Source organism: Callithrix jacchus, chromosome 7, assembly GCF_049354715.1.
Source record: "Callithrix jacchus isolate 240 chromosome 7, calJac240_pri, whole genome shotgun sequence".
In the NCBI taxonomy this organism is placed as follows: Eukaryota; Metazoa; Chordata; class Mammalia; order Primates; family Cebidae; genus Callithrix; species Callithrix jacchus.
In genome coordinates, this window is record NC_133508.1 from 79,557,060 (window position 1) to 79,627,968 (window position 70,909).

A 70,909-nucleotide genomic window follows, 5' to 3' on the forward strand; every position below is an offset into this window, starting at 1 on the left:
AAAAGCTTTTATGAGAGCTCTAGAAACTAGTACCCAAGGCAAGCTCAAAGTCAAGAGCTTATCTTAAAATGGGTAAGAAAAACCATTTTCATTTCACCTACAATAGCCCTTTCTCCAAGCCATTACAGCTTGGTGTTTTCATGAGTAAATGCCCAACTTGAGGCTTCTCCTTTGAGAAGGAAACAGACAAGTAGAATGTGTGTCCAACATTCAAACTTTTCATGGGGCTCCTGAGGACTGGTGTCTGTCTTGCCTGACACTGAGTGCTGATAAAGTAAAAATACTTTGAATCCCTGGGGACTGCTGAGAAGCGATACCAACAGCTTGTTGCAGACCCTGAGAACTTGCAGTACTGTAGACAAACACCAGAGAGAGCAAGAGACTACAAGCTTCTGAAAAGAGCAACGTCTTGAACTGGGAAATTACATGTACAAGCCCAAGAATACATATCTCCAGAAAAGGTTTGAGAGATCACTCCCCCAGACTGCTATCTGGGCTGAATGTTCAAGGTTTTCCCCTTTATGAAGACAATCCATAAAAACTGGAAGATATGATCATACGATGATAGTGGGAAACATGGCCCAATCAGAGAGGACCAAATATGTCTCAGAAATGGAATCTCAAAGAAACAGAGATCTATGAATTACCTGACAATGAATTCAAAGTAATCATCTTAAAGAGGCTCAGTGGGCTCTAAGAGAATCAGATAGACAAACCAGGAAGTGATGCATAAAAATCAGAATATCAACAAAGACACAGAGGCTGGGTGCAGTGGCTCATGTCTGAAATTCTAGCACTTTGGGAGGCTGAGGCAGGAGGACTGCTTGAGCCCAGGTGTTTGAGACCAGCCTGGGCAACATAGTGAGACCCTGTCTCTAAAAAGAAAGAAAGAATCTATTAAAAAAAAAAAAAAAAAGGAAATTCTGGAGTTGAAAAAAACAATAACTGAATTGAGCAATTCACTAAGAGGGATCGTAACAGATTTAATTGAGGAGAACAAATAATCAGGAAATTTGAGAAAGGTTATTTGAAATTATTGAGTTGGGGGAAACAAAAGCAAAAAGATGAAGAAAAGTTAAGAAAGCCTAAGGGACTTATGGAATACGATATATGATCCAAAGCCAACCCTGAGACACATAATAATCATCTGAGTTTATCATACATTGTCGATTGCTTATTGGATTATCCTCAACAGAATGTAAGCTCCATGAAGGCAAATTTTTGTTTTCTTACTGCTGCATCCTGGCATCCAGGAGTTGCTCAGTAAATGAATGAAGTGAAACTAAAGAAGATGTGAGTTCTATGACAGGAAACAGCTTGTGGTAGAAACCTTGCACCTGATGGTTTAGGGGATGTTGCCAGTCAGAGCCAGAGATGACCTTAAGAATAGAAGAGATCCCTGGAAATTCACAGAAACCTTGAGGGTGATTACTAGACTTTCTGAAACTTTTGGAAGGGGGAAGATGTTGTGACTCTAGCTGACATCTGCATTACAGTATATTTTCATTTTAATATTACAACAGACAAAGAAACAGAGGATCAGAAAAATGAAGTGACTTGCCCAAGATTATTCAGCTAAATAGCAGAGCAGGAATCTAAATCAGCTCTTTCTGACTCCAGAAACTATATTCTTTTAAAGAGCCAGTATAACTGAGGAGAAAACTTGGTAACAAGTGTGTGCTCAGATAGGTAACAGTTCAAAGAATTAAGCAAATGCTTCATAGAGAAAGTAACAGCTAATTCGATATTCTGATAATCTTATGGAGAGACCAAAGGCAGACCAGGAGAAAGGAGCTTGAGCAAAAAGTTTTAGGGTGAGGAGCTGTCTTGGGAACATGGAGTACATCAGCTTTGCTGGAGATTAGGGTGTGGAATAAATGTATTGGGAGATATGGTCTGCAAAGGCCAGAATATGGTTAAGAAATTTGAGCTTTATCATGAGAAAGTGGGGAGTATTAACCCGAAGAATAATGTGGTCAGAACACATCTTTAGGAAGATCATTTGGGATGCCAGGGTCAGGGTTACCGGATGGATTTGTTGTAGTAGGACTAGTCAAGGGTTCCCTCTAAAACAATTTACTATCTCTGAAACCCTGAAAGGGTGAGGTTAAACCCTGCCCTGATCAAAATGTTCACAAAACAGCCCTAGTTGGCAGGAGTGTGCCAATGAACAGAAGAGCCAGACTCTCAAACTAGTAGCTTCCCTTCTCTCGCTCCTTGAGCTCTGGTGGGGTATGATCACCTAGTGGATAACAGGAGTAGGTGGGAGGACAATCTCTGCCGAGGAAACTTCAAAGGCCCAGAGGGGAAGGAGAATGTGGAGGTCAGAGATCAGAGTGGATGGATGGCTGGAGGATACAGTTGGGGTTGAGTGGGGGCAGTGGTGGGGGAAAGAGCTTGATCATGAATGACTTGAATTTTCAGGTTAAGAAACACAGACATCCTGAGAGAAATGAGGAACTCGGGAAGGTTTTTAAGTAGGAGAGAGATAGAACTAGATTTGAATTTTAGAAAGATCATCAATTGCAGTGTGGAGAATGAGGAGGAAGCAGGAAGCAGAGAGATCAGTGAGAAGGCAGTTGCAGTGATCCTGGGAGAGGAGATGAGTGGCCAGCACTAGGGCCAACAATTGCAATGGACAGACTGGCCAGAATTGTAGGAGACTTAAGAAATAAAAATCACAGAATGAAAAAGGAGTCACTAAAAATGTAGTTGACAGAAGAGAATGAATATCCTTTCCCTATTATTAAATACGTCCTGAATTGTCAGATCCTCTACTTAAAATTGCACTGGAAGAACTCAGATTTTAGAACTTCTTGGCTTCTAAGTTCTAGCTCATTCATTCAGTAACCCTGACTAGAGTCTGTGGTGGGAAGTGGGGACCAAGGAATGACTCACCCCTGTTCCTGCCGCAGCCACCCTCCCACCCCCGCCCCGCCAGACAGTGTGGTGGAAGGACAGTCAATTCCGGTACAGCTTGGAGAGCGCTTTGATGGAGGAAATACAAGAGGCTGTAGAGTCATCGGGAAAACTTGATTCAGAAGGTTTCCAAGGAGAGGAGATTTTGCGCCTAAGATTTCAAATAAAATATCTCGTAACACTGTCACTGAAACAACTAAGCACTGCTGGGAAAAGATGGTGGCCTAGAGAACAGCCTCATTATCTATTTATCCCTTTTCCTCAGAAACATAGACGTCCCCTTATGCGGGAAAGGAACCCGGGTGAGCTACGTCCCCAGGGATGCCCAGCAATACACAAGTCACCGTCACCCCCCTCCAGGGTAAACGACAACACCAGGCGAGCAGGCCGTCCAGGCAGTCCCGGGAGCCAGCGCTTGGAGCCGCCAGGCTGTGATTGGTGGAGCCTTGGAGCCCGTTCTTCGTCGGGCCCAACAGTGCGTCCTGATTGGTGGAGACGCCACCTGGCCCCGCCCCTCTCTAATCAAGTCCTTGCGCCGCCGGTGGCCGGGCTTAGGGCAACACTGTGAGGTCTGGGCAGGATGCGGCGTCGGCCCGGGCAGTAGGCGGCCTAACCTTGGCCCCAAATCTACCCCGGGGTGGATTGCGGCCTCTAAAAGAGAGGCGTCTGGGGACCGACGGGCAGCCATGCCGCCGCGGCACTCTGGGGCGACCAGACTCCCTGCGCCTGCGCGGCATTTTGCATTTGGGGAAATGGCGGTGCTCGGGGACGTGAATGCTGAACCAGGATGGGAGGGAACTGCGAGTAGGTTGTCGGGCCTGTTAAGACTCGGGTCTAGACGCCCCGAGCCGGGGCGGGGCTGGGTACTGCCTAGCTCAGTCGGCCTTTGGGGCCCTCGGGTGCGAATGAGCTCAGTGCGCCATCCGCCTTGCTGTCCTCACGTTCTTCCGCCCATCACCACCCCACCGCGTCTGTTTCCTTTCCGGTCCATTGGGGACTGCCTCTGAGTGAGGAGCGTCGTATCAGTAAGATCCCCCGAGTGGCAGCCCTGACAGCCTGGGTCCCGGCCTCTCCTCGCCGCGCCCCCGCTTCCCCCTCCCCCCGGGAGTACTCCCATAACCCTTTCGACAGAAGTCTTTTAGGAGCACACGATAAGGCTTCCTGTCACCTGGCCCAACCCTTCATCAGTTAACTGCCCGGTCCCCAGGTTCAGGCAGGGCACATCCTTCTCAGCCTGCTGTCCTTTGAGATGGAGATGGGTGTCCTCATGGATTATACCCAAAGCTAATACACATAGGTATTTCCATTTGCTAAGTACGTTTTCCCTTCTCACACCCTTCTTACACCTCTCACACACTCTTCTAACACCTCTTCATATCAGGGAGATAAAAGCCTGCCTGTAGTTACAAAAACAAGTTTCTCCCCGATTTTGTCAGCTGAGCCTCTAGAGATAAATATCCTTGGTGTTTTATTACCTTGAGTGTTTTTCTGAGTGCCTGCTGCGCATTAAACACTGTACTCAATAGTGCTGAGAACCCAGAGGAACCAATCGGCATCTTCAGACTAGTGGCAGAAAACTGGACTTGTGATGAAGAAACAGATGAAGTGCTCTGGAAATTCAGGGGTGAAGGAGGAGAATGAGCCGTCTTTAGAGAGGAAACAGTACCATACAAAGAGGAACCAGAAGGGGCAATTCCAAATGAAATGAACACGACAGCCTGACAGCTCACTGGGCCCATGCAAAGACCGTGGTTCATTTTGTGTGTGTGTGTGTGTGTGTGTGTGTGTGGCGGGGGTGTGCTGGAGGTGGGTGGAGTTAATGGAGTAGAGGTTGTATAGTACCACTGTTAAAATCAGGGGTTTTAGCTTATTCACTGTGCAGCTTCAGGCACGTAACCTCTTTGAGCCTGTCAATTAAAGGTACGGTATTTACTTCAGATTCAAAATAATGCATTTCAAGCCTGAGCATCACGGTTGACACAAAGCTTCCATTTTTTTGAACACCAACTATCAAATATTATGTGAAAGAAATGCCTTGAATGTCAAGATAAAGAATGTATATATTCTCTGGGTAACAGGGATCAAACAGATGGTTGAGCAGTAGAAGGCATTGATGAGAGGTAGGCGTAAGGGACTGGATCCTGAGTTAAAGTCTAGGCCACTGCAGTGGTTGCAACCCCACTTACTTCTGTCTCACTCTGATCCAAACCTCAATCCACAAGCATTTCAAAACCATGTCTCTAAAAACCAGCCATTTATATCTGTTTAGGTAAGTAACAGGAGTGCGGTGGTGTATTTACAAGTTGGCTTGTCCAGATATACTATAACTTAGTGTCTGTATTTAATATTGACAACCAAAAAATATATATAAATATCTTGCATCTATACACAGCAGGGCAGGAGTCTCTGTGTCTTCTTGAGCAGTGAGTTCGCAGGCTCCCACAGGCTCTCTTCTCATGGTGACAGTGTAGCCCTCAGTGCAAAGGAGACTAGAACCTGGCAGCCGAGACTGGCCCTTCCCTTCTCCTCCCTGCACTCCAGTGCTCCCAACTGGTCTCAGGTAAGTTAAGATTAATTTGAGTGGTTGGGCAGGAAGAGATGGGAATGGGCAAATCCTAATAGAGCCTGACCCCTAGGGTGGGGAGGTCCAGGCCAGCAGAAGCGGTGGCCATCGCCACCTCCAGGAATAGAAGCCTTGTAGTTCATAGTTCGATTAGTGTGTCCTTAGGACATCAGTCCAGCCCTACAGATTAGCTTGGTGAAGAAGGCAATTGTCTGGACAGGGCTTAGTCCTCACCCTCAGGCACAGAGCCATTCAGGGCGAAGCCTGGGATGTGGGTACAGAGACTCAGGCTGATATAAAAATAACAAAATCAGTAATAAAAAAATTATAAAACCTGTTGCATGTCTGAATAGGTTTGAGCAACAGTCTTGCTTTTGTTAAAATCCTGGAGCCGTTAAGTCCTGAATATTCTTCTGGACTTCATTGGTGGCTGGAGAAAGGAGCCCCAGGCCCGGCTCAGCTGAGATCTGTCAGTTTGGAAGTCTCATCCAGCTGCCTGTGCTCCCGAGAGATCCTTAGGGCTGCTGGAAAGAGGCCGGGCTGGTGGTTTGGGGTGCCTCACACTTGGGAATCAGCCCCCAGAGGATGGAACAGCTCTTCGGGTGTCTTGTCACTTTGGCTGTTTCCCCCCTGCCGGAAGCCGGAAGCAATCTCATCGAAGGTCCGGCCTTTAGTCTCAGGAACTTTGAAGTAGGTGAAGATGAAGAACAGAACCAGGAGCACAGTGAAGATGATGAAGACGTAGGGACCACACAGTTGCTGAAAGACACACAGACACACTTGGTTGGAGTCATGACCCTACATCCTGGCTGTAAGATAAGTTACTTTACCTTTGGGCCTTTAAGCTGAAAAGGGGAACATCCACCTACCCAGGGATGCTATCATTATTAAATGAGATCATGCTTGCACCTAGCATGTAATAGGCTCCAGGAACACCATTCAAAGCTGAGGGGAGAACCCTGGAGTTGAGGTCAGCATTCTTAGTCATGTAACCTGAGCTTCCTACTTGCAGTTCGTCCTCAGCGTGATTACTAATGAGAATGCTGGGAAAGCACTTTGCTCAGCACTGTGGGGTCATGTGTGCAGGTGAGATGTGGTGAGGATAGAGACAGTTGGGGTTCTCACCTCCACATACTGGAAGCACATGCCCACAATGAAATTTGAGGTCCAGTTGGAGAAGCCTGCAACAGCAATGGCAGCTGGACGAGGACCCTGGCTGAAGAGTTCAGCCACGATGAACCATGGGATGGGGCCGGGACCCACTTCAAAGAAGGCCACGAAGCCAAAAATGGCCACAATGCTCAGATAGGACATCCAGGGCAGCTGCTCCTGTTGAGGATGATGGAGAAGGGAAAAAGTTGGACTGGGTTGTGATGAGTCCTCAGGGGAAACAGAAGCTGCAGAGGCAACCCAGAGTAGAGCAATGGTGGAAGGCAGGAGGCCTGAGGCTGGTCCTGGATTTGTTGTGTGCCCCAGATATCCAGCATTGGGCCTCAGTTTCCTCATCTGAACAAAATGATTTAAGTCCTGCAGGGTGGTGGCATGTGTGAGTCTACCCCCTGGGAATGGTAATGTGGTGTGCATGTGGACAGTGCTAAGAGGCCCCGTGGTCCCCTGGCCATGCCTGCAGCACAGTCCACCTGTGGCAGGGTACAGAACAACATTCCCGGGGGTGGGTTGGACTCAGGGTCTAAGGCTTGTGAGGCACCCAGCTCAGGCTGGCACAAAGCACTAAGCGTGTGGTTCTGCATATAACCCTTCTCCTTGATTGAGGAGCCCAGAGTAGAAAAGTCATGGGCTTCAGTTCAGATCTCAGACCTGCTGCTTTCCACTTGGCTGCATGTCTGAGCTTTTGGCAACCACCAAACTTTCCAAGCCCAAGCTGAGCCATAAAATGGCAGCCATGGTGCTTTCCTTGCCCAGAGGCTGAATAAACGAGTGTATGAGTGCCAGGCACAGGGTTAGCGCAGCGGTCACAGTCACAGGACCAAGGTTGATTCCTGGCTTCATCCTTTATCTGACAAGTTACTAACCTCACGGGGACTTAGGCTTCCTTCCCCGTAAAATGGGAATAACTAAACTACAGCTCTAGTCGTGTGAACTGAGTGAGGCAAGGCATGTTTCTGCACCTCTGTGGAGAGGACAGCACTAATGCCCGGGTTCTGTGAAGATGAATTGAGGCTACAGATAATGACAGGAAAGGGTTAATATTAGGCAAGGCAATTCCTAAAGGAGATGAGAGTTTGGGGTCTGGGACCAGAGGTGCTGTGTTGAGACTCCATCAAGCAGGGAGAAGCAAGTTCAAGAGAGGATGTGCATGGTTTGGAAGGAGACAACTTCAGGAGCCAGAAGGTCGGACCCAAGCCCCGGGATACAGAGCCGGGGAGAACGCAGCCAGCACCTGGCCTGCAGGCTGGGGCTGAGACAGGCATTTTGGGATCTGAAGCCCAGGAGAACTCTCCCCCGCCCCTCACCCTCCAGAACCTGGAGACTCACCAGCAGTGCCAGCGCGATGGTCATGAGTATGGCACAACCCGCCATGCCAGCCAGGCCTATGAGGTGCAGGGTCCGCCGGCCTGCTCGCTCCACCACAAATAGCTGTGGGCACAGACAGTATCAGTGCCACCCCTGCCGGGTGCCCCTCTGAACCCACCCACCCAGAGGCTTGCCTCAAGAGCCAGGGAAGCCACAGGGCACTGCAAAGACCAGTGGGGAAGATGGTACTGTCTTCTCCCTGGGGCTTGGCCGGGGGGCCAGATGGGAATGAGGGGCAGAGAGCTGGCCCCAGAGCCCAACAGCAGTACAGTGAGTGAGAGGCAGCCCTAGAGAGCCAGACAACTGGGCACCCTGGCTGTGACCTTGGGTGAGCTGTTCGTCATTTCTCTTCTCTCAGCCTCTGCGTCAGCTATGCAGTGTGAGCAAATGAACCCCACAGGTAGTTGGGAATAAAATGAGGTGGCGTTTCATGGAGCATGTGACACACGCCTGGCGTCCAGTAAATGCTGCTATTCTGACATGAGGCCTGAGCGTGGGCCCTGGCTGCTGACGACAGTAGGCCAAGACTCACCGACACGACGGTGAAGGCCGTGTTGACGATGCCGGAGCCGATGGTGGCGTACACAGGCTGCTGCACTCCTGCCTTCTCAAAGATGCTTGTGGAGTAATAGAAGACCTGCCAGACAAGAGAAACTGTTGGGGCCTCCCTGGACATTGTGGGCCTTTTGCTGCCTCTGTAGTGGATGTGGGACCCAGGATGAGTAAAGAATGAAGGGGACAAATAGGCAGAGGGACACTGCACTGCAGTGACCTTATGGGCTTGGGTTCTAAAGGGAAGCTTCCCCTTCGACAGAGGCATGTACAATGTTTTAAGTTTGGGACTTGTTCACTGTGCACAAGTGCTTGGCTGGGGCACAGGAAGGGTAGGTGGCGGCACTCACAGCGTTGATGCCTGACAGCTGCTGGGACAGCTGCAGCACCACGGCGATGAGGATGGGCTGACGGTAGGCGGCCGAGCGGAACAGCTCCAGGATGGTGACCTTCTTCTCCCGCATCATCTGTCGACTCTCCTCCTTCATCTCCTGCAGGTCATGGGTCACGTCAGCCGTCCCGCGCAGCTTCTTCAGCACTGGGGGGACCGGAGGGAAGGTGGGGGTGGCTCAGAGTGGGAAGAAGGCCAGGGCTTAGGGAGCAGGGAGGAGGGCAGGGCCCTGCCCGTACCACTCTTGGCCCGGTTCTCCTCGTTGCGGTTGATGAGCAGGAAGCGGGGGCTCTCGGGGCAGAAGGGCAGCACAGTGCACTGCAGCAGGGCCGGGACGAAGATGATGCTCAGCAGCAGGGGCCACAGGTCCTCATTGCCCATGATGGAGTCCAGGCCAAACACCTGGGGGAAGCAGGGGCTGTTAGCGCCTCTGCCCTGACCCCTCTTCCCAGCCTGTCCTGCCAGAGTGGCCTTCCCTGCTTTGTGTCAGCTGCTGCTTCAGGGAAGGGCCCCAGTTCTGGCAGCTCTGCCACTAACATGAGGCTCGACCTCTCTGAACCTCAGTTTCCTCAAGGGTCATGTGGAGAAGTAGGACCTACCCCATAGTGTTGCTGGGAGGACAAATGATAAGGCCACAGATGTGTCCAGCACAGAGAATGGGGGCTGCTACTCTGCCACAGGAGTGTTCTGGGGACAGGAAAGGGGAAGTCTCCTGGAGGGAGGGTACAGCGTGCATAACAGGCCTGAGGCATGTTGGGGAAGGCGGGCCCTGTGGTTGCAGGCCCAGAGTGAGAAGAAGGGATGAGAAGGGTCAAGTCATCTTGCTTTTCCATTGGGAGGCCATGGTGCTGTGTTCTCTGGATGTGTGTACCACAGTGGTCCTTTGCAAGGGACTGTGGGAGCTGGTGGAAGAGAAACTCTGCCTTGCTGGCACAGACCCAGGAGCTACTGAAGCTGTGGGAGAAGGTGGGGCTGTGCCAGGCAGGTAGATCCTGCCCTAGCTTACCTGGGCGATGAGGATGCCAACAACGATGCCCAGCTGGTGCAGGGTGCCCAGGGCCCCACGAAGGGCTGTGGGTGACACTTCACCCACATACATGGGCACGAAGCCTGTGGTCAGTCCGCAGTACACGCCGATGATGAAGCGGCCCAGGATCAGCATCTCAAAGGACTTGCCCAGTTTCGAGAAGCCCATGAGCACGGCAGACACGAAGGCCAGCAGGTTCATCATCAGCATTGAATTCCGCCTGGGGGTGGGGTCACAGGTCAGGCCGATGCCCACATTCCTTGGCTCCCCAGGGCTACATCACAGGTAATACCCTGGAATAGGCAGGGAAGTCTTCCCCACCTCCCCACCTCAACTGCGACTCCCTGGGCAAGGACAGCATGGGCCCTCCAAGGACAGTGCCAGGACCTACCGGCCAAAGCGGTTAACGAAAAGGCCCACAGAGAAGGAGCCAATCATGCCCCCAACGGAGAAGATGGCCACTGAGAGGGACCAGAGCGTGGTGAGCGTGGTGGGCAGGATGCTCTCCCCATAGCGGTGGATCCATGTCTGGTTGTAGAACTCCTCGATCACCTACAGGGCAGATGCAGTCTGGGTGGGCGAGCCCTGGGCTTCTTTTTCCTTCCCCTTGCACCCCTCCCTAAGAGAGGGCCCAGGCTTGGCTCTGCCACAGACTTACTGCATGTTCTTGAGCCAAGTCCCTCTATTTTTGTGGGCCTCAGTTTCTCCAGGTGAGAAACAAGGGGTTGGGCTCTATCTCTGAGTTGTCCCACTTCTCTTCATGTGGTTTCCAGTGCCCTGTGGTTCCACAGGCTCAGCACGACTTGCTGGGATGATGGCAAGTGACCAATGGTGGAAGTTCAGGCATAGAATAGAGAAGTACAAGGCCGGGTGCAGTGGCTCACGCCTGTAATCCCAGCACTTTGGGAGGCCAAGGCAGGCAGATCACTGGAGGGCAGGAGTTCGAGACTAGTTTGACCAACATGGTGAAACCCTGTCTCTACTAAAAACAATAATAAAAAAAAAAATTAGCTGGGCATGGTGGCATGTGCCTGTAATCCCAGCTATGCGGGAGGCCGAGGCTGCAGTGAGCTGAGATCGCCCCACTGCACTCCAGCCTGGGCAAGAGAGTGAGAATCTATGTCTCAAAAAAAAAAAAAAAAAAAAAAAGAGAGGTGCAGAAGGAAAAGTGTATTCCCACTTGCCCCTTTTCTTTTCACCATGCCTCAAAGCACCAAGACCCCAGCTCCTGTCACCAGGCCCTCTCCCCAACCCTTTGCTGGGGAGGAACCAGAGCTTGACAGACAGGTTCTGCCATCCAGAAAGTACAGACTCTGTGACCGCACTGAGGGCCTGGTGTGACAAACACACACATGTCACCCTTCAGCTGTGCTTGAAAGACTCACATTGTGGCTTTCTGTTCCCCAGGCCCAGCTCCTCATGTCTGGCCTGCGAGCATCCCCTTGAAGGACCCATGGCCTCCTCCCCTCTCCCAAGGCCCCAGCTAGGAGGTATGGGGAAAGGCTCCACACAAGGAAGCAGTTCCAGGAACTGGAGACACCTGTCCTAGGACAGGCCTGTCCACCAGCCCTGCCCCCATCCTGGCCAGCTCCCAGGGATGTGGCAGGCAGGCAGCACCGGTTCTGCCTGGGCACACTCACCATACTCTCAGTGCCATGGGACTGGCCAGACCCACCCAGCCACATGTGTAGCCAAGTGCAGGCCTAGCTACCCAGAAACGGCTTCTTGTGCACATATACCATCACAGACACATACTTGCACTCACGGAATCTGAATATTCATGCTTCAGCCGGTCACAAACTCACATGCCCCTCATCCCTTACCACTTACAGCTCAAACTCAATTCCATGTGAACCCAACCCATCCCAACACCCCTCCCCAGGTGCATGCCACAGGTTCACGCACACACACTGCTATGCAGCCTCTGCAAACTCCATCATCACTGCTGTTGGTTCTCCCTACCCCTTCCAACCCACTGAGGTCTAACAGAAGAGGAACGTGTGGGCGGGCATACTTGCCAAATCAGGGCTTGCAGTCCCAGAAATGCCCACCATATATGCTGGGCCTGCCTCCTGGTGCCTTCCTTCCCATTGCTGTGGGTCCTCAGCCTCTTGTTCTCTTTGTCCCTGCCCTGTCACAACCTGTCCCAAGTCTGGAGGCCAGACTCCAAGAGGCTAGGATAGTTGGTAGACAGCAGAGGCAAGCCCTAGATCTACTTGTCTGTTCCAAGGATGCCAGGCAGGACAGTGAACAGAAACTTGAACTCCGAATCTGGCCACAACTAAATTCAGGTCCTAGCTCCATCCCTCCCTTATTTCCAGTGTGACCATGAGCAAGTTATTTCATCTCTGAGTTTCCATGGCCCCATTTCTAAAGTGCATACATTACCGGTAGCTACTTCTCAGTGCTGCAGGGAATCAGTGAAACAGGGCTCTCCAAGGCTTGGTATTATCATCCCTAAAATCACCCCACTGCACACTGGTCTACTCAAGCCTTCAACACGCAACTCAAAATCGAGACTCTTGCCAGGTATCAATCCAGTCTCCCTGCCTTACCACACCTGCACTCTACACACCATTTCCCACCCCTCCATGCCTTTGAGATGCTACTACTCCTGCCTGGAAGGTACACCTGGCCTTACTGCTGCAACCTTTCGAGATCCAGGTTCCCTGACTCCAGGAGTTTGTCTTCCCTGAGGAAGCTCCTGAGATGCGAGCAAGCTTGATTCACACCATGGTCTGTCCCAGAGCCAGTGCCAGGGATGCCTGGTGAGTAAATGGAAGACTCAGTGAATCAAAGGTGTTAGGCTCTCCTCCTAGAACCCCTTGATTCTGCTGGGGGCAGACAGAAGGCAGATTTTGATAAAAAAAACAGAGCAACAAAACACAAAGTATTCTTCAAGGGACAAAACTAACCCCAGAGGAGGACTGGCCAGGAATGGTAATGCCTCATTTATCAGGCTCCGCTTAGAACAGGCTGTTCTGGATGAGGGTGGTTGAGGGAACTGTCCAGATAAATGGCGCTTGCCCTTCTCAGGGTCCAACCTTTCCTGGCCCATTATGGAGTGAAAATTTGAAGAGATTTCCCTTTGCTCTCCTGAGCAACAAGATCTACAAGCAGGGCTGCAGGGCAATGGTGTCTGCCCTCGGGGCTCTCTGCAGGGGCAAGGAGAGGTGTTGTCCCTGTGCAGACTGGCTTCAGATGGCTAAATTTCTGCATTCCGTAGTTCTAAGGTCTTCCCCAAGCCCTCTGTGGTTCACAGCCTTGCCTTGTACACTCTCCACACCCCTTTTGAAATTTGCAAGAAGTCAGCAAATGGAATTTGAATTGTATACAGGGTAAATAGATGCTGAATAAGTAAGGCCTGAAACTACCTAAATAAATAAGCTTGAAGATCTCAGGTCTTTAACTCTGCTTGAGATGTAAGAGGGCTGTGTATAAATGAGATGTGACAGAGCTCCACCCTGAGTTACATCTCCTGCCTGTGGTCACAAGGGATCCAACCTTGTCCAGGGCTGGCTCCTGGATGCTACCTAGCTGCTCAGCTACTCAGATCACTTTACAGGGTGGAGGAAGGGTGAGCAGCCAGCTCCCTGCATGTTAACCTGGACCCAGATGCATCCCTCCAGCTCGCAGCAGCACTTCCTGGCCAAGCTGGGGCTGGGGAGTGGGTTTCTGCCTCTTGATGCCTGAGATTTCTGGGAGGAAGCCACACCTGGCTTTCCATTCCTATTGCTTGTTCTGGTACTCTGTGTCCTCTCCTCCCTGGGGTTCCACGCTGACTCTTGGCCCAGGAAGGGCAGGGGTTGCTGGAGAATGAGAAGAATCCTACATGAGGAAAAGCTCTGGAGTCACATCTTCCACCCAGTCGCTTCTTCAGCATCCTCCCTATAAATGTCTTGCTGTACCTCAGAAAAGAAGAGTCTACTTATTATGCCCTGACAGGATCTCACAGGCCCAATCCCATTGGCTCCCAGCAGCCTCCGCAACCCTGAGTCATGCGTGAGGTGAGACGTGGCACGTGCCTGTTCAGCACACTCCCACCTCACATGCCCATCCCAAGCTTAGGAGTTAAACCTTTGATGCTGCAACCACCTCACACCCGCCAATCACCAGGTCTTCTCGAGTGTGCCCTCCTTCTCCATCTGTGCAGCCTGCCCTAAGTCTCATCTGGATTCTGCTCCTGACTCTTCCTATCCACCAAAGCCAAACCCCATTTCCCATAGCGAACCACCCCTCAGAAGGCAGTCGGAGTCCCACACACCAAATGCACCAAGCTCGGCCATCCACCAGCTTCTCTGCTCCCTGCCCAGCCCATTCACAATCTCTTCACCCAGCTGTGGGGTCTGGGTGGGGGCATGTGCGCTGAGGAGGGACGGATGGTTCTGATCAGTTCCTGGGCAGACTGCCATGGCATTGGCCAGCCTAGAGCTGAGAGGCTACTAGAGATCTCTGTCCAGGTCTCTCACTGAGCCTAGAGGACACTAACCATGGAGACCACCCTGGAGAAAGAAGCAGGTTGGCTCTGGGCAGCTGAGATCCTTTGGACAAGATAGCTTCTGGTACACAAAGCTCTTCCTCACCCAGAAGCTCTCCAGGCGTGAGGGGAAGCCTTCACAAGCCTCAGGACACATTGGGAATCCCCACACCACCTCCTGCCAGTCTGGGCAACTGTGGGTGAGGCCACACGTCTGCCCATCTCCCCGGGAACTTCTTACTTCCTCTTTATAGAGGGGCATGAGCCAGCGAACACCGTGTGGCACATGGGTAAGCTGTTACTGTTGTCACTGTTGCTCTCTCAAGAAGAGAAGTCACCACCTTCAGAGAAACCTTAAGGACAGGGTTTTCCATTTTGAAATTGCCGGAAAACATTACCCTGAGGATGTAAGAGTAAGGAGGAAGCTGAAAGAACTAGGGGCCTGCCTCAGGGAGTAAAGCTTGTCTTCAGACCCTGCCTGGTTGCTCCTGGCAGAAGAACCCAGCAGGTCTGTAGCCCCAGAGGGCAGAGGCCCCAGGGCCAGACTCCAGCTCAGGAGAAGGAAGAGGTTTCTAGACTTCAGGGGATTAGGTTGGCCACCTTGCAGGTGGCAAGTTCCCTGTAAGTAGGGAGCATGCTACTTACACGGTGCTCCAGAACCAGACTGGCAAACATTTCATGTAAAAGGCTAGCTAGAATCCATCAGGTAGGGTCTGTGAGCCACATATGGCCTCTGTCACTCATTCTTTTTTTCTCAACCTTGTAAAAATGTAAAAACCATTGTTAGCTCTTGGGCTGTACAAAAACAGGCTGCTGGCTGGATGTGGCCCTCCTGCCGACCCTTGATCTAGGATTCTACACTAATGCCAGGGGCGGTATGCATTTTGGAACCTCTGGCTGGGCTCACCATCCTTTCCGCTAGACATTCCTCTACCCCAGAAGGACTGGGTCAGCTAGGTCATTCCCAGTAGGAATCCCTGGGCCAGGTTCAAGCTTCTTCTCAACCCTCTCTCTGCTCTCCTGGATGCTATTATGGGAAAGAAGGGGTTAAACTGCCAGCCAAGCTTCCAGTGCCAGTTAGAAAGAGGAAAGGGTCAGCTTCTCCAGCTTAGCCTCTCAGCCTGGCCTTCACCCCTCAGCTTAGCCCCTCACCCCTGATCCCTGCCTGCCCGTCTTCCAGCTGGGGCTGGCCCTGCCCTGCCCCGCCCCCAAGCTCTCAGCCCAGGGCCTTATCTCCATAGCAACTCTCAGCCACACCCCAGGGTCAGCTGGGAGATTGGAGCCAGATGTTCCAGGTGGGGCTGGACAGATAACCCTGACCACTGAGTCCCTTGGGGCCTCTCTTTGGGGTCTGGGGAAGAGGCCCAGTTTGGAGCTAGAGCTGGGCCCCAACCCACCACCCCCCAGAGGGTTGGACCACCCAGGCTGCTTCTCCAGAATGGCCCTGACATGACCAGCCTCCAAACCAAGGCCAGGCCAGGCCTCCTGGCAGACAGAGGAATAATCCCACTGCGGCAGCCACACCCGAAGCCTTTCTCAGTCCTTGCAATGAAGTGTCTCCTCTACCCCAACTATGACTCACGATGCATACATGGTGACTGCCCCATATGACCTAGACACCTCACACCTTTGTTTGGGCTTAATCACCTTTCAGAGCATGCGCAGATACTTCTCTGGAAAGCCTTCCTCCTGAGAACTACCCCTCCTTCTCCAATGCAACTGGTTCTCAAACAGAGGCAGTTCTGGCACCCCACAGGACATCTGCCAATGCCCAGAGACATTTTTGGTTGTCACACTGGCTACTGGCATCTAGAGGGTAGAAGCCAAGGATGGTGATAAACATCCGACAGGCCCCTGCAGCACCAGCAGAAACATCACAGTGCAAGGCTGAGAAATCCTGCTCTAAGGGTGAAGCACCTTCTCCCGCCCCCTTCCCTGCTCCCACTGTGCCTGTTCACATTTCCATCATTGCCTTTAGACGGCTAACTGTAAGGTACTGTGTGCTCCTCTGCGGTAAACCTCAGCACGAAGATGGTCTGATGCATCCGTGTCGCTGCTGCCAGCATGGCGCTGGAGATGGCGAGTGGACACTAAATGACCAACAAGCCATAAATCTAACTGAAGTGCTTGAGGGGTGATGTGATATGACAGGGTGTGATGGTGTAAGAGATTGTGCAACTGTGTGTGGGAAACTTGAGATACTGATACATGACTGAGCTTGACTCAGCTCTGAAGTGAGAGCACACATGGCCAGCTGGGGTGGCAGCTGTAGGTGAGTGAAAGGGTGTTTAGGGATCCATCTGGGACTGTGCCCGTCTTCCACAATGGTCGAGGGCCAGACTCCCTGGACTTAGATTGCAGCCCTGCCACTTACTAGCTGTGTCCTTGCTTTCATTGCTTAACATCCCTGTGCCCTAGTTTCTTATAAAACAAGGATTATGGTGTCTGCCTAATGGGGTTATTTGAGGAACAACTGAATTACTATTTTTAGAGTATGTATAACAATGTCTGGCAAGCAGTAAGTAAGCAGTAAGAGTTTATGGTAGTGGTGATGGGTGAAGGGGAGAGGGGACCCAGAACTCTTTGGACCTAGGAGAGATAAGGAGAGGCTACCTGGAACACATCGCCCAGCCCAGCCTGGCAGGACAGAGGGCTTGGGTAGGGAGGCGGGTGTTGCCTCCAGCTCTTTCACTCACCAAGCTGGGTCATCTTGGGCAGACCTCACCTCTTCTGCAGACCAGGTTCCTCCTTTGTCAAACAAGGAGCGTTGTTTGTCAAACAATGAGGCCCTTTCGGGCCTAAACTCTCTGGATTCTGCGGATGCCTTATTCTCAGACATCCCTGACACTGTCCCTTGGGCCAGGACCTCATGCTGTCTCAGTGGCCTCAGTCGTCCTCTACTGGCAGCTCCATCATTTGGGGAAGGGAGGGGCAGTGCTCAGATCAGACCAATATGACGGTCAGGATTCCCTGGTTCATTTAGCTGCTCTGCTCCCTCTGTGGCTGGGCTGGGCCTCTTCCTCCTCTGTCCTCCTCCAGGAGGGGAAGCATGGCAGAAATGTCCTGTCATCACTCACAGAGGGCAGGGGCAGTGCGCAGGGTGTAGGAGGCACAAGGCTTGGGAGCCCAGCTCTAGTTCAGCCTCCTACTCTCCAGATACCTCATCTGGCTTTGATTCCCTCATCTAGAAGAGGGGAAGATAATGTCAGCCCTGCCTGCCTTGTGGAGTTGAATTGCTGTCAGGCAGTAATTTATGGGGAGGCGCTTTGTAAATATATAAGATAATATGATTAATTAACCACTTCTAGGAAAAAGCCCTTTGGGGCTTGTTTTATAGAAGAAACAAGCTTCTGGTAATTAACAGAAGAACTGGTATCCTCACAATTTGTGGGGGAAAGTCTCTTCTCAAGAGCAGACAAACCATGGTCAACTCGATGCCATTTCCTAAGAGAGGTTCTTCCAAACAGACAAGGTAAGTCGGTGTGCCCAGTGCAGGCAGCTAGCGATTCCGAATCAGCAGATCATTTCACACCCCTGCACCTCTGCAGAAGCAGAAGCCAACCCGATCCCACTGCCCAGATACCTGCCCCACCTGCCCCTCCTGCCCCGTGAGGTCAAGTCACCCTTCAAGGTCGGGCGTGGCTGCCAAGTCCTCCGTGAAGCCCTTTGTTTTTGGCTCCCCTGTAACCCCCACCCCAGCATTTGTTCCTCCCTGTTTGCTCTCACAGCACTTGAAGCCCTCTGTTAGTTATACTCTTTCTCCAAGGGTCTCTCCCACTGCTGTGGAGACTGGGCCCAGCTCACACTGTGTCTCAGGCAGCTCCCTGAGGGCCAGCATGTGCCTGCTGTGTTCACAGCTTAATTCTACCTCCTCACTGTCTAGGACAGCATCTGGCACAGCATGGATGCTCAGGAAGTCCTGGAGGAATGAAAGAGTTGGCAGGATGGGATCTCTGCCGCCCTAGGGCAGGCCTTCAGCCCTACCCAGGCACACAGTCACTTTGCCCTGTTACCACACGTGGGTTCTGAGCCTCATTTTCATTTCTTCCTCTTGGGTCCTTCTATCTTCTCTTCACATGTTACATTTATCACTTCTAATCTGCTCCTGGTTGGAAAAACTACAGCCAGCCTGTGAGAAGTGTTTGTAAAGTGCAAAAGTCAACAGACTGAGTGTCTGGGTCCTTGCCCAAGAAACACCGCTAGATTTCAGCGTTCTCAGTTTTGGCCACTCGCATCTCCAGCTTCCGTCTGCTGTCTGAAGTAAAGTGACCTTTGGACAGGTGCCCAGATATGGTCCTATGAATGCAGTTTACAGCCTCACCTGGGTCCTTTGTGCTGCTGAGTGGCCCTGTGCTGAGGTCAGAGGTTCCACCCGTCTTCCATTATAACCTCTTGCCTAATCTAATTTCTGATTAGATGGGAGGCCCCAGGGATCACAGAAGTTCATCTCAGGTTTCTCTATATCTTCAGAAATCTGTCAGTCCCTGGCTGGGCGTGGTGACTCACACCTGTAATCCCAGCACTTTGGGAGGCTAAGCCAGGTAGATCACCTGAGGTCAGGAGTTTGAGACCAGCCTCACTAACATGGTGAAACCACATCTCTACTAAAAATACAAAAATTAGCCAGGTGTGGTGGTATGCACCTGTAAGCCCAGCTACAGGGGAGGCCAAGGCAGGAGAATCACTTGGACCCAGGAAGCAGAGGTTCGAGTGATCCTCAGTGAGCTGAGATCGTGCCACTGCACTCCAGCCTGGGCAACAGACTGAAACTCCATCTCCAAAAAAAAAAAAAAAAAAAAAAAAAAGTCTCTCAGTCCCTCCTGGCCCCTCCCTCCTGTCCAACACCACCTTCCTCCTGGAAGACCTCCACCCTCACTTCCCTATCTTCACCCTCTCCTCTGCTGATTCCTTCCAATATGTTTAAAAATAGCCTTCATTATTGGAAGGCAGGTGGATCAGGAGATCAGGAGTTCAAGACCAGCCTGGCCAACATGGTGAAACCCTGTCACTACTGGAAGTACAAAAATTCGCTCGGCGGGGTGGCAGGTGCCTGTAATTGCAGCTACTTGGCTGAGGCAGGAGAACTGCAGAATTGCAGTCAGCTGAGATTGCACCACTGCACTCTAGCCTGGGTGATGGAGTGAGACTCTGTCTCAAAAAAAAAAAAAAAAAAAAAATAGCCCTCAGTAAAAAAAAATCCTAGCCATATCATCCTTCCAAAGCTCCCACCTCTTTTCTCCCTCTCCCACCAACTCTTTTGGAAGAGCTGTCTCCACCCTTTCCCATCTGCCTCTCACTCTTCACCCAACTGCAGTGAGGCTTCAACCCATGCTCTGCCACCCAGTCAGCCCAAGTGGCCACAAGGCCACCGTTGCCTCTTCTGCATTCAACATTGTGAAGAGGCTTGCCCAGTTCAACCCCTGGGGCACCTGATGGCATCCCTTCACTGCATTCAGCCACTATCCACCAGTGTCTACTACTATGACAGGCAATGTTCTAGGCACTAAGGACACCGCTGTAGACAAACCAGAAAGACTCTGGCCCTTTGACAGCTTACATTCTACCTCTGTTTCGGGAGGATCTCCTCTCCTGGTTTTAGAGATAACAGCTCTCGTTCCTCTACTTAGGGTCCTCTTCTAGCAATGGGTTGTTCTCTGGGACCTTGATCTTTTTCTTTTTTCTTTTTTCGAGATGGAGTTTCGCTCTTGTTACTCAGGCTGGAGTGCGATGGCACGATCTTGGCTCACCGCGACCTCCGCCTCCTGGGTTCAGGCAATTCTCCTGCCTCAGCCTCCTGAGTAGCTGGGATTACAGGCACGCGCCACCGTGCCCAGCTAATTTTTTGTATTTTTAGTAGAGACGGTGTTTCACCATGTTGACCAGGATGGTCTCGATCTCTTGACCTCGTGATCCACCCGCCTCGGCCTCCCAAAGTGCTGGGATTACAGGCGTGAGCCACTGCACCCGGCCTTATTTTTTATTTTTATGTATTTAACTATAAAATTGAGATGGGGTCTTGCTGTGTTGCTCAGGCTGGTCTCGAACTCCTGGGTTCAAATGATCCGCTCACCTCAGCCTCCCAAAGTGTTGGGATTACAGCCACCGTGCCCGGCTTTAATCTTCATTTCTCTTTTTATTCCAGTTTCTCTAGAAGATCTTCTTCCAGTGTGTGGGTATCGGTGACTAACTCTCAACTTTTCTCCACTTTAGGTCTCTGAGACAGACCCTACATGCAGGTGCCTCCTGCACGTCTCCAGCTGTGTCACCCATTCCATTCCTGCACATCCCATGGCCACCTACCGGCTCTTGGCACACCTGCTCCTTCTTAAAACCATGCATCACCCATGCCAGAAACCTAGAAACCATTTTTAAACCCTTCTCTGTTGTCCTCGCACGGAACTGATGACCAAATCCCATCTGTTCTTCCTCTGAGGGTTTGCTTTATTGTCACTGGTGCAACGGCAACCTTCTTGATGGTTTCCTGGTCTCTAGTCTCACATTCTTAAGTCCACCCCTCCATACCAAACGCTTGAGTCATTTCCTTATGATGCAGGTCCCTATTGTCCTCTCCTAAAGTCCATGCTCCCTAGCTGGGCCCCATGCTGCTGCCCATCTGCCGATTCTGACCGTGCCATGCCATACTCACAAGGCCCGTTTGGTCTGTCTCTGGCCTACCTTGTTGGCCTCCCCATCCTTCCCCTTCCTCCTGTTCACTCTAGTGACACCCTGTACTACTCACACTTTACTGAATGCCAGGCTTTCTCCCTTCTGGGCATTTTACTTGGCAGGCCCCCTGCTCACCCCAACCCTGTTTTGTTTCTGGAAAACACCTCCTTTGTCCTGGCCTTAGAGTCCTAGTTGTCATTAACTCACTATGAGACACAGTCAAGACATCACTAAATCCAGTAGCTGTCAACCTTGGCTGCACATTGGATTTGGTCGGGAAACTTAATTGAATGTCCAAACACCATCCCAGGCCAATTAAATCAGAATCTGGGGGTGTCCAGGAAACCCCAATGTGCAACCAAGTGGAGACTTCAGCCTCCTTCTGTTTCCTCCCAGTCTGTCTTACAGACTTTCTACCTGTAAGGATTCCCAAAGGGAGCCAGTTCTGAAGCACACACTTTGGCAAGAGCTGTCAAAAGCAGTTAGCAAATGCAGGGCTTGGGGCTGCTCCAAGCATGGGCCCACGGTCGCCATGCCCAGCAAACTTGGAAAAGTCCTGTCACCTCCGCTGCAGCTGAGCATGACTCAGCAGCCCAAGCCTTCCTGGTAACTTGCTCCTCAGCATTGGGCGTGGCCCCATAGCCACTGTCTGCCTATTTGGAAGATGCCCAGCCAACTCCAGACACTACCCGGTTCCCCCAAACAGGCCCCTGATCTTTGGGAGTCACTGCACCCACTTGCCAGCCTCATCTGTCTGGACAAGAAATGTGGTCCTGATGTGAGGACTGCCCACTCTCATTTGGTCCTCTCTGGGAAGGTACAGATTTTTTAACTGGCAAGGCAGCTGGTTAGGGAGACAGCCTGAGGCCGTGGAAATAACAGAGCTTGGCTTCTGACTTTGCGACCTTGGGCCTGTTGGTCATTTCATCTGCCTGGGACTGGTTTCTGGGGCTATAAAATGGAAATCACCACCCAGTCTCCTAAACACATGCAAAAATGCCTGGTACAGAGGAAGGGCTCAGTTAGTTTCCTTTCCTGGCCCTATCCTCTACCCCCTACCCGCTTTTCCTCTTTTCTCCTCCTTAAAGCAAGTAGGCTGGGCCAGAGGAGATGGCCTAGGTCCCTTCCCATCCTGACATTCAAGTAAACAAGTGAGGACAGATCTAGGAGGCACGGCAGGGAGGAGGAAGTCAGCACAGAACTCCACTCCCTGCAGCTCCCTAGGGCAAGACGCCATTTCTGCTTTGACTGGCACAGGGCTTTCAGGGAGAGGATGCGGTTTCAACCTAGAATTAGATGCCTTAAAAGGAAGTGTGCTGCATGTGGATGGGTATGAGTGCAGGCTCAAGGACCACCTGGCAGGCAGGGAGCTGATGTTGGATACCAGCTCTCTCTGACTAGGTGGGTAATACTGGGCAGGTTTCCTCTCTCTGGCCATTTCCCACAGCTGCAGGCTGGGAGTGGTGCCTGTTGCTTCCCTACAGTGCTGCAGTGAGCATTACCTGAGACAAGCCCATGAAAACCCGCTGCAGCCCCACAACGCCATGTAAATGCAGCATTATTATATTGAGCTTTGCTTTGATTTTATTATATTATCAGACTTACTACTATGTGACTGAGTTAGGTGGGGGGTTGGTCAAGAGGTCCTATAAAAGACCCCAGGACTCTGTGGAACCTAAGATCCTAGAATTCAGCTGTCCTAAGATTCCAAGGCAAGAACCAAGTCTCTGACATGGTCAGGGCCAGAAAATTGGTTGGAGGCAGACAGCGCATTGATGTAAATGACTCTAACACTCAGGTGGCAGTGTGAGCCTGTGGGCATGTGTGATGTGCAACAGAGCAGGCTGGTGTCAATAAGCCAATGATGGCACAGTACTCACCTTCTGGGGGGCATTGATGACTCCAGTGTTGTAGCCAAACTGCAGGGAGCCGAGCACTGCCCCTCCCACGGCCAGCATGAGGCGACCCGTCAGCTTCTGCAGAGAAACAAACCACACTGTTATAGGCGTGTCTGGGCCCAGGTTACTACAGGACAGGGCTTGGACTGGCAGGTTCCTGTGTTCAGGTATCGTGTGTGTGTGTGTGTGTGTGTTTGTGTGTGTGTGTGTGTGTTCAGGTATCTTGCCTGACTCCTGGCACCACACCAGTCTTTCTCCCAGGAAACCTGGCCAATTCCCGATCTTAGGTGCCCAAACCAGCCTAGCTGATTTCAAGACACTGGGCTGGCCGGGCCATTTCCTGGGGAGAGAGGGGAAGTATGGTCTTCTCTCTTTGTAGCCCGGTCTCAGGAAGAGGCTTTGGATTCTTTGGGGTCTCATTTCCCTTGTGGAACCATACCTAGGGTCCGGTGGTTCTAGATGCTTTGATTGGGAGGCCCAGGAACCAGCCCTCCTATGCAAGGGGGTGGGGGGGAGGGGGCGAATTACATGGTAGGAGTAGCACAGATATAGGAGAAGCACCCTGGATTTGGAGCCGAAGGTGCCAGCTTCTGATTCCAGCCCATGTGCCTGTTGGCTCTGTGAATTCCAGCAGGCTAAGTCCCCCATGCACCACTTCTCCACCACCCTCCATTTGCTTGTTGGCAAAATGGAAACAGCCTCATTTGTCACACTGGAGATGTGATCCCACATTGCCCTGCCCTTCCTGCTGTTCACAGCACAGGAAACTGAGCCCTGACAAGGTGAAGCAAGTTCCAGATCACTCAGGGGTCTGCAGCAGAGCTCAGGGCTCCAGACTCCCCGCCCGGTGCTCCTCACAGCAACAATCCCCAAACCATGAGCCTCCCAAAGGCTACTTGGACATAGAGGATATGCTAGCCAGGAATGCACTTTGGAAAAGTGCATGACAAGGCGAGTACAAGTGTTGGGCCAAGGTGTTTCCAACAGGCAAAGGGCTGGGAAGGAAAAGGGGCAGTTTGCTTCTGTGCACTGGAGGTCGAGGACATGAAGCAGCAGGATGGGCAGAGGCCAGCAGGTAAAGAGCCCTGCTTAGCCATAGGTGACTGAGAGGCCACCAGGGTGTCTGCCCTGTTGGAGAAAATCACCCCTTTTTCAGCTGTGAAAATGAGGATGTCAGGAAATGTGACATTAGGCAGGCCTTTAACTGATTGTGGGAGAAGAGAGCTGTGGGAGGCATGTGAAAAAAAAATGACTGGCATTCACTACACACCCACACCAGACTGGGCACTAGAAGTGGGCAGAGCTGGCCACGGCCTGGCCATGGGTCTCTGGGCCTTGGTTTCCACAGAACCCAGAAGCAGCCTTTACTTCATGATCATCACAGATAGCTGTGGGCATAGGTGGTATCAGGCATATTCCCAGTATGGTCTTTTCATTCTCTGAAAGCTGTCAGTCAGGACAGCGATCCCAAAAGCCAAGGTGCTCACACCAGAGGCTGCGAAAGCAGAAGGCAATGGCCCAGGAGGAGTGTGCAGCTCAGAGCCCCCTATGTGTGTGCGTTGGGTCCTTCCTTCCCACGGGCCTATCTACCTGGCCCCCTAGCCTGCCTCTGGACATTCATTCCACATGCTGGGGCTTTCTTCATTCCCTCTAAATCCTCTGCATTGCACAACTGGGAAGACAGCTCCCACCCACCTCCCCATGTCTTGGCACTGCCCCAATACTCTCCCTTCTCTCAACTCTCTGGGGAGCCTTCAGGCCCAGAGCTGTTGTTCTAAGAGGGTAGTGAGCAGCTGACAAACTTCTGGGGGACCCCAGCGACACACCAGGTCAAACCTAACTCATAGGGTGGGCACTGGGATTAAAGCAGAGGCTGTGGCAAGGCATGGAGCATCACCAGGAGGGCTCACTAAACAGCGTCTGCTGGGTCCACCACATGCTGGGCTATCTGTCTGCAGAACTATTTTGCTTGTATGATGCAAAGTATATACAGTATTTTTCTAGAACACATTAGAATAGATAACACTATTAGAATACATAAAAAACAAGCAATGCAGCGACAGCAAGCTATGGTTTAAGAAAATGTGGTTATATAATGGAATATATAACCTGGGAGTTCGAGGTTGCAGTGAGCTGTGATCAGACCATGGCACTCCAGCCTGGGTGACAGTAAGACCCTGTCTTAAAAAAAGTGAAACCAAAAACAGAGCAGTATGTGCGTTGTATGTTACCTTTTTTCGTTTCTTGAGGGAGAGTCTTGCTCTGTGGCCAGGCGCCAGACTGGAGTGCAGTGGTACAACTTCGGCTCACCGCAACCTCTGCCTCCTGGGTTCAAGTGATTCTCCTGCCTCAGCCTCCCAAGTAGCTGGGACTACAGGTGCATGCCACCATGCCCAGCTAATTTTTGTATTTTAGTAGAGATGGGGTTTCACTATGTTGGCCAGGATGGTCTCGATCTCTTGACCTCGTGATCCACCTGCCTTGGCCTCCCAAAGTGCTGGGATTACAAGCATGAGCCACTGCGCCCTGCCTATATGCTACCTTTTGTGTTTAAAAAAATTGGCGGAAGGTAGGGAGAGAATATACACATCTATTTAAAAGAATGCACAAGAGGCCAGGCGAGGTGACTCACACCTGTAATCCCAGCACTTTGGGAGGCTGAAGCAGGCAGATTACTCAAGGCCAGGAGTTTGAGACCAGCCTGGCTGACATGGCAAAACCCTGTCTCTACTAAAAATACCAAAATTATCTGGGCATGGTGATGCACGCCTGTAGTCTCTCCCTACTTGGGAGGCTGAGGCACAAGAATCACTTTAATCTGGGAGATGACGGTTGCAGTGAGACGAGATCGCACTACTGCATGCCAGCCTGGGTGACAGAGCAGACTCTGTCTCAAAAAGAAAAGAAAAAAAAAAGGACGTACAAGAAAGGTAACATTCTAACCAGAGGGACTGGGGTGACTGGGAACAGGGTGAAAGTGAGATTTCATTTTATAGCATTTGGGACTTTTTTGAATTCTGAATGGTGTGAATGGAGTCACCTATTCAAAATAATTTTTACAAGCCCTATGATTTCATATTGTTTAGAACAAAGCAATTTAAATAAAAACGTCATGTGAAAAATAATACAGAAGAGTCACAGATCTGGCAAAAATTACGCTGGTAGAGCATCAATGAATGACACTGGCCGTGCGAGATGAGGGCTATGATGACAGGCCCTGTTTTACTTAGGTCTGCATCTAATGTTCCAGGGGTCTTGAGCCTCTGAAGTCATCCCTGGGGCCCCACTGAGCAGCTGCTCAGGGACTATGGGTTCTGGCAGTGGGGGTTGCTGGAGGCCAAGGACATGGATCTTGTCATCGGCAGGTCAAGGTCAAACTCCACTTTAGAAAACCTGCCTACCCACGCCCTGCGTCATATCCACATCCACCTAGGCAGCTGCTGCACAGGACCCACTAAAATAATCAATGAACCCGTACTCCAGGTCCCATGCTAACTAAGGCTGGGGCTCCGGATAAAACTGGACCCGGTCCTGACACAAAGGAAGGAAGCTCCAGTCCAGGAGAGTGGGGGCAGTGGGGACCAGATGAAGATGAGAGGCCAGTGTGGTCTGGGCTTCAACAGGAGGCTGGTATGAGGCACTGTGAGAGCCCTGGAGGGAACGACTTCCAATTTTGCCTGGGGACAAAAGATGAGTTCCCAGGAGGTAACATTGGAGCTGGGGGCCATGAAGGACACACAGAGAGTCTGCCAAGTGGGAAAGCAGTGGCAAGGCTACATTCCACGTGGACAGAACAGTATGTGCAGGGGGAAGAAATGGGGGCCGTTCGGTCAGATTAAGAAACAGGGTGCTCAGTGTGGCTCAGTGTCAGGTGTAGAGAGAGGAACACAGCCCCTGCTCCTCAGTAGACACATGGCACTGCGACCAGTCTCGTACTCAGCTCCCACCCTGCTGTGCCCACCACAGCCAGCTTGATCATTGCTGGGCTTGGAATCAGACCCACGTTTAAATGCAGCAAACTGCTTCCTTTCACCTTGGAGTTGGGATATACGTGGTAGCCCTGCCTTGGTTTCCTCACCTAGAAAACGGGAATGAAAGTTCCTTCCTTCAAGGGTTGCTATTAAGTTCTCTATCAGTATCCATCATGAAGCCTGGCAGAATTCCCTCTACAAGTGTTTGCTGAATCAGGGAAGAATAGCAAGTTACCCTCCATCAGGCAACCACAGCACCACCTGCCTCCACCAGCCAGTGGCTGGAACTGGAACATGGCAATGAAGTCCCTTCACTCAACGTGTATTTATTCTGGTATCAAGCTGATGAACAGTTGGTGATGACTCAGAGAAGGACATTAGCCCCACAGAGCTTGTAATTTTCTTGTGGGAGCCTTTTATTAGGGGTGGGGAGCAATGAACAGCCCAGAATCTGGGATCCCCAGCAGCCCATCACCACTCCCTGGGGATGAGACTACTTTATAGAACATTCCATCTCTTCCAGGCCTTTGCTCTTGCTATGTCCTCTGCAGTCTCCAGCGTATTACCCATCTGCCACTCAGTCTGGGCAACTCCTTAAGAATGGAACCAGGGGCACTGACTTGTGCCTGTAATCCCAGCACTTTGGGAGGCCAAAGTGAGCAGATAACTTGAGCTCAGGAATTCAAGATAAGCCTGGGCAACATGGTGAAACCAGGTCTCTACTAAAATTACAAAAAAAAAAAAAAATTAGCTGGATGTCATGGCTACTCCAGACATGTACCTAGCTAGTACCTAGCTACTCCAGAGGCTGAGGTAGGAGGATCACCTGAACCTGGGAGGCGGAAGTTGCAGGGAGCTGAGAGGCGTGCCACTTCACTCCAGCCTCGGCAACAGAGCGAGAAAAAAAAAAAAAGAATGGAACCTGGGTTGTACTGTGTCTGCAGCCAGAGTGGCCAGCGTAGGGAATAGCACACACTAATTGCAACACAAAGAAAACCTGTTATTTCTCAATTTAGCTTTTGGGCAAAGCTGGTTCTTTGTTATCTGTTATGCCAAACCAGTGCTCATCCTTAGCCATTTATCAAACCCCTGACGAGTGCTGGAACATCAGAGCTCTGGGAGCTGAAAACATTACCCCCAAAACCCTCCACTCCAAGCCCACAGGGCTGTCGATTAAAGACCTCTTGTCAGGCAGACTGAGTTCAAATTCTGACTCTCCTAGGAAAGCCATGACCTTTCAGTTCAGCCAGTGCCTGGGCTTGGGGTCTAGCACAGAGAAGGATTTCTCATGTTCCCACCCCTCACCCTCCCTATCTGTCCCACTGCTGGGGGTCTCACAACTCTTGAAAGCCCGCCCTCTCCCAGGAAGCCATGGAGGATGTATTAAGACTCAGGACGTCTCCTCCTACACTCGGATGCTGGATGGCCCTGACCACATTGTATAACTTGCCAAACACCGTGGCCTTTTGACCCATGCCAATGTGTCCTTCCTCGGCATAGTGCTCCAGCCCTGGGGCTGGCCTGCAGCAGGTTCTCAGTCTACACTAGCAGAGGGAGAGCACGTGGCTACTGCCACTCAGAGGCAGGGTATTCCTGGCAAGAGGAGGGTTCCGGGGCTGGCAGAATCCAGATGTTGCTCCATCTTGCCCTCTTCCCACAGCATCCCACATGGGTTCCCAAGTTGTAGGGGAGCAGGAGACGCAGGGCTTGCCAACTGCTTAGTCCACAGCTCTGAGGAGGGTGGGGAGGGGTTTACCTGATCCATGACACCTCCCTTTTAATTTGTTTTGTCATGTTTCTTATTAATTTAAACAAACTTCTTGGCGAAAGAAGCTCAAGACTGGGCACGGTGGCTCACACCTGTAATCCCAGCACTTTAGAAGGCGGAGGCAGCGAATTGCCTAAGGCCAGGAGTTCGAGACCAGCCTGGCCAACACAGCAAAACCCTTTCTCTACTAAAAATTCAAAAATTAGTGGGGCTTGGTGGCACATGCCTATAATCCCAGGTACTTGGGAGGCTAAGGCACGAGAATCACTTTAACCTGAGAGCTGGGGAGTTGAAGTGAGCAAATATCTCACCACTGCATTCCAGTCTGGGCAACAGATCGAGACACTGTCTCAAAAAAAAAAAAAAGTCTCAGCTGCAGTAAGAAAGAAGCTCAAGAAATTGCTGTAACATCGGCACTTGACAGGAGGCGCCTGAGGTCAGAGGGTAGGTGCCCAGCCTAGCATACAAACAAAGCCAGGGTTGGGACTAGAGTTGTTTGGTTTCATAGCCTGGCGTTTTACCCTCTGACCGGTTCCGTCCTGCCAAGTCTTTTAAAAAAGAAGACTGATGATGGGCTAGCAGTCTAAAACCTGGCCTTAGGATGACCTCAAACATTAACTACTCCTGAAGCCACTTCCTTTAGGCCTTCCAATGATGTCAAGACCCTTGCATGACTGAACCTCGAGGCAGAAGGCACTCTCCAGTTCTCAAAGCAGAGCTGAGAGGAGGGAGCTAGTACATTTATCAGCAGCACCAGGGAGGAGAGGCACTCTGCCAGGGGCTGCTCATACACCCTAATTTAACCACCACGAACAAGCTCTTGGGGAGAGATTGCTCCCACTTCACAGATGAGGAATGAGACTAAGAGAGGGAAAACCACAGAACCAAGGGGCTCGAGGCTTCAGGGAAGCTTCCAACTGAGGGTCTCTGATGCCAAATTCTACGCCTTTCCTGCTCAGGTCCTCCCCCGTGTTTCCGGGTACTGCCCCTGAAGGAAACAAGGTTTCTACCTGGTGCTTTCTATGTAGGTCAAATTCCATAACAACAACTCTCTGAGCCTTGCCACTCTGAGACAGCCCGGGCACAAGCTCAGAAACCTTTGGGCCACTTTGCTGCATTTGCTGTAAGCCAAGGTTGGCAAACTGGCAGCTAAGAATGGGATTTACATTTTTAAGTGGCTGGGGAGAAGAAAAAAGACAATGACTAACATTTTGTGATATGTAAGAATTATATTAAATCCATACTTCAGTGACCATTGATAAAGTTTGATTGGATCACAGCCACATTCATTTGTCTATATTGCTTATGGCTGCTTTGGTCCTGAAGCAGCAAAGCTGAGTGGTTGGGGCAGGCCGTCCCACAAAGCTGATCATGTTTACCCTCTCTCTGGTCCTTTTAAAAAAAAGTTGATTGGCCTCTGCTCGAAGCCCCAAGTCCCCTGAGCTGCCCAGCACTCTCAAAGCCTTCCAGGCAAAACCACATTCTCCCTAAATAGCTGAAAAGGTATGCATCCTATAATGGAACGTTAAACATAAAGGACTGGCTCCTTGGCCATGTGTGGGCACTGGGCCATGATCGGGGAAACTGACACCCCTGAGAAGGTACACAGTTGGTGCTGAGATGGGCATTCATTCAACTAAAAGAACATTAATTTGGTAAGACTGCGCACATGCAAAATTCACTGTCACTCTCAGCAAACAAGTTTAAGTCCCAGCTCCTCCACTTCCGTGACCTTAAAAAAGTCCTTTCCTCTACGCTGCAGTTCTCCATGAGAAGATTTTCTAAGAATACATGATATTGCTAAGAAAATATTATGCCTGAATGCATGCTCCCAACATTCTTCTAGTCGATGAGAATTCAGTGACAAAACTACACCAAATCCCTGCCTGTGAAACTTGATGTTTTAGTTGAAGCCTGGGGCAGAAAATAAATACATGTAATACATCAGGTGGTGAGTGGTATGAAGAAAGAAGTGATGGGTGCTATTTCTCAATCATGGTGGAACATGCCTGTAATGAAATGTTATGCAGCTGTTGGAAAGAATGAAACACATCTGTATATATGTGTTGTGAAGAGCCCCAGGGTAGATTGTTAAGGGGGGAAAAAAGCGATAGAATGTACATATTGTGTAAGGAATAGGAAGTTAGTGAACTTGTCTACTGGCACTTGGTTGTTTGTGCAGACAGAAACACTGCCAGTATTTACCTCTAAAGGTGGGGCTGGTGAACAGGATGGGCTGCAAAGAACTAAGCAGAAACTGAGCTCCAACTACACAGATGTTATATTTATAGGCATGTACCTACACATGCACAAAAAGTCTTTGAAGTAAACACCCAACTGTCAAAACTAGAAGACATTCTTTCATTTTTTATGCTTCTCTATAGTTGGCTCTATAACTTCTGAAAATTTTTTTAAACCAATTTTTTTTCCAGTCACATGTTGAACTTTATTGGACATAGCCTGGATGCCAGAGCCTGGTAGGCCCCACACACTGCCTGCTAGGCCCTGGACTATCCAGGGCTGGAGGGAGGGTAGTTCATCCAAGGAAGTGTCAAACATGGTAACCCCACAATGCAACATTGTGGTTAGAGATTTTATATAGCTGGGAGATGGAGGGCTGCTCCACAGATGTATGAACGGGTCCAATCTTCCATAAATAAACCTACCGTGGAGAGGAAAATGACACTCAAATTCATCATTAGACACAGGGCACTCTAGATGGGTGGGGCATTCTCACTGGTCAGGGGACCAGGATGGGCGATGAGGGGCCCAGACATCCACAGCATGGGGCAGGCAGGGGTCAACAGATGATTGGCATTTGCACTGGGACACTGCATTCACAAAAGCAACTACTGAAGGGACATGTGTGTCAGGCTGTTCATCCTGGAACAAGGAGGGGGTGATCTTTCCATCATATTCTGTGGCTGGTGGGCTCAAAGAAGGCTACTTTGTGGAGAGAATGGGGGCAATGAGACCATACAGTGAAGGTGAGGATCAGGATCAGGCTCACAAATAGCTCTGGCTCTGGGCAGCACTGTGTCCCCCACGATGCTGATAGCACAGCTGGCTGCTGGGCCACTCCGGCCAGCTCTCGGCTGGAGGAGATTCCCGTAGAGGCTGATGCAGTCATTCAGGGAGCTGGTGATAAGGACTTCCACCACCAGGTTATAGATGGTGATGATGCCAGCCATGACCGCTGGGGCGCCAGACTTCATGATCAGCACTGGCCACATGAGGGCCAGGACCACAATGCAGTGCTGCTCTAGGCTGTGCCACAGGCAGCACCCAGGGTTGTGGGATGGAGGCAAGGCAAGCCCAGAGCAGACTCTGTTCACCTGGGGCCAGAAACCTGGGGGAATAGCTTCTGCACAGCTGTGAGGGCCACCCACAAGTTTTCACATGCAGCCAGGAGCCGAAGAAGGCACCCAGCTGGTGGCAGGAAGTTCTCAGGAAGAACAGCCACAGCTGGGTGCTGAAGGAACCCAGGGTGGCTGTTTCTTTCTTTCCTCGAACCAGGCCTTCCAGCCCAAGAGAGTCCAGCAGAGGCGCTTATGGCCAGCTGGCCTGTCTGGGCTCCCACTGTGCGATAAAACCCAGCCTGTGCTGCTCAGCACTCCCCAGGCCTGCTGCACAGACCACACGCTCCCCTGGAGCTTCAGTGCCGTGGACCCAGACACAGCTAGGTCTCATCCCCAGTACAGCTGAGGACACAAGCTCCAACAAGAGGTGAGTGTCTGGCCTAAGGTCGAACGACAGAGCTGTTTCTGATGGAGCCCTTTCCTCCCCACTTCCAAATGCCAGGGCAGGAGGAGATGAACTGTGGGCTAGAAGACATAGGCAGACTTCCCATCCAGTAGAGGCCTCAGTAGCCACAAGCTCCATCAGCTGGGGTCAGGCAAGAGCCCTCTCCCATTCCAGGGTGCAGAGGCCCTGGGGAGGCAAATCAGTGTGGTCACGAAGAGAAAAGATGCTGTCTTCTTTCTGCCCAGGTTCAAGGCTTGGGAGCCCTGCTTAGCTACTGCAAAACCCTAATGTTTATGCATCGGCTATTGCCAGGCCTGGTGGCTGGAAGACAGAGCCTCAGGCTCCACTCCACCCCTCCCGTGGAGGGAGGTAACAATTGGAGGCTTGTTTGGGTGGCCAGGGCTGCGCCTGCAGGCCTGGACACAGCTTCTCTGGGCCCATGAGTCCGGTCAGGAGGCTTCCCAGCCTCTGCCATCATGGGGACATCGTTACCACACTGAGTGAGTGGCTTTGTCACCTCTATGTCCAGGAGTGAGGTGGGGGAAGGGGTGAGGTTGCAGGCCCCAAGCCAACACTGCACACTTTCCTCTTTGTTCCAGGCCTCCCCAGCTCTGCCAGTCTTGGGGAAGCGGGCAGCTGGATGCCTGTACCCTTGGTACTGGAGCAGAGCTCTGGGCAGACACCCCGTGACCAGGAGGCACTGGGCAAAGCTGAGCTCCTTGAAGTCACAAGCTGATTACAAGGGATTTGAGGCTGGTCCAGCTCCAGGGCAAATAGGGTCGAATCCTTGGATGGCTCTAGACAAGAATCATCTTGGGGCTATTTACATCATTTGCACACCCAGACTGGCCATACAAAGGGTCTTTCCACTTAAAATAGCCACCACCCTGATTTAGGGCACAGGGCCAGTCTCACCACATTCACCAGGGGTAGCCAAGCCTCCATTTACTGAGAAGGAAACCAAGGCTCCAAAGAAAGCCACTTCTTCAAGGTCAGAGTGTAGTGAGAACATCTAGTGTTTTGTTTCCATTCACAGTAGAGTTTCAGTTGTCAAGTTATGTCTAATCCAACTTTCAGGTTCCTATGGCATGCAGAAAAAACATGGCAATTCCTGTGTCTGGGGATGCCTGCTCATTTGGAGTGAGGGGAGGATGGCACAGACAGGCGTGTGGAGAAGAAAGCATCTTTTAAAAAAAACACAGCTTTGGGCCCCACGCGCGGTGGCTCACGCCTATAATCCCAGCACTTTGGGAGGCAGAGGCAGGTGGATCACGAGGTCAAGAGATCAAGATCATCCTGGTCAACAAGGTGAAACCCAGTCTCTACTAAAAAAAATACAAAAAATTAGCTGGGCACGGTGGTGCGTGCCTGTAGTCCCAGCTACTCAGGAGGCTGAGGCAGGAGAATTGCCGGAACCCAGGAAGCAGAGGTTGCGGTGAGCCGAGATGTGCCATTACACTCCAGCCTGGGTAATAAGAGCGAAACTCCATCCCCCCCCCCCCAAAAAAAGCCACAGCTCTGTAGAAGGACTCAAATCTTTTGTGATAGCCTTATCTTGGTCAAATCTCTTCCCTTCTCCAGCCTCAGTTTCCCCATTTGTCAAATGGAGGGCTGGGCCATGGCTGGAAGGCCCCTCCTGCTCTGGGTTCCCTCCACCCTCTAATGTCATCCTGGAAAGGCTGGTAGCATATCTTGGGGTGGGAGGTTCAGCATGTGATCTTGGCAAAGTCATTTTTTAGTGAACCATGAGATCATTGTGACTTGTATCACAGGGCAGTTGTGAGGATTCTAGCAGTTAATAGACAGGAACATTCCTTTCAAACTATCCCAAGACTGACCCAAATTCAGAAAGGTAGGCGGGGAGCCTAAAAAAGCAAAGCAAAGAAGCCCGAAGCAGGGCAGGGCAGTCACATGAACTGACCCTCCCTGGTCTGGCACTCTCACCCACGTGCCATCCCGATTAGTTTCCTGAGAAGCCCCTCCCAGGAAGAATGGGTTAGTGGGAGCTTTAATGATTTACCTGACTTAATACCCATGGGCCCGCATCCTGACTCCCCAAAAGCTCACACTTCCAGAATGCCAGCTTCTGGATAGAGGCCTAGGCCCAGGTAGGTACAGGTCACCCAGGGCCCAGGTAAGTGCAATGCATCGTGGGAGTCCAAGGAAGCAAGGAACATTTACGGAGCATCGAAGGGGACAAACATACATTCTTTTCTGAATTCCTAGACACTGTAATGATGAAAACTGGGCAACTGAGCTAGGGTGGGATTCAAAACCACATATCCAAGACTTCAAACACCTCTGCTTGGCCATGTGCAGTAGCTCACACCTGTAATCCCAGTACTCTGGGAGGCCGAAGGGGGCAGATCACCTGAGTTCAAGAGTTCGAGACCAACCTGCGCAACATAATGAAACCCCGTCTCTATCAAAAATACAAAAATTTAGCCAGCATGGTAACACATGCTTGTGGTTCCAGCTACTCAAGAGGCTGAGGTGGGAAAATCAATTGAGCCTGGAAGGTAGAGGTTGCAGTAAGCCAAGATTGTGCCATTGCACTCCTACCCGGGTGACAGAGTGAGACCTTGTCTCAAAACAAAAAACAAAAAAATATGCTCTCTGCACCATGGAGAGTCTGAGGAAACCTGCAGATTTCTGATTTTTCCTTTTCTGGAAGGCAGAGACTGACTGGCCAGTAAGCGATGAGCGATGGGCTTAGGCAGGACTAGTTACAAGTTCTTCACAAAGAATGGGGAGAGACATCTGGGACAGGGCTCTCTTTTGCGTGCTGCCCAGGAGGGATCGTGGGAGAACCCCTGGCTTGGCGGCAAGACGATTCCATCTGTCCCCTACTTTCTAGTCAGCTAAGCTCATTATGAGTTACAGAGGAGCACAATGAAACACAGGGAAGTTAGCTGAGTCAGTTCCCATTTCCTAGGAGACAAAGAGGAACATAGCAGAACCAAGGCTTCAGAGCCAGACACACCTGGCTTTTAGACCTTGTGTGAAAGGCAAGCGATACAACCTCTCCAGGCCTTAGTTTAACGTCCTGCACAAAAAGGCTGTGCTTGCCAGTCAAATCAGCAGTCTCCGAAGGGAAAGGCTTGATTCAGAATGTATATGGAATGATCTACACAAGATCTGGAGGGGAAAATGACTGTAACTCCTATCTTGTATGTATTTGTCTTTTGAAATTTCTATTTTGGTTGGGCAAGGTGGTTCACGCCTGTAAGCCCAGCACTTTGGGAGGCCAAGGCGGGTGGATTACAAGGTAAGGAGTTCAAAACCAGCCCCACCAACATAGTGAAACCCCGTCTCTATTGAAAATACAAAAATTAGCCAGGCGTGTTGGTGCACGCCTGTAGTCTCAGCTACTTAGGAGGCTGAGGCAGGAGAATCACTTGAACCCGGGAGGTGGAGGTTGCGGTGAGCCAAGATCGCGCCTCTACACTTCAGCCCAAGCAACACAGTGAGACTCCGTCTCAAAAACAATGTTCTATTTTATGAAGGCATATAACTTGTTACTATCAAATCGCACATGCATGAATGTATAAATGCAGATAAACCACTGAGACAGAGGTGTTCCAACATTAATTACTGACTAGGTAGACGGTGGAAAACGTGGAGAGCACTGCATGAACAGCACCCACCTGCCACACTATTTAGAACCAGCTGGCACAAGGGGCCACCTTTGAAGACAGGCAAACTCTCTCCCTTCTGCCCAAAATTCAAGAAATGTGTGGTGAAGAGAGACAGTGGAGACAGAAATGAAATTAAATCTGATTGCCCTGGGTTTAAACCCAGCTCAGCCACTTACTAGCTGTGTGACTTCAGCAAACTCATTTCCCTTCTCTGAGCTCCAGGCTGGTGAGGAACCAGCAGGGCTATAGGGTCGATGATGCTGAAAAGTAGTTTGGCTTAAGAACCTGTTGATTCTCTCCTCCGCTTCTCTGTCTCCATGCGGAGTATTCGCTTATCCACTCAACAGATAAATACGCATGCCTGGCATTGCATGGTGAATAGATAGTTCCTTCCCTAGAGGAAGTGACAAAAGTGATCTCTATCTTTCAGGTGGAAAAACTGAGGCCCAGAGGTTAAGCGGCCTGCAAGAGCCCTGAGATATTTAGACAGTCAGGGTCCCAACCCTTGCCACTAGAGCTAAAACAGCTTCTCGATTCACATTTGTTTAGTTATATCCCACTCTTACGGCTCACCTATGATTGTAGGGAGCCTTCCCCGGGAACTTCCTCGGGGTCTCACCTCAAGCAAGGGCCCAGGAAGGGTGAAGCAAGTCGTCTGGATTCATGGATTCAACAGGTGTGAGGCGGAAGACCTTTTCCCGCCGAGGGTACAGCCCAGGTCACCCCGCTCAGTCCCACCGGACATCTCCACCGCCGGTAGGAAGAGCAGTTGAGAATTCAATGCTACCCCCGAGTCCCAGCTAAGAAAAAAAGGGCCATCCAGGTGCCCTCCCAGCTGAGGAGATGGAAAAATCCAAGTATAACAGATAAGAGGGAGCGTTTCAAAAGAAAAGGGGGACTTGAAAATATTCTAGACTAGGGGGAGGAAGGGCGAGCGGGCGGAAAGAAACAATGCCCAACACACAGGAGGGGCTCAACAAACATTTGTGGAAAAGGAATCGCTCTGCGGGAGTCACAGAGGTGCCCTTCAGAAGCCCGTATACACAGGAGAAAAGAAATCCTATCTAGGCAGTTGTTTGTCCCCGGAGTCCCCATCCCTCCCTCATTCCCCAGCCCCGTGGCCTGCGCGCTTCCAGCTCGACTCCAGCCTGGGGCTCTTTCCCGACCCCCGGCTCCCAGTCCAGCCCCCAGGGTAAACGCGCCTCTCCCGAGCACATCTCCGAGGGACTGGGCCAAAGCTTTGGGGCCTGCACTCCTCCAAAAAGAGGGCCTCAGAGACCGGAGGTTCATCTCAACCCCCGCGTTCGAGCCCGGGCCTGTGGAAAGTGCCCTCCCCTCGGCCTCGGCACCGCGGGGGACTGGCGGGAGGAGTCAGGGAGGCTGGTGGGACACCTCGCATCAGGCCGCGCACCTACTGGGGCTCCCGGGCCAAGGGAGCAGGCGGAGAGCCGAGGCGGGTCCCGCCTCCTCCGTGCGCCCGGGCCAGGGCCAGGGCCGGGCCGGGGGCTCGGCCCGCTCAGCCAATGGGCGCCGCGCTCGGGCCCCCTCCCCCGCACCAGGAGGAGCCGGCAACCGGCAGCCGCCGCCGAGGTCGTGTGCGACGTGCCGCGCCCGGGCCCTGTGTCCCCGGTCCCGGCCCGGGCCGCGTGAACGGCTCGGAGCCCCCGGAAGGAAGCCTTGTGCTCAATACTGGCGCCAAATACGCACGCGGCGCCCTCCGGCCCGCTAGATCCGAGCCCATCCCCACCGCGGCCAGCGGCCCGGCGGGGCGCTGCGATAGCGACCCGCGCGGAGCCAGGCTCCGAGAGGCGCGCGGCCCACCCCGGGCGCAGAGCGCGGCGGGGCGGCAGGGGAGGCACTGGCCAGCGGAGGGGCGGGCAGGAGTCCGCGCCTTTGTTCCTGCTGCAGGGCCGGCGGGTGCGCGACTCACCTTGCTGCTGGGCTCCATGGCAGCGCTGCGCTGGTGGCTCTGGCAGTGCCGGGTGCGCGGGTGGCTACGGGCGGGCGGGCGGCGCTCTCCGGCTCAGACTCGTGCTCCGGTCCCGGGACTCCCGCTGCGACTCTGACTCCGAGTCCGGTAGCTTGGTCTCCCGCTCTCGGGAACGCTCACTCGGGACCTGCAACCAGTGACCGCCACGCTTACTGGTGCTACCTCTTGCCTCTTGCGGGAGAGAGCGCGGATCGTGGCGTTTATAGGACACCGGCCATTGGCTGCCGACGCCGGTGTGTCGGGGGGGTGGGTTGTGGGTAGGACCTCGGGGCGGGGCCTAGGGCCCAGCCTGTCCTGGGCGGTGCGCGGGGAGGGGGCGAGGGGAGGGGCCGGGGGCGGGGGCGGGCGCGGGCGCGGGCGCGGGCGCGGGCGCGGGAGGGCCCCTAACCACCCCCTGCTCTGGCTGACGATCGACCCGCTCTCAGTGCGTTGGGACCATGGTGGGCGTTCGCTGTGTGACTCAGGGCCAGTGTGCACGCCTCTCTGAGCCTCCGCGGACTTCTTCTCTAGCAAAATGGTGGAGCCGGTACCCGGCTGTAAGGCAAGCTGGGAGGCGCGGAGTAGCGGGTGGAGAGCTGGACTGGAGTTCTCACTCGGCCGCTGGGTGACTTCGGTGCACTAGAGATACTAACAGTACCGCCTCATGGGGTTGTAGGAGGACTAAATGGGATAATATTTGTAAAGTGTTTAGAACAGCGTCTACTGCGTGGAAAGTAGTATTTATTTGTTAGAGAGACTTCAGGAGGTCTTGCTCAGTGATTGACTTCTCCCTTCCCTGTCTCCACCCCCCACATTCCCGTTTGTGAGCCAAGCCTTGCTTTTGCACTGGCCAGACTCTCTGCCTGGAAATGCATACCCATCTCAAACCTGGGCTTTAAAACCTCCTCCTCTGGGACGCTTTCCTCTTCTTCTCACAGTTCAGGTGAATCTGTGGTGTCCTGTAAGTGTGGGAAATATGAAAGGCAGTTTAACTGACGTTAAGGACAGGAGAGACCTCGGGTTTGAACCAACTCAACTGTATACTAGCCCGGCCGCGATTCTGGGCGAGTTCCTGGCCAATGAGGCTCAGTTTTCTTATGAGTAAAATGAAATTCTTCACAGCAATCTCATTGCTATCATGAGAGGTGCAATTTCCAGATAAGCTCATGAAGTGTTTAGCATGGAAGTTCTCATTTACTGGTTGGTGATATTGTTGGATTATTTATTTGTTTTGTTAGTAAATAAATAAATGCTGGTCTCGAACTTCTGGGCTCAAGTGGTCCTCCCACCTTGGCCTCCACAGTAGCTGGGAGTGCAGGCATGTGCCGCTGCACTGGGAGTGGTCTTGTTATCATCTGACCTTCACCTACTTTCCTCTAGACCAGGGCCTTACGTGAGACACAGTGAAGGAAAAGACCCCCAGTCCCAAGGTCTGACCAAAGTCGAGGATCTCTTTCCCTGTGGAGGGAGTCATGGTGGTCTTACTGTCTGTTGGAAACCACGAGGCTGAACCGACCAGATGACCCCTGGAGTTCTCTAGCCATGTGTCCAGTTCTGGCTGAGGGACACCTTGATTGGGTATGGAGCCCTGAAACAGAAGACAGGCGCATTCTGAACACACCCCTGTCCAAGGCTACAGTTCCTGTGGTCCCTTGATTCTCAGGCTGGGAAGCTTGGGGCCACATCTCTCCTCTCTCCTCACGCCTGGGCAGCCCATCAAGTCCTGTTAACTCCGCTGTCTACACCACCTCATCTTCCTTCCCTCCCCAGCTGTCTGCAGGGCCTCCATCTCTAGTCTTTTGTCCTCCAGTCCTGCACCCTGCCACTCTCCTGCTTCTCTGTCTGACATTGTCATGGAGGGAGTAAGGGCCAAGCCTGGCCATCAAGGTCCTTCTTTGGGGCACCAGTTTACATGCTCAGCCTCGCCCCTCACAGCAGCAACTCACATCCACACCTTTGCTCAGCTTGTCTCTTCTGCCAGGGAAGCCCTCCCCAACCTCAGCATGCCAGAAAGCACCATGGGTCCTTCCTCCTCCAGGAAGTGTCCCTGATTCTCCCAAGTGGAAATCTTTCTCTCCTTTACCATTTGGTGTTTCGTAGGTTGCCACTTTTCCTCTCTCTGTCTTCCCTCAGCCTGTGAGCACCTCACGGACAGCTTCTGCAGCTGAGGACCTGGTGAATGACTGAAGGAGGAAGGAATGCACGAATGAGTGAGCAGCTAGTCTAGCTGTCGCTGATGTTTCTTCCACTCTAGTCTTCCTGCTGATACTTCGAGTCTTTCCATAAGTACCTTTTGAGTTTTGCTACTTCCCTACTCAAAGTCTCTCCACAGCTCCCTGTTTCTTAGCGCGTCTAGTCGACTGTCTATGCCTTTTCCCAGTGGTGGGTCTGCCTCACTCAACCCATGGGTCACACTCACCAAACAGCCACCTTGTCCTTCTCTAGGCCAGCCCCATGCTGGCCACTTTCCCAGGGACAGAGACATGCAACCCCATTGACACCCTCATGGAGGCCCCATACTGGTGGAGGAGGAAGAGGGGAGATAAGCAGCAACAATACCAAGTCAAGTGTAGAGGGTTAAGAATCTGTACAAGAGCAGAGCTTGTACGGCAGGGGAAGGAGAGGAAGTAGAGAGAGCATCTGGGAAGGGGGAGGTCATGCTAAGCAGGGTTTGGAAGGCTGAGTAGGAGTTCACCAGATGGATCAGAGGGAAGGGCATTCTGAGCAGAGGGAAGAGCATGTGCCAAGGCAGCAGACTGCCAGAATGATTACCTAAGGGACTTAAGAATCTCTGAGCCACTCTTAGAGATTGATGGTGGAGCGGAGATCAGGACTCTGGAGTCTCAGCTCTGCTATTTATTTGCAAACATTCATGGGCAAATAATGCCTTCTCTTCTCTGAGCCTGAAGACCCACGTCTGTAAAAACAGATATAACAAACTTCTTGGGTAGGCCTGAGAGAAAGTGAATGTTTATAAAGGCTTAGCCACATAAACTGTACTAGTTATTGACTGAGAACTTAAGTCAAATCCCCATCCCATGGTAGGGTGGTGCTTGAGGACAAAGCAGAGTGGCCAGAAAAAAAGCCTTCCCTTCGCCCACCCAACCCCACCTTCCCACACACAGACCCCCATTAACTGCTCGAAATTCTACTTCTCTGTGTTCCACTCTGAATGTTTTAGGACCCCTGGAGGCTACTGGTCAGAAGCAAATTCATCAGAAGCTATTGACACTGCATCAGAGATTAGATTTTCTGGTGGACTTGTTTGTTATTTGGGTGGCTGAGTCCTTGGAAGCAGAATTTAACTCTATCTAGGGAAGGAGCTTAGAGAAGGTCCCAGGAAACAGCATCTGAGCACAGACAGTTTAGGTTCAGGGAAAAAGGGGAGCAGGAGGGGCAGCTATGTAGCCCCTGAGGCTGGAGTGTGGGGGCTTAGGGAGGAGAAGAAACTGAAGAGGTGGAATCACAGTCAAATGTCAGGTATAGGCATGAGGGCTTTATGCAGTGGGCAGTGGGGAGCCATGGAGAGTTATTGAGCAGGGGGAAGGACCTGAGGAAACCTCAGTGTCCCCACAAAAGGAGGTGTGAGGAGGCTGTGGAGCCCCAGCATTCAGCTTCAATGAGCTAGTGTCCCTTCCCTAGTCTGTGCCCACACTGGCAGCTTTGTTCCCTGGAGGCTGCCTTTAGTCCTGGACGGAACTCGGCCTCTTCTAGGTCCGATTCTAAGCAATTCCAGCCCCAGCCAGTCTGAAGGAAAAGAGCTCTCTGGGACTGGCTGGCAGGAAGGTGCCAGGTGACAGGCAGATGCTGGAGCCTGGTGCGTGCCTCTGAGCACGCAAGTGGGCGGGGGAGGGGTGGTGGTGGTGGCAGGGCGGTGCAGGGCGGGTCCTAGCAGCTCCACAGTTAGGAGTGAGTAAGGCGGGCTGGGAAAAGACTCTCTTGCCTTTAAAGGCAAGCATCCCTGGCTGCCAGGAGGAAAGGTTTGGCTGAGTCAGCTGCAGCTGGTACAAGGGGGGATGGCAGGGGCCGGGACAGGAGAGCCCCTAATCCGAAGGATGTTTTGCAACTCAAATCCTCCTGGATTGCAGGTAAACAGGGTGATGAATTCCAGGAAGGCCTCATGGGCCAGGCAGGAGAGTTGTGTGTTTAGTATTTTCATTCCGATTTGCACACCTGCTTGAACCACCTGCTCCCAGAAAGCTTTTCAGCATCCCTTCTTTATCTTCTGTATGCCCCTCCTTGACCCTCTGCAAACGCTCTTATCAGGGCTACCACCTGTTCACTGATGCTGGTGGAATTGAAGGGGCATATTCCCCTCCCTTCTCTCTCTCCTGAGTACCAGGCTTTTCTGTCTAGCTGCCTCCCGGACAGAGCTCTGAATGTCCCACACTCACCATGCTCAAATCTGAACTAATTGTTTTCCCCCATCCCTTCCTGTCCCAGTCCTAGAGATGGCTCCTCTAGCCACCAAATTGCCCTAGCCAGAGATCTGGTTTCTTCCCTGACCCTTCTCTGTCTCCCTCATTTCCCACATCCAGTCAATCCCATGAACTCTGCCTGCTGTCTCCATGCGGACAGTCCCTCCTCCAGCATAGGCTAGGGCCACTGTTCATTCATCCTCCTCTCTGCCATCACAGTGATCTCTTTAAAATGCACAGCTGACCACATCATTGCTTTGTTTAAATATCTTTCCATGGCATGCAATAATGTGGCTGAGTCTCACAGACATCATACTGAGTGACAGCAGCTGTGAAGAGTGTGATTTCATGTGTATAAAGTTTAAAAACAGGCAAAACTTATCTCTGGGATTAGAAGTCTGGACAGTAGTTACCCTTGGAAGGAAGGGTTGTGACTCTGAGGGCGGGGTGCTGGTAATCAGGGTGAGGCAGGTGGAGACCAGATCAGCAGTACTGATGTTTTAAAATATGACTCAGCATAACATGTCACTAATCCTGTCTTTATTGAAAATTTTGATATTTTATCATCATGGGTTTCTTTGCATTAATTCTGATTTTTCAGAAATACTGCATTAAAAATATTATTTATCCTGATGATAGAGCCTGCTGCCCCCCTCCACCCCTGCTTAAATTTTACAGGGGAGGTGAGTGCCTTTCTTGTCACAGCCGATTTCCGACCATGTTGGTAATGTTTTCTCGTCAGGGTGCTGGTTGTGGGTGTGTTTACTTTGTGAAAATTCATTGAGCTGTGTACATTTCCGATTTTTGTACTCTTCTGTGTTCATCCTTTGCTTCAATTTAAAACATTTTTTTTTTTTTAAACTTAAAATACTTCTGTGATTCCAAGACAATGTCTCCATCTGTTTCTTCCAGTGTCCCCAGCACCAAAAACAGCACTTGGTTCACACTGGGTCTCATACATTTGAAGGAATACAGTATTTCAGTTAATTTAATTCTGACAGCAACTCTATGAAATGAGGTGTTTTTCTCTCTGTTTTCTTTTTTTTTTTTTAGACGGAGTCTTGCTGTGTCGCCCAGGATGGAATGCAGTGGCTTGATCTCGGCTCAGCACAACCTCTGCCTCCTGGAATCAAGTGATTCTTCTGTTTCAGCCTCCTGAGTAGCTGGGATTACAGGCACACACCATCCTGCCTGGCTAATTTTTGTATTTTTAGTACAGACAGAGTTTCACCATGTTGGTTGGGCTGGTCTCAACCTTGTGATCTGCCCTCATCAGCCTCCCAAAGTGCTGGGATTACAGGCGTAAGCCACCGCGCCCGGCCTTTCTCTCTGTTTTCTAAAGCAGAAAACTGAGGCTCAGGGGAAGTAATTTGCCCCAAATCACACAGGTAGTAAGTGTGAGTTCCAGCACCTGGATTGAAAAAAATAAATGGAGCCGGGTGTGGTGGTACACGCCTGCAGCCGCAGCTGCTCAACAGGTTGAGGCAGGAGGATTGCTTGAGCTCTAAAGTTCAAGTCCAGCCTGGGCAACATGGTGAGATGCCATCTCTAAAGATAAAATAAAAAATAAATAAATAAAATAAAAATGGATGTCTGGGCGCGGTGGCTCACGCCTGTAATCCCAGCACTTTGGGAGGCCGAGGCGGGTGGATCACGAGGTCAAGAGATCAAGACCATCCTGGTCAACATGGTGAAACTACTAAAAATACAAAAAATTAGCTGGGCGTGGTGGCGCGTGCCTGTAATCCCAGCTACTCAGGAGGCTGAGGCAGGAGAATTGCCTGAACCCAGGAGGCCGAGGTTGCGATGAGCCAAGATCGTGTCATTGCACTCCAGCCTGGGTAACAAGAGCGAAACTCCGCCTCAAAAAAAAAAGGATGACTTGACTGCAAAGAAACTTTACAAATCAAATGCTGCCAGATTCTCTGCCTTTAAAGAAAGCCACAAAAACAACAAAAACTCCAACCAGCACTGCCTGCTCTAATCCAACACCAGCACAAGCAGTTTGCTTTGCCCGGCTCTTATCTCTTAGATTATAATTATTTGAGCCTTATCTTCCTCTTAGATAATAACCTCCTCTAGGGCTAGGGCTCAGGTATTTCTGTCTTCCCTTTGTCCAGCAAGTTATTTGGCACAAGAAGAAAGCTATAAATGTTTAATAAATGAATGAGTCAAAGAATGAATGAAGGAGGAGGCTGACAGTGGCATGTGGTGGCAGACCACAGGTTTTGGAAACAGACCTGCTAGCTATGTGTCTTTGGACATGTTACCTCACCTGAGTCTCAGTTTCCCCAACTGTAAGATGGGGATAATAGCAGTACTCACCTCTAAGGTGTACATTATTGTGTGTATGAAGTAAGGAAATGTGTCTCAGGTGACTATCCTACAATAAATATTTGAAACGTGGTAACTATTATTATTTTCAGTGTTTTACATTCTCACAGCCTGATTTACTTCAGGGTTGCAAGGATCTTCCCCTTTCAATTTCCATGTACTGTTTTCTGGAGGCCTCTGTGGTTGGAAGGAGAGGACCTGATGATGCCTCCTCCAGGAGCTTTCTTTCCCCTGGGGAGGGCGGAACGCTGGAACAGTCCAGAAGTCTGGCTTCATGGCCCAGCTCCACCTTGCCAGTGGTGCCATCTTTGTTGAGTTGCTTAATACCTGTGAGCCTCAGTTTTCTCCCTGTAAAATAAGGCCCAGAATAATCTTTTTTTTTTTTTTAAATACCCCAAGTTGACCTTGGGGATCTCTGGGGAAGATTCAATAGTTTGGCCCTGGGCCTAGTGCACGGTAAGCCTTCCACAGGTGTTGAGTCTGAGGAATGAACCTGGCACCCTGAGGGTGAGGGAACAGCAAGAAGACCAGAGGGACCCTCAGAAGTCCAAGGACTGATGGGAAAAACAAACAGCCTGGCGTAGTTCTGTTTTATTCTTAGGATCGTATTTCTCCAAAGAAGTGGAATGATGATGCCTTTCGTGCCAATATAGCTCACTCACTTATTTCTTTCTTTCTTTTTTTTTTTTTGAGATGGAGTCTCGCTCTGTTGCCCAGGGTGGAGTGCAATGGCACGGTCTCAGCGCACTGCAACCTCCACCTGCCAGGTTCAAGCGATTCTCCTGCCTCAGCCTCCCAAGTAGCTGAGATTATAGGTGCTCTCCACCATGCCTGGAGAATTTTTGTATTTTTATTAGAGACAGGGTTTCACCATGTTGGCCAGGCTGATCTTGAACTCCTGACCTCGTGATCCACCTGCCCCAGCCTCCCAAAGTGCTGGGATTACAGGCGTGAGCCACCACGCCTGGTCCTTTCTCTATCTCTCTTTCTTCCCTCCCTCCCTCCCTTCCTTCCTTCTTTTCTTTTTTAGAGATAGGTTCTCGCTATGTTGCTCAGGCTGGCCTCAAACTCCTGAGCTCAAGCGATCCTCCTGCCTCAGCCTCCCAAGTAGCTGGGACTACAGGCCAGCACCACTGTACCTGGCTTTATGTAACTCTGCAAAACTCCTTCCTACGCGTCATTCCTTGGGTCCTCTCCATACCTTTTACTGCAGGCAAGACCAGAATTATTCATGTATCCACAGTCATGGAAACTGAGGCACAGAGAAGTTAAGCCACTTGCTTGAGATCACAGTGAAGGAGGAATTTGGAAGCAAATTGAAGATGTAAAACCTGGGCCTCCTGACTTCTACATACCACCATGCAGCGATTTGGATCTGAAAGAAAGCACACAGCTCACGCCAAGACAGAGCAGCAGTGTCTAGCTATGCCCGCTTGCCTGGCCCAGCCCCCACCTGGATGCCACCTGGCAGTCACATGCACATTCATCACGGAGGAGCTGGCCCAGACTCACACATTATCCCAGAGCTGACTCACGCTTTGCAGGAGGGAGAGTGCGAATTGGTTGAGAGCCGCAGGGGCCCTTGCTTTCCACATTAAGACTTGAAATTCATGCCTCACATCCATGACAGTTTAGTTCTTTAGAAAGCACTGTGAGCTGGCTGGCTTTGGGGATCTCTGGACTCACAGAAGAGTGATTTGGTTCAACTCTGGGCTCTGTTACAAGTTGGCTGGGTGACTTCAGGCAAGTCATTGTCTCTCAGTCTCTTTAGCTTTATAACAAACCGCCAAGACTCTTCAAGCGTCTGAAAGGCTGTTCTTGCTCTGGGTTGAGAAACCTCATAATAATGCATGTGTTGCTAATTTACTATGTCCCAGGGAAATGATTGGTATGGAGTTATTACTATCTCATTTAATCTCCCAATGAATTCTAGATTTACTATTTTATATCCTGTTTCTCAAAGGAGGAAACTGAAGCATAGTTTCAGAGTGATTTGCCCAAGGTCGAGCAGGTCAGCAAGTGGCTGAGCTAAGAATTGAACCTAGTTTGTCCCAGACTTCATATAAAATCTGGTCCACACCTTTATCCTGCTAGACCTCAGTTTCCTCATTTAAAAAATATTAAACTACATAACATAAAATTTACCATTTTATGTATTTTAAGATTATAATTTGGCTGGGTGCTGTGGCTCATGCCTCTAATCCCAGCACTTCGGGAGGCCGAGGCTGGTGGATCATGAAGTCAGGAGTTCGAGACCAGCCTGGCCAACATAGTGAAACCCCATCTCTACTAAAAATACAAAAATTAGCCAGGCATGGTGGCTTGCGCCCGTAGTCCCAGCTACTTGGGAGGCTGAGCCAGGATAATTGCTTGAACCCAGGAGGCAAAGGTTGTGGTGAGATGAGATGGAACCACTGCAGCCATCCTGGGCAACAGAGCGAGACTGTGTCAAAAAAAAAAAAAAAAAAAACTATAATTCAGTGGCATTCAGTGCCTTCACACTGTTAGGCAACCATTCCTGTCATCTGTCTGCAGAATTTTTTCATCGTCTGAACTCACTCAATAATAATTCCCCATTCCTTGTTACCCCTAGTCCCTGGCAACCCCCATTCTACTTTCTCTGTGAATTTGACTACTCTAGGTATCTCATTTAAAGTTTCCTCATCTTTAAAACTACAATAATAGAGATCAAAAAAAAAGATTTGATCTTTCTCCCCATGGTATGGTTGGCTCACACTTGAATTTACGTCCTGGTTTTTCCATTCACCTACCCCTCAGGCAGGTTGCTTAACCCTTTTGCCTCCCTCCTTTCCATGTTTCTAAAGTTGGGCTAGTGGATACTGTTGGGATGATCACAGGAGACAGTGGGGATGAAAGTGATTGGAAAACCCATCACCAAGAACTTATGCCATCTTCCTGGTGGGCTGGGACCCTGGCTTAGATTTGTAGGTGTGATAGCTGAGGAGGCTTTAGAATTTAGCATTGCACATTACAACCTGGCAGGTGACCAACCCGACATTCACTGCTGAGGCTGGGAGGTAGAAGCCACATCATGGAGGGCTTTGACTGCTTGGCTATAGAGCACTCCCCTCAAGGAGCTTACCTTCCAGCCTGTGCACCTGATATTGTAAAGGGGCTGGCACAGTCTCTACTTACAGAGGGTGCTCAGGCAATAGTCTGTCCTGCGTGGTTCTTTTTACCGGTTCCCAGAGGCTGGGTCTTGTGGTTGAGAGTTTTATCTTCCCTATTTCCTTAAAATAATGATTGTTAGGATATTTTGGTTGCAAGTATCAATACATTTAAACCAGCTGTCACTAAAAAGGGAGAATTTTTTTTTTTTTTGAGAGGAAGTTTCAGTCTTGTCACCTAGGCTGGCATGCAATGGCATGATCTTGGCTCACTGCAACCTCTGCCTCCCAAGTTCAAGCAATTCTCCTGCCTCAGCTTCCAGAGTGGCTGGGAATACAGGTCCCTGACACCACGCCCGGCTACTTTTTATATTTTTAGTAGAGACGGGGTTTCACCATGTTGGCCAGGATGGTCTCGAACTGCTGACCTCAGGTGATCCACCTGCCTCTGCCTCCCAAAGTGCTGGAATTACAGGAAAAATGGAGAATTGAATAAAGGATATAGAAATCGGGTGCGCTGGCTCACACCTGTAATCCTCGCACTTTGGGTTTGCCAAGGTGGGAGGATTGCTTAATCCCAGGAGTTCCAGACCAGCCTGGACAATATAGTCAGACATCGTATCTCAAAAAAAAAAATTTTTTTCCACACCCCACCCCCTCAAAAAAAATTTTAAATTAGCTGGGTGTGGTGCCATGTGCCTACTATAGTCCCAGCTACTTGGGAGACTGAGATAGGAGGATGGTTTGAGCTTAGGAATTTGAGAATATAGTAAGCCGTGATTGTGCCACTGCACTCCAAACTGGATAACACAGCAAGACCCTGTCTTTAAAAATATTAAAAAGCCAGGCACGGTGGCTCACGCCTGTAATCCCAGCACTTTGGGAGGCCGAGGCTGGTGTATCACAAGGTCAGGAGTTCGAGACGAGCCTGGCCAACATGGTGAAACACTGTCTCTACTACAAATACAAAATTTACCCAGGTGTGGTGGCACACGCTGTAATCCCAGCTACTCAGGAGGCTGAGACAGGAGAATAGCTTGAAGCCAGGTTGCAGTGAGCCAAGATACTGCCATTGCACTCCAGCTCTGGGTAACAGAGCAAGACTCTGTCTCCGGAGTGGGGTGGGGGGAATATATGTGTATATGTATATATATAAAGTTAAAATTGGCTGGGTGCGGTGACTCACATCTGTAATCCCAGCACTTTGGGAGGCCGAGGCTGGTGGATCACCTGAAGTCAGGAGTTCAAAACTAGCCTGGCCAACATGGCAAAACCCCATCTCTACTAAAAATATAATAATTAGCCAGGCTCGGTGGTGGGTGCCTGTAATCCCAGCTACTCAAGAGACTGAGGCAGGAGAATCGCTTGAACCTGGGAGGCAGAGGTTGCAGTGAGCCAAGATCATGCCATTGCGGTCCAGCCTGGGCAACAGTGTGAGACTCCTTGAAAAAACAAAGTTAAAATTAAAAACATAAAAAATAGGCTAGGCATGGTGGCCGGCGCCTGTAATCCCAGCACTTTGGGAGGCTGAGGTGGGCGGACCACCTGAGGTCAGGAGTTTAAGACAAGCCTGACTAACATGGCAAAACCCTCTCTCTACCAAAAATACAAAAATTAGCCAGGTGCAATGGTATGCGCCTGTAATCCCAGCTACTCTGGAGACTGAGGCAAGAGAATCACTTGAACCTGGGAGGCAGAGGTTGCGGTGAGCCAAGATTGTGCCACCTGGACAACAGAGTGAGACTCCATCTAAAAATAAATAAATAAATAATAAATAAATAATTTTTAAAATGTATTTAAAATATTTTTTAAAATAAAAAGGAATAAAGGTTACAGAGATGACTCATAAACCAGACTCAGGGATGCAACAAGATGCTGACAAAGATCTGGATTCAGTGAGTAGACTGCCACTAGGATGTTCTACCTTTCTCATCTGTGTTATTCCTCTCTTTCGACACAGATGGGCCTGCTCTACACAGCAGAAAATGATCACGCTGCAATACCAGAGTTTTCATGGGACCATTTCAACAACCGTTAGAAGCTGACTCAGCTGTCTCCTGTCCCTGACTATTCTAAGATGAGAGAAGCTGATAGGAACAGTTTGGTAAGATGTTTGTCCTGAGTCCATTAGGTTATGGTCAGGTGATAGGGCCACAGAGCACAAACAAGGCTGGCAGAGCCCCACTGTGGTGGGGATGGGGTGGAGGAAGCATGTGTTTCTCCTGATGTTGTCACACAGGCACACATCCATTCATTAAAAATTTGTTGAAATCTGGGCATGGTAGCGGCTTATGCCTGTAATCTTAGCATTTTGGGAAGCCGAAGCGGGCAGATCACTTGAGCCTGAGTTTGAGACCAGTCTGGGCAACATGGCAAGACCCTCTCTCTATGAAAAATGCAAAAATAAGCTGATCGTGGTGATGCATGGCTGTAGTCCCGGCTCCTCAGGAGGTTGAAGTGGGAGGATCCCTTGAGTCCGGGAAAGGGAGGTTGCGGTGAGATTGCGCCACCGCACTCTAATCTGGGTGACAGAGCAAGACCCTGTCTTAAAACAAAACAAAACACAAAAATGTTGTTGAGTGGAGATATTACATTCATTGCCACAGTAAGAAAGTCAAAAAGTAATTTTGAAGGGAAAAAACAGGTTGCAGAGGAATATGTTTATCACATTTTTAAAAGTAAATATACATATGTCATCTATTTGGACTTCTGTAGATATATGCGAAATATGAACCGAAATGAACTGTGGGTAGCAGAATTCGGGGTAATTATTATTTTCCTTTTTGTAACACCTGCATTTTTCTGCAATGAACGAGTATCAGTTGAGTAATAATAAAATAGTTCTTACCTCCCAGGGCTACGGTGTGTGTTAACTAAGACATTTATTTACTTATTCTGTAAATACGTAGTAAGTACCTAGTACATGACGGCATTTGTGGAAGCTGCATAATGACTGACCAGTGGTGGAGGCTCAGTAAGTTGGAGTCACTTAAAGCTCTGCCTTCCAGGAATGCACAGCGAAGCTGGAGGCTCCACACAGCTGCTGCTGCTCTTATGGTCTGTGTGCATTCTGAAAATCCAGGAATGCAAACAAGACGCCACGACTATCTATTGCTGTAGAGTAACCATGTCAGGCTGGGTGCAGTGGCTCATGCCTGTAATCCCAGCATTTTGGGACCTCAAAGTGGATGGATCACTTGAGGCCAGGAGTTTGAGATCAGCCTGGCCAACACAGTGAAACCCTGTCTCTATTAAAAATACAAACATTAGCTGGGTGTGATGCCACATGCCTGTGATTAAAGCTACATGGGAGACTGATCACAAGAATTGCTTGAACTCAGGAGGTGGAAGTTGCAGTGAGCTGAGATCACGCCACTGCACTCAAGCCTGGGCAACAGAGTTAAGGATCTATCTCAAAAAAAAAAAAAAGGCTGGGCGCAGTGGCTCATGCCTATAATCCCAGCACTTTGGGAGGCCGAGGCGGGTGGATCACGAGGTCAAGAGATCGAGACCATCCTGGTCAACAAGGTGAAACGCCATCTCTACTAAAAATATAAAAATTAGCTGGGCATGGTGGCACGCGCCTGTAGTCCCAGCCACTTGGGAGGCTGAGGCAGGAGAATTGCTTGAACCCTGGAGGCGGAGGTTGTGGTGAGCCGAGATTGCGCCATTGCACTCCAACCTGGGTAACGAGCGAAACTCCGTCTCAAAAAAAAAAAAAGAAAGAAAAAAAAAGTAACCATCTCAAAACTTAGTGGCTTTAAACAGCAATAGCTTATTATTTCTCATGATTTTGTGGATTGACTGGGCAGGGCAGTTCTGCCCTATGTGGTGGCAGCTGGGGCAACTCATGCAGCAGCATTCAGCTGGACACATGACTGGACTCTTCTCTCCATATGGTGTCACATCCTCCTCTGTCTCCTGAAGGATAGCCTGGGCTGCCTTACAGCATGGTGGCTGGGTTCCAATGAGGAGTGTTCCAAGGGGACAATTCCCAATGTGGAAAAGCTCATCAAGCCTGGTTGTATCAATGTAAATCATTCTGGATTCAAGTTGCTTTGTTTCTTGATCTCATATGAACATTCCTGTGTGAGTAAATATTCTTCCCGAGGTGATTTTTTCTTGTCGTTAAAGACAGGCTCTGGCTCTATGGCCCAGGCTAGAGCGCAGTAGCTTAATCGTAGCATAATCATAGCTCACTGCAGCCTTGAACTCGAGGGCTCAAACGATCCTCCTGCTTCAGCATCCCATGTAGCTGGGACTACAGATGCATGCTACCGTGCCCACCTAATTCATTTTTCTTTTTTTGAGATGGAGTCTCGCTCTGTCACCAAGCTGGAGTGCAGTGGTGAATCTCGTGGCACACTGCAATCCCGTGTTCAAGCAATTCTCTTGCCTCAGCCTCCCGAGTAGCTGGGATTACAGGTGTGCACCACCACACCCAGCTAATTTTTGTATTTTTAGTAGAGACAGGGTTTCACCATGTTGGCCAGGGTGGTCTCTATCTCCTGACCTCATAATCCTTCCACCTTGGCTTCCCAGAGTGCTGGGATTACAGGCATGAGCCACCACGCCTGGCCCATTTTTTTTTTTTCTTAAGAGAGTGTCTCGCTATATTGCCTAGGCTGGTCTCCAACTCCTGGGCTCAAGTGATCTTTTTACCTCAGCCTCCCTAGCAGCCGGGACCACAGGCATGTGCCAGAACACTAATTTAAAAAAATTTTTTTGAGAGATGGGGTCTTGCTGTGTTGCCCAGGCTGGCCTGATCTGAAGTGATCCTCCTGCCTCAGCCTCCCAAAGTTCTAGGATTGCAGATGTAAGCCACTGCACCCGGCTCCCAACATGATTTTTAGTGGCTAACAGATAGCCCATCATTGATTGAACCAATCCCCTCTTGATGAATTATTAGGCAGTTTTCATTTGGGGGCAGTTATAAATGACTCTGTGAAAGACAGTGCTGTGGCAGGAACTCAGTGCATATCCTTGTAGGAGAAGGATTACAGAGCCAAAGGACAGGTGAATTTTTAAAGCTTTGCCAAATTGTCCTTCAAAAGAAAATGGTACATTTTACACTTCTGTCGGCTGTAAAGAGACCTGCTCTTTCAAAATCCTCTGGCCAATACTGGGTGTGGTTTGTTTTTTCAGTCTTTGTCAACTGGATCAGTGAAAAATGGTGTCTTATCATTGTCTTCAAAACAGAGAAGATTAGAAGTAAGTCACCCGGAGCCAGATGCTTAAGAAGAGTTCTTGTCTTTTACTCTGAGGTAGCCTGAATAAATCAGCAGGGTCAAGGCCAGAGCCGTGTAAAGTGTCTCTCTGCACAGTATCAGGCTATTATGCACAGTGTCTCTCTGTCAGCTGACTCAGGCTGTAAAACTGGAGAGCAGCGCTGACAACCATGCTCATGGCTGTGGGCCTTCCGGCAGGCACAGGGCTCATGGCCTCGGCCTCCACGCCCATGTTGGCTCTCACCTTGTTCCCTCTGACCCACTCCGAAGGACCTGGTGCTGCATCTGGGCCAGGCTGGCTGTAACTAATAATAAGAGTTGTAACAAGGAACATATAAAGCGGGACCTGAGATTGGTCTTTGTTTTTGAGCAGCCAAAGCCATACCTCATAGTGTCAGAAATTTAAAAACTGAGAGATCCTTCTTGTATGGAAGCAGGGCTCCTGAACCCAGAGCAAACCCTGCTTCTTCCTAGCTGTGGAGCAAGTAAGGGAGCTTTTCTGAACCTCTGTTTCTTCATCTGGAGAATGAGGGTAATGGTGATTTAGGGACTATTATTATCTTTTTCCTCTGTGCCTGATACTTGTGATTCTCACAGGAACCCTAAAGGCTGAGAGTATCTCATCCACTTTACAGGCAAAGTGAGGCCCAAAGAAGGGAAATAACTTGCCCAAGATCACACAGCAAGTAAGAAACAGAGCTGAAGAAGAGCTCAGCTCAGCCTGGAACCACGCAAACTGCTGTAGGCTTTGCCAAGGATTGATGAGAAAAGCAGATGGTTAAAAGCACCGGAACTCCTGTGAGTTAAAGAATATCTGCGAGGCTAGGTGTGGCAGCTCTTGCCTGTAATCCCAGCTCTTTGGGAGGCCAAAGTGGGTGGATTGCTTGAGTCCAGGAGTTTGAGACCAGCCTGGGCAACATGGTGAAACTCTGTCTCTACAAAAAAAAAAAAAAAAAAAAAATTAGCCAAGTGCGATGTTGTATGCTTGAAGCCTTACTACTCAGGAGGCTGAAGCAGAAGGATCCCTTGTGCCCAGGAGGCAGAGGTGGCAGTGAGCTGAGATTGTGCCACTGCACTTCAAGGTATTGTTTACTGCGAACAGAAATTAAAATAAGAAGAAGAAGAAAAGAATATCTGTGATTACAAGATTACTATGCAATTTTGAAAGCCTGCTGTTACCCAGCTGGACAGCTAGAGTTATTCCTAGTGGTGGGATGGCTGGACTGGGGGCCCACTGTGGAGAGCTGGTTTCCCACTGGAGTCCTCTGAAAAGGTGCCTGATTTCACAGCTCCGATTCTACAGAGGGAGGCAAGGCACTTCACGTAATTGCTACCCTTTATTTATGGAGGAATTACTCCGTTGGGGGTTCCCTTTATATGTGAACAGTCTGCCGAAGTTAATTCTTACAGTGATTCTATGCAGAAGGCACTTTAGAGGGGGCTGCTGGGGCACAGGTGGGGCTAGGTTCCAGCTGGTTGGGACTCCACCCTCCTATCATGGCCCAGGACTGAGGCTTTCAAATGGACCACCAGCATTTATGAAGCTCTGTGCCCCATTATCCCATCAGAGCGTCTTCTTGGCCCCGGCAGGCAGAGCAGGGCCACCTTACTGACAAAGAAGCCCAGGAAGAGGAAGAGGGTGCTCCCCGCACAACCCCGTTGCCTCTGCCTGCTTAGTCCAGAATTCTGGATAGAGAAATAATGAGAAAAGCTCCCAAGTGTTACTGGATTTCTGCCTGCCAGGGAAGCTGTGACCTCAGTAAGGGCAGGGTGTTCCTTCCAGGGAACTCGAGGTGGGGCAGGATGGGTAGGGAGTGAGATCAGAGAGAAGCCCATGTCGGGAAGAGGGGAAGGCAAGTCTCTGGGGGTTTCTGGGAGAGAGGAAGGGAACAGGCCAGGAATAGGGGCTTGACCTGGAGATTACTTCGAAGCAGGTTTAAACAGGGGCCATGTGGGAGTACGGAGCCCTGGGGTCAGAGATTACTGGATGCAAATTATGACTGCCACTTATGAGAACGGTGAGTTTGGACAAATGATTTCCCTGGACCTCAGTGTCTTCATGTATAAAAGGGAAGAAGCCCAGTGGGTAACTGGACTACTTCGTGGGTTAGATCCTGGCTCCATCACTTGCCATTGTGACCTAGGGCAAACGAATTCTTTCATACCCAGTCTACGGGCCTTGTCTCTAAGATGAACTTGGTAATAATGAAACCTATCCCTCACAGGGCTGCAATGAGGATGAAGGGTCTGGCAGCACATGGACAATTCTTAGAGCAGGCTTTTCTCCTGCAGAGTCTTTGCTGCTATTATCATCATCCTCATCATCATCACCATCTACCTCAAAGGATTCTTGGGGGGCTCAAACAAGGCAGGTTGTACAAATTGTCTGGCACAGACGTCATTAAATGGTAACAGTGCAGAGTGACAGGTGCTGTGATACGGGGAGGTGCTGGGAGACACAGAAAAGAGAAAAGACTTTTGTCTGGCTGGGTGGAAGAAGGGTGTGGAAGGTGTGGAAGCCAAGGGAAACTCACTTTGCCCTCTGAAGGTTCAATGAAAAATCAACTGAAAACAGGCAGATAAATAGAAGAATTGGCGTGCAAATGTATTAATGTGCATACAGGGAGAACTACAGAGTGATTACTCCTCACCCTCCAATGGGGTGCAGAAGTACATATGTCATCTTGAGGTTACAGGAAGAATTGGGGGTTTGGGGCTGGGCCTGGTGACTCACACCTGTAATCCCAGCACTTTGGGAAGCTAAAGCCAGTGGATTATCTAAGGTCAGGAGTTCAAGACCAGCCTGAACAACATGGTGAAACCCCATCTCTACTAAAGATGCAAAAAATTAGCCCACTGCAATCCCAGCTACTCAGGAGGCGGAAGCAGAATTGCTTGAACCCAGGAGGCAGAGGTTGCAGTGAGCCGAGATCACGCCACTGCACTCCAGCCTGGGCAACAAGAGTGAAACTCCATGAAAGAAAGAAAGAGAGAGAGAAAGGAAGAAAGAGAAAGGAGGGAGGGAGGGAGGGCGGGTGGGGGAGAAGAGGAGGTCTCCCTAGCAAAGGTGGTCTTGTGTAGATGAAACCTCACAGGTAACAGCCGAGAGAGTAGACCTTCGAAGGTGTCAGACTCATCAGTTAGTCTGTCCTCTATCTGACAAGGGAAGGTTGGAAGAGAAAGCCTGGCTGCATTAATGCAGATGTAGATATCCCCTACGAAAGACAGCTTTGCAGGCTTACTTCTGTTTCCAGGCTCTCTGAACAGCCCTCGCAAAATACATTAAAGAAGTATATTTTGGGGTGAAATATTTTTATTGCCTGCAAAGTCTTCCCAGAGGAAGTGGCATTTCAGCTGAGCCTCAAAGGACATATAGAAGTTTCCCATGTAGATGAGGGGAACACAGAAAGATGAACTTGTATCATCTTTGGTTGTGAGAGAGCCTGAATGTGTCAGAGGAACATGGAGCAGTTTCATGAGCTGCATGCTTGGGGTGAAGGGCGTGAGGCTGCACAGGAGCACTGGAGCCAGATTGCAAAGTACTGGGAATGCCTTGCTGGGGGCTTTAAACTTGACCTGGTAGTTGAGGAGTTCTTACCATCTAAACAGCAGAATCACCCAGGGCACTAAAAAAAATACTGTTTTATGGTCCTGCCCAACAGTATTCTGAGTCAGTAGGTCTCAAGTGGGACCCAAGAATCTTCACATTTTTCCTTCAACTTTTATTGGAAGTTCAGGGGTACCTGTGTAGGATGTGCAGGCTTGTTACTTAGGTAAACGTGTGCCATGATGATTTGCTGCACAGGCCATTCCATCACCCAGATATTAAACCCAACATTCATTAGCTATTCTTCTTGATGCTTTCCCTCCCTTCATCCCACCCCCAACAGACCCCAGTGTGTGTTGTTCTTCCCCAGGTGTCTGTGTGTTTTCACCATTCAGCTTATAAGAACTTGCAGTGTTTGGTTTTCTGTTCCTGCATTAGTTTGCTGAGGATAATGGCTTCCAGCTCCATCCATGTCCCTGCAAAGGACATTATCTTGTTACTTTTTATGGCTGCACAGTATTCCATAGTGTATATTACCACATTTCCTTTATCCAGTCTATCACAGATAGTCATTTAGATGGAAGAATCTTCACTTTTTAAAGGTTCTCAGGAAATTCTGATGCCCACCCAGAATTGGGAAGCCCTGCCATGGAAGAGGGTGGGGGATATCTTTAAACAGGAATAGGGTCCATTGAGATGCCCACCCTAGACCTCCAAGATTTGGGCAGAGAGCTTGAGAAGGGAAGTGGGTCCAGGAGACTCTGACCCCCAGCCTTCCACCCCTTTCCAAAGCAGCCCCACACTCTGATGGCCATATTTACCACCAGGGCCTGCCTCTGGAAGTGCCTCTTCCCCATGGCCCTCTGGCTCCAGCAAGGACAGGCCGCCTTCCCTCCTTCCCTCCTTCCTTCCTTCTTCCCAGCAGGTTTTGAGCTCCCCCAACCATGTGCCAGGCTGTAGGGTACTGAAGGTGAATAAAATAGGTATTTTCTCCCCACAACCTCCTGACCCAAAGTATTGGGTGAGTCCTGCTCTTTCGGCTCAGCTGAGCATGAAGTGCTATGTAATCAGGAGTGTGGCTAAGCACGAGAGCTGGGACAGGAGTTCACCCTGGGGGCTCAAGCAGTGGCCCCCAGGTCCGGCCTCCAGGTCCTGTGGCTTCCTGGTTCCCCCTTTCACAGGCCCAGTCTCTTGTCCTGGCTCTGGCCTTGTAAGCCAAACTCCCAGGCGCTGCCCTCGGTGCCCCCTTCCAGGAGGGTCCTGGTGCTGGGGTAGGAGCGAGCTGTGCGGCTGCCTTCCCACCCTCATCTTACACCGAAGACAAGAGCATTGGGTAAGGCCTGAGCAACTTCCCAGGGGTAGGGTTAAGGATCATTTCCTCACAGGGGTAGTAGAAACAACAAACACGAGGAAATGACAGGGATGCTGAGGATTTCAGAGCACACAGCTCTGGTTCAGGACGGACTCCCACAGAGAGATGGGGGGAACGCTCTTGGGGCAGCTTCCTCACCTCCCTCTTGGAATCGGCTCTTGTGTCTTCATGCTGTGTTCTGTTGTTTCCTTTCGTCAGGATTTCTTGTCCACTCCAACCCACCTACACCGTCACCGATGTCACTGGTTTACTGGCTCATCGCCATTCGTTTACTTCTTCCTTTCTCATTCAACACATAGGTTCCATGTGCCAAGCACAGGGTAAAGCCATAGGCAATATACAGCCTCACATGGAGTGCCCAGTCAGATGGGGTCACCAACACAGTCAGACAGCTCTAATACAACACGATAGTTGCCACTCCGGATGTTATTAAAACCCACACAGGGCTTATAAAACCAAAGAGTAACCCAGGGAAGGCTGATTCTTGAAGAATGAGTAGGAATTTAAGGAGCGCCTGCCAAGCAGTGAGAATAGAAAATGCAAAGGCACAAAGTTTGTGATGGCTACAGCACGGTAGGTTCAAGGGAGCAGAGGGAGTGGAGGCTGGTAGATAAGCAGGGACATCCATGAAGGGCCTGGAAGGCTGGGCTAAGGAACTAGAACTTTCTGCCTTAGGCAGGGATCAGCCATTGGAGGATTTTAGGGAGAGAAGGGACATGGTCAGACCTGTATCTTTTTTATTTTTTTTGAGACGAGTCTCGCCCTGGCCCCTAGGCTGGAGTGTAATGGCACAATCTCGGCTCACTGCAACCTTCGCCTCCTGGGTTCAAGGGATTCTCCTGTTCTCCTGCCTCAGCCTCCCAAGTAGCTGGGGCTATAAGCGTGCGCCACTAAGCCCAGCTAATTTTTGTATCTTTAGTAGAGACAGGGTGTCACCATGTTGGCCAGGCTGGTCTTTAACCCTTAACCTCATGATCCACCCACCTTCTGCCTCCCAAAGTGCTGGGATTACAGGCTTGAGCCACCACGCCCAGCCAGATCTACATCTTAGAACAATGCTATGGAAAAGTTGGTCGTGGGGAATGGGTGAGAGAAGGAGAGGTCAGGCAGAGTGTTCAATAAAAAGGGCTGGACACAGGCCGGGTAGGAGAAGCCAATGCCTAACCTAGGTCAGGACAGGTGGCTCAGCAGATGTGAGCGCCTCTCAGTGTAAGGGCTGAGGTGGGAGAGGGGCAGATGGGCTGTGGAGCTGGCCACACTGCAGGCAGTTGGCTGTTTCCAGGACTCAGGACCAAAGGGAGGCTGAGTCAGGAAGGCACTGCTGGGCTTTTGGCGTGAGCAGGCTCAAAGTCAGCAGATGCAGCTGGGTCTGTGTCTAGGGATAGGGAAGGTCTGCAGCAGGACTGCAGCCCATACCTAGGAGTCAGGGCAAAGTCCAGCCTGGGGAAGAGCCCCCAGGAGCCAGGCCAGGTGTCAGGTGGGGTCCCTGTCCTGAAGAAAGAAGAGGCTGCTAGGTAGAACACCTTTGGCACCTTTACGTCTCTGGCCACTTCTCTTCTATGGCTCCCTGTAACAATGAGACATGGACATCTGGAGGCACCTGGGGCCAGTTTCTTCCTCATTTGCGCTGCTCATATGAGGCTCCCTTTAGGCTCCGCATGTTGACTCCAGTTACAATCTGATCCTGAACTGGGAACAGGGGTGTCCTGTTCCTGGCTCCAAGCTCCTGGCGAGGATGAACTTGGGTTTGGCTGCACCTGCTCAGGTGCCTTTGGAAGTGTGCTCACCTCACCAGCCTCGACAGAATGCAATCTCAGGATGACGTATTTCTCAGGATGCATTTCTAAGGAAATGCCACCCTGAAGTATGTCACTTTGGACTTCAAACTGACAGCATTTGAGGAACAGCAAATAAATATAGGGAGGGACTTTCTCTGAACTTCCTTTATCTGCTTCAAGATAAATTCTCCAAAAGGAAATCAGTGGTTATAAATCTCCTTCCCAGGAAGTTCATCAACCAGAGAAGAGTAAACTCAGGTCACAGGACAGGAGACTGGGAGTCAATGCCACCCCCAGACAGACTTTATCACCTATCACCTATACTTTTGAGGGCCCATTCATCTTTCCCCCAAATCACTTATTCTCTCCTATGTTGCCTGAATCCTCCCTCCGCTCCCCACTGTAAGAGGTCTATATGCTGTCACTGAGGTTTTGGACATTGGCTTTTCTTTCATGTGATGCCCTCATGCCTGTAGTACATTTGTGTGCCTTTTCTTCTGTAACCCTTTCTTCTGCTGTCAGTTTATTTCATAGAGTCAATTATTGAACCCTCAGAGGGTAGAGGGGAAATCTTCCCTCCCCTACAGTGATGCTCTAGGGCTACCAGACATCTGGTGTCTGGCAGACACCAGAGCTGACTCCCAAGAGCCCATTTGGGCAATTAGTCACTCATATGATAAACATTTTAAACATTGTTTCAAGCCCCCAGAGCGTGCCAGTCCTTGGACTGAAAGCTGGATTTACAAGGTCAAATCAGATTCAGTCCTTGTGTGATAGAAGAGTTCATAATACAATGGAGCCAAGCGCATGAAACGTAACACAGCCTCTAACAGCCCAGCTGGACAACCTCACACACCCCAACACAACACGGCCTCTTACCACTCAACTCGACACAACAACCTCACACATCCCAACACAACACAGCCTCTTACCACGCAACTCGACACAACAACCTCACACATCCCAACACAACACAGCCTCTTACCACTCAACTCGACAAAACAACCTCACACATCCCAACACAACACAGCCTCTTACAACTCAACTCGACACAACAGCCTCACACATCCCAACACAACACAGCCTCTTACCACTGTAGAATCATAGAACCCTAGGACCTTAGAACCTTAAACATAGACGTTTATACATATATATAAATATAACGTGCACCAGACTATTAGCTAGAAGAGTGGGGAAGGGAGATCTCCCCGTTCCTTCAGATGGAGGCAAAATTTCCTCTAATGCCTCAGTTTCAGGGTTGTCACATTCAGTTGCTCAGGTTGTACACAATATGCCTCTGAAGAAAGCCATTCACACAGACTTTGATGTGAATGGAGTTCCTTAGATGCAGCATGACATGCACCATTGCGTGAGAAAGCCCAGATTTCTCCCAGAGAAGTCCGCTAAGTCCCAGGGGGCTTACGCCTACTACCATAATCTCTGCCTCCAGCAAAACATGCTGGCTTTGACCTGAGCCACACTGACCTGAATGTGATGAAACTGAAACTTGGATTTCCTGTAAAAATAAAATCAGGCCAAGCGAGGTGGCTCACGCCTGTAATCCCAGCACTTTGGGAGGCTGAGGAGGATGAATCATGAGGTCAGGAGATCAAGACCATTCTGGCTAACACAGTGAAACCCCATCTCTACTAAAAAAAATACAAAAAAATTAGCTGGGCATGGTGGCACCGTGCCTGTAGTCCCAGCTACTCAGGAAGCAGAAGCAGGAGAATCGCTTGAACCTGGGAAGCAGAGGTTGCAGTGAGCCGAGTTTGTGCCACTGCTCTCCAGCCTGGAAGACAGTGCGAGACTCTGTCTTAAAAATAAAAATAAATAAAATCACTCTCCTTAAGCATTCCTGAGAGCAGATTATACAAAGGTTTCAGAATGTTCTGGAGAGAGATCATATCTTGTGAAGCACAGTTTATTGCCATCCAGATGGTACAATGGCATGTGTTCTGTCCCTCCCTGACCTGTCATCTCTCTGCTCACTTCACTTCCTCTCTCCCGATTTGCTCCTCAGGAGCCCAGGGATAAGCTAGCCCAGGCTTTTGGTGGGGTCTCAACTCAAAGCCCTTATCAGAGCATTTTCCTCAACAAAAGTAGTTCCTTTTCCTAACAGGAATTTGGGCCATATGTTACGTAGTAATTTTTGTATACCTTATCACATTTAGTGCCACTTATAAAACCTGAGAGTCACAGAATATTAACAGCAAATAATCTAAGAAATAAAAATTTTGGAATAATCTAGCCTAATGATCACAAATTCTAAGAATTATGGAGAATTTTAGAATCCCAAAAATCTTAACAATTAGAAGAGGCCTTAGGGGGTCATTGAGTCCACACCTTCTTCAGCACAGGCATCTCCTCCGCAGCATTGCTGACAGCTGCTACCCCGCCTCTGCAACAGCAACAACGAAGCAGACTTTTGAGAAAAATTGGAAGGTAGCTTGTTATCTGAACTATGCATAGACTTCAACGGTCTATTAGAGTCTTTAAGAAGGGAAATACATATGAACTAAAGGGTGAAAAATGGCATGTTTTAATAGGTAAGTCTAAATGCAAAATGATAACAAAATCTTAAAAGGATTCCTTCCTTCTTAAGCCTTATTTTCGTGCTCTGTTAGTGTATTGCTAAACTCATCTTTCTCAGACACCCAGACCTCCCACGTGAGTATGTACATTCCATTTGGCTTGATTTCAAGTGTTAATGTATAAAGCTTCTGGGTTCTGGGTCTGGCAAGCTATTCTCTCATGTTCTCTGATAAAAAATTGAAAACCATCTCTAAGGTCTTCCAAGAGGGGATATGTAGAAGCTACATTTCAATTTTCCACTGCATTTCAACCTTAATATAATGTGATTAGCTATGGCATTGGAAATCAGCTTAATACAGGCCCATCTAGCTGTAGGGGTCAAGGAAAAACTCTCCCTTTACCTTCCAAAGTTCCACTGTAATTAACTGACGTAAAAGGCAGATTAATAGAACAAAAGGGATAAAAATTTTATTTTAATGTACATAGCACAGGAGAACTGAAGAACGACTACTCTGCTATCTTCATATAATTCCACTGTGGTCTGAGAGCAGACGTTGTATGGTTTCTATTATTTTAAATTGGTTAAGCTGGGCTTTCTGGCCCAGAATGCAGCCTGTCTTAGTGAATGTTCTGTGAGAGCTTGAGAAGAACATGTTTTCTGCTGTTGCTCGATGAAATATTTTATAGACACCAATTATATCCAGTTGATGGATGGTGCTGTTGAGTTCAGCTATGTTCTTACTGATTTTCTGCCTGCTGGATCTGTCCATTTCTTAGAGGGATGTTGAAGTCTTCAGCTGTAATAGTGGATTCATCTATTTCCCTTTGTAGGTCTATCAGTTTTTGCCTCCATATTCTGCTGCTCTGTTGTTACGCACATACCCATTAAGGATTATTACGTCTTCTTGGAGAATTAACCCATTTATCATCATGTAATGTCTCTCTTTATCCCTGATCATTTTCCTTGCTTAGCTTAGAAGTCTGCTCTGAAATTAATATAGCTACTCTCACATCTTTTTTTTTTTTTTTTTGAGATGGAGTCTTGCCCATGGCGCAATCTTGGCTCACCACAACCTTCGTCTCCCAGGTTCAAGTGATTCTTCTGCCTCCTGAGTAGCTGGGATTACAGGCATAAGCCACACACCAAGCTAACTTTTTTTTTTTAAACAGAGTCTCACTCTGTCACCCAGGCTGGAATGCAGTGGCAAGGTATCAGCTCACTGCAACCTTTGCCTCCCTAGTTCAAGCGATTTTCCTGCCTCAGCCTCCCGAGTAGCTAGGACTGCAAGCGCCGGCCACCATGCCCAGCTAATTTTTGTATTTTTAGTAGAAATGGGGTTTCACCATGTTGACCAGGCTGGTCTTGAACTCCTGGCCTCGGCCTCCCAAAGTGCTGGGATTACCAGTGTGAGTCACTGTGCCCGGCTGCTAATTTTGTATTTTTACTAGAGACAAGATTTCTCCATGTTGGTCAGGCTGGTCTTGAACTCCGGATCTCAGGTGATCTGCCTGCCTCGGCCTCCCAAAGTGCTGGGATTACAGGTGTGAGCCACCGTGCCTGGCCTCTCACATTCTTTTAATTCGTGTTAGTCTGTTATATCTTTCTCCATCTCTTTACTTTTAATCTATATGTGTCTTTGTATTTAAAGTGGGTATCTTGGCTGGGCGTGGTGGCTCCCAGCACTTTGGGAGGCCAAGGTAAGTGGATCACCTGAGGTCAGGAGTTCAAGACCAGCCTAGACAACATGATGAAACCCTGTCTCTACTAAAAATACAAAAATTAGCTGGGCATAGTAGCAGGTGCCTGTAGTCCCAGCTACTCAGGAGGCTGAGGCAGGAGAATCGCTTGAACCTGGGAGGTGGAGGTTGCAGTGAGCTGAAAGTGTGCCACTGCACTCCAGACTGGACAACAGAGAGAGACTCTGTCTCAGAAATAAAATAAAAGACCGGTACAGTGGCTCGAGCCTGTAATCCCAGCACTTTGGGAGGCTAAGGCGGACGGATCATGAGGTCAGGAGATCCAGTCCATCCTGGCTAATACAGTGAAACTCTGTCTCTACTAAAAATACAAAAAATTAGCCAGATATGGTAGCACATGTCTGTAGTACCAGCTACTCGGGAGGCTGAGACAGGAGACTCGCTTGAACCCAGGAGGCAAAGGTTGCAGTGAGCCAATATCACATCTCCACTGCACTCCAGCCTGGGCAACAGAACGAGACTTTGTCTCAAAAATAAATGAAATAAAATAAAATAAAATATAAAGTGGGTTTCTTGTATATAGCATATAGTTGGGTCTTGTTTTTTGATTCACTCTGACCAAATCTCTGTCTTGTAATTGGCATATTTAGATCATTAATGTTTACATTGATTACTGATATAGCTGGATTCATATATACCATATTTGTTACTGTTTTCTATTCATTGACCTTGTATTTTTGTCTTCCACACATTTTTTTCCTTTATAGTCTTAGGTGAGCATTTTATATGGTTACATTTTCTCTTATTTTCAGCATACCAATTATACTTATTTATTAATTTTTTTTGAGATGGAGTCTCACTCTGTTGCCCAGGCTGGCATGTGGTGGTGCAATCTCAGCTCACTGCAACCTCTGCCTCCTGGGTTCAAGCAATTCTCCTGCCTCAGCCTCCTGAGTAGCTGAAATTACAGGCATGTACCACCATGCCCAGCTAATTTTTTTTTCTTTTTTAATTTTAGTAGAGACAGGGTTTCACCATGTTGGTCAGGCTGGTCTCAAACTCCTGACCTTGTTATCTGCCCACCTTGGCCTCTAAATATACTTACTTTAAAAAACTTTTTTAGGTTGGGCATGATGGCTCATGCCTGTAATCCCAGCGCTTTGGGAGGCTGAGGCGGGCAGATCTCCTGAGGTCAGGAGTTGAAGACCATCCTGGCCAACATGGCAAAACCCCATTTCTACTAAAAGTACAAAACTTAATCAGGTATGGTGGCAGGCACTTGTAATCCCAGCTACTCAGGAGGCTGACGTAGGAGAATAGTTTGAACCTGGGAGGCAGAGATTGCAGTGAGCAGAGATTGCACCATCGAACTCCAGCCTGAATGACAAGAGCGAGACTCTGTCTAAAAAAAAAAAAAAAACTGTTTAATGATTGCCTTATAGTTTGCAATATACATATACACTAATCCCAGTCCACTTTCAAATGACACTATCCTGCTTCAATAATGAAATATTTCTAATTCCTCCTTCCATCCCTTGTTTCACTGTATTCATTTTGCTTATATGTAACTATAATCATTGTTGCTATTATTTTGAACATTCTCTTATTTGTTAGATTGATTAAGAATAAGAAGAATAAAAGTATACATATTCTCTTTACTTGTTTTTTCTCTATTGCTCTTTCTTTATGTGGATTTGAGTTTCTGATCTATTATTATTTTCCTTCTCTCTGAAGAACGTCTTTAAACATTTCTTGTAAATTAGGTTAACTGGCAACAAATTCCCTTAATTTTGTTTCAAATAGTCTTTGTTTCACTTTTTAAAAAGCAGAATATAATTTTTATTTTGTTAGTATAATCAAGTACATAAATTGATTTTCTTTTCTTTTTTTGAGACAGGGTCTTGCTCGGTCATCCAGGCTGGAGTGCAGTGGCAAGATCTTGGCTCACTGCAATCTCCATCTCCCAGGTTCAAGCAATTCTCCTGCCTCAGCCTCCTGAGTAGCTGGGACTACAGGCATGCACCACCACACACGGCTAATTTTTGTATTTTCAGTAGAGATCGGGTATCACCATGTTGGCCAGGCGTGTCTCAAACTCCTGACCTCAGGTGATCCAGCAGCCTCAACCTCCCAAAGTGCTGGGGAATTACAGGTGTGAGCCACTGTTCCAGGCCACAAATTGATTTTCAAATACTAAAACAAGCTTGCATTCCTGAGTTCCTGAGATTAAACTTTATTTGGACTAGATGTATTAAACTTTATATATATAGCTAGATTTGTTAATTTTTTTTTTTTTTTGAGATGGAGCCTCACTCTGTCGCCAGACTGGAGTGTAGTGGTGTAATCTTGACTCACTGCAACCTCCACCTCCCGGGGTCAAGTGATTCTTCTTGAATCACTTGACCTCAGCCCCCTGAGTAGCTGGAACTACAGACACATGCCACCATGCCCAGCTAGTTTTTGTATTTTTAGTAGAGACAGGGTTTCACCAAGTTGGCCACGATGGTCTGGATCTCCTGGCCTCGTGATCCGCCTGCCTCGGCCTCCAAAGTGCTAGGATTACAGCTATGAGCCACAGCGCCAGCCTGGTTCCTTCACTTTTGAAGGAAAGTTTTCAGGATACAGAATACTAGGTTGTTGGGTTTTTTCTCCCAATATTTATTTAAAATATTCACTTCATTTTTTTTTAGCATGCTTGGTTTCTGAGAACTCAGATATAATGTCTTTGCTCCTCTATAGCTAAGTGTTTCTCCCATCTGCTTTCTTTATTTAAAAAGTTATTCCTGGCCGGGCGCGGTAGCTCAAGCCTGTAATCCCAGCACTTTGGGAGGCCGAGGCGGGTGGATCACGAGGTCAAGAGATCGAGACCATCATGGTCAACATGGTGAAACCCCGTCTCTACTAAAAATACAAAAAATTAGCTGGGCCTGGTGGTGCGTGCCTGTAGTCCCAGCTACTCGGGAGGCTGAGGCAGGAGAATTGCCTGAACCCAGGAGGCGGAGGTTGCGGTGAGCCGAGATCGCACCATTGCACTCCAGCTTGGGTAACAAGAGCGAAACTCTGTCTCAAAAAAAAAAAAAGTTATTCCTTTTCTTTTTGTTGGATTTTTTTTTTGTTGTTTGTTTTTGCCAGAGTACTGTTGGCTACCTTCTGCTTTCATTCCAAGATTTTTTCTTTATCTTTGATTTTAGATTTTATGCAGTCTAAATATTATATGCCTGGGTGTAGGATTTGGAGCTGTGTGTGTGTGTGTGTGTGTGAGAGAGAGAGAGAGAGAGGGAGACACACACAGAGAGAGAGAGAGAGAGAGAGAGAGAGAGACAGACATGAGTTTCCTATCTGTGGTTTGGTGTCTCACATTAATTTGGTGAAATTGCTGGGTGCGGTGGCTCATGCCTGTAATCACAGTACTTTGGGAGGCCGAGGCAGGTAGATCACCTGAGGTCAGGATTTCAAGACCAGCCTGGCCAACAGGATGAAACTCCATCTCTACTAAAAATACAAAAAAGTTAGCCAGGCGTGATGGCAGGCACATGTAATCTTAGCTACTGAGGGGGCTGAGACAGGAGAATCGCTTGAACCCAGAAGGGAGAGGTTGCAGTGAGCAGAGATCATGCCATTGCACTTTAGCCTGGGTGACAGAGTCAGATTCCACCTCAAAAAAAAAAAAAATGGGTGAAATTTTCAGTTATTCTCACTTCAAATATTTCTTTTGTCCTTTTTCTCCTTCAGATATTCCCATTATACATATATCTTTTATAGTTGTCTCACAGTACTTGGATATTCTTTCTCATTTTTTTCAGTCTTTTATCTCTTTGCTTTTCAGTTTTGAAAGTTTCCACTAACATATCCTCAATCTCAGTGATTCTTTCCTCATCTGTATCCGCTGTACTAATGAGCCCATTGAAGGCATTCTCAAATTCAGTTACAGTATTTTTTTTAATCTCTATCTTTAAAAATATATATATTTCTTAGAATTTTTTGTCTCTGTGCATATACTACCCACCTTGCATGTTATCTACTTTTCCATCAGAACCCCCAACATATTAATTACAATTGTTTTAAACTTTGAGGCTGATCATCTCAACATTCCTGTCATATCATTCCTGTCATATCTGAGTCTGGCTCTGACACTTGCTCTTTTTCCTCAAAGTGTGTGTTTTGCCTTTAATGCCTTGTAATTTCTCATTGAAAGCTACACGTAGGCCAGGTGCGATGGCTCACTCCTATAATCCCAGCACTTTGGGAGGCTGAGGCAGGCAGATCACCTGAAGTCAGGAGTTTGAGACCAGCCTGGCACCAACATGGTAAAAACCCAGTTCTACTAAAAATACAAAAATTAGCTGGGCACTGTGGCAGGCACCTATAATCCCAGCTATTTGGGAGGCTGAGGCAGGAGAATCACTTGAAACTGGGGAGGCGGAGGTTGCAGTGAGCCAAGATTGTGCCACTGCACTCCAGCCTGGGGGACAAGAGCGAGACTTGGTCTAAAAACAACAACAAAAAAACAAAATGAAAGCCACACGTGGTATATTGGGGTTGGGGCTCAGAAACCGATACAACAAAATCTGGTGCTTTGACATGCCGAACTGAAGAAGCCTCAAGGTCTCTCTGACTTTCCCTCATCTCCTGTGTCTGAATCCTATGTCCCTCCCAAAGCACATGATTAGGTTGTTCTCTGAAGTTCCCCTGTCTGCCTAAAGTCCAGTGCTGCCAAAGAAAACAATTACTTCTAGTCCTTTCTTTGAGTTTTCATTAACTGAATTCATATCACGGAAAGAAAGACCCAAGTCTGTCAATAAATCTCGACAGACTTTTGTCACAAACCATTGTCTGCTCTGCAGGCCCAACAGAGTTTGTCCGAGAAAACTGTATGTTCTTCAAGCCCATCAAATTCCCCTAAAAATCATTTCGTATCCCCCAAATCATGTATGCTTTCCTATCTTCCTTTCCCCTAAGAAGAAGGGTATATAGTCCTGGCTTTGGCAGCACATATACTAAAGTTGGAATGATACAGAGAGATTAGCCTGGCCCCTGCGGTAGGATGATATGCAAATTCATAAAGCGTTCCATTTTTTTTAATTTAAAAAGTTTATGAAAAATTTTTAGGCCAGGTATGATTGCTCACGCCTGTAATCCCAGCACTTTGGGAGGCCAAGGCGGGTGGATAATCTGAGGTCAGGAGCTCTGGACCAGCCTGACCAACATGGAGAAACCCGATCTCTACTAAAAATACAAAAATAAGCCAGGCGTGGCGGTGCATGCATGTAATCTCAGCTACTTGGGAGGCTGAGGCAGGAGAATTGCTTGAACTCGAGAGGCAGAGGTTGTGGTGAGCTGAGATGGCGACATTGCACTCCAGCCTGGACAACAAAAGCGAAAACTCCGTATCAAAAAAACAACAACAAAAAAATAAGTTAAAAAAGAAGAAGGGTAGGCTGGGTGCGGTGGCTCAAACCTGTAATCCTAGCACTTTGGGTGGCTGAGGTGGGTGGATCACAAGATCAGGAAATCTAAACCATCCTGGCCATTATGGTGAAACCCTGTATCTTCTAAAATACACACATTATTGTGGCCAAAACCTTTACAATAAAAAATAATAATAAATAAATTAAATAAAATACACATACACGCAAAAACTAGCTGAACGTGGTGGCACATGCTTGTGGTCCCAGCTGCTTGGGAGACTAAGGCAGGGGAATTGCTTGAACTTGGGGGGTGGAGGTTGCAGTGAGCCGAGATCACACCACTGCACTTCAGCCTGGGCGACAGAGCAAGACTCCATCTCAAAAAAGAAGGGTAAATAACCATCTTTACTCCATAGGGATATTGAGTAATCACTCTGTGATTCTTCCATGTGCATGCTAACAAATCTGTACGCCATTTCTCCTACTCATCTGCCTTTTGTAAGTGGATTATTATTATTATTAAGACAGAGTCTTGCTTTTGTCTCCTAGGCTGGAGTGCAATGGCCTGATTTCGGATCACTGTAACCTCCACCTCCTGGGTTCAAGTGATTCTCCTGCCTTAGCCTCCTGAGTAGCTGGGATTACAGCGGTCACCATCATGCCCAGCTAATTTTTGTATTTTTAGTAGAGATGGGATTTCACCATGTTGGCTGGTCTCGCACCAGGCTGGTCTTGGACTCCTGACCTAGGTAATCCACCTGCCTTGGCCTCCCAAAGTGCTGGGATTACAGGCATGAGCCACCATACCCGGCCTGTAAGTTGGTTTTTAGTGAAACTTCAGAGGGTGAAGGGGAAGTTTTCCCATGGCTCCTACACCTGGTAAAAGGAATTCCTGTAAAATAGGCCTTTAGTAATGTGGTGGAGAAGGTGTGGGGCCGGGGTGGCATTCTACAGTTCTGTGATTAGCTCTCACTTTTTTTTTTTTTTTTTGAGACAAAGTCTTGCTTCATTGTTGCCCAGGGTGGGGTGCAGTGGCGTGATCTTGGCTCACTGCAAGCTCCGCCTCCCAGGTTCAAGCGATTCTCCTGCCTCAGCCTCCTGAGAAGCTGAGAATACAGGCGCATGCCACCATACCCGGCTAATTTTTGTATTTTATTAGAGATGGGGTTTCACCATGTTGGTCAGTCTAGTCTCAAACTCCTGACCTCATTATCTGCTCACCTTGGCCTCCCAAAGAGCTGGGATTAGAGGCATGAGCCACTGCGCCCGGCCAGCTCTCACTGTTAACAGCCCAGGAACCCTCCTGGACTGTGAGGTTCACCAGTGCTTCTCCATTTTTTCCTCC

General features: G+C 49.5%; 1 protein-coding gene and 1 non-coding gene across 2 annotated transcripts; one reads left to right on the forward strand and one right to left on the reverse strand.

The window, feature by feature from the left end:
- Positions 1-5,156: 5,156 nt before the first annotated feature.
- Positions 5,157-38,313, reverse strand: SLC2A1 (solute carrier family 2 member 1). Its single transcript, XM_002750702.4, has 10 exons — positions 38,080-38,313; positions 23,011-23,106; positions 10,379-10,539; positions 9,967-10,207; positions 9,200-9,362; positions 8,920-9,107; positions 8,550-8,654; positions 7,979-8,080; positions 6,608-6,811; positions 5,157-6,241 (listed from the first exon to the last, which is right to left on the reverse strand). The coding sequence occupies exons 1-10, from the start codon at positions 38,095-38,097 to the stop codon at positions 6,041-6,043; spliced, it is 1,479 nt and encodes a 492-aa protein (XP_002750748.1). The 5' UTR covers positions 38,098-38,313; the 3' UTR covers positions 5,157-6,040.
- A 30,816-nt stretch (positions 38,314-69,129) lies between these two features.
- On the forward strand, positions 69,130-69,235 carry LOC118143377 (U6 spliceosomal RNA). Its single transcript, XR_004727603.1, has one exon. It is a non-coding gene; the product is annotated as a U6 spliceosomal RNA (small nuclear RNA).
- Positions 69,236-70,909: the final 1,674 nt, after the last annotated feature.

Excerpts from the sequence above, each read along its gene's own strand:
- SLC2A1 (XM_002750702.4), bottom strand. Across the intron at positions 10,208-10,378 it reads TTCGTTAACCGCTTTGGCCG|GCGGAATTCAATGCTGATGA; the intron begins GTAGGTCCTGGC and ends CCCCACCCCCAG. Across the intron at positions 9,108-9,199 it reads GGAGAACCGGGCCAAGAGTG|TGCTGAAGAAGCTGCGCGGG; the intron begins GTACGGGCAGGG and ends CGGTCCCCCCAG.